A 60,948-nucleotide genomic window follows, 5' to 3' on the forward strand; every position below is an offset into this window, starting at 1 on the left:
TAGATGCCCTTTCCGGATTAAGACCTCTAGAGCCTTTGACAAAGGCATATGAAGTGGGGTGAAAACCCTCTTGACTCGAGGTGGGTATTTGGTTCCTTGTGAGCTACTTCCGGACGCACCAGTGAATGGGGTAGCTGTTTTTGATACGGTAGTGGTAACCATGCCCACATCAGAAGATCTTGCAGCTGCATCACCACTGGTGGTCGCATTTGAACTACGAGAAAATGCCCTCCTGGGCTGCTCTTTTTCCTGGTCAAGAAGGCCCTGCTTCATAGCGTCCTCGATCTGTACCCCCATCTCATGCAGATCAGAAAAGGTAGGGAAGGAGAGTACAATCATCTTTTGCATCAGTTTTGGCTGGAGATTGCGCACAGTCATCCTGATCTGGTCCTTGTCAGTAGGCATCAGGGTCATTATAGAAGCCTTGGCCCTCCAGCGGGCTACGAAATCAGAAAAACTCTTCTTAGGTTCTTGCCTTGTTGTCTCAAGATCACGGGTTATGACCTCGATTTGCGTGTTAGAGGAGTACTGCTCAACGAAGGCCTCGGCCATCTCATCCCAGTTCCGTTTGACATCGTCTTCTAATTTTGCATACCAGATAGCGGCCACACCAGACAGGGTCCGACCGAATAATGAAAGTTTCTGCAGCCTGGTGAGGCCCATCGGCCTTAGTATGTCCGAAAACAACCGGAGGTGCACTATGGGATCGCCAGATCCATCAAATCGGTCGATGTGTGGCATCTTAAATCTGTCCGGCAGCGTAACAGCTGCGTCGGTATACCCGTCCTCAATGTCCGGAATGGATTTTACTCCCTGAGATTTCTTGAACATCTTTTCTAGCTTGCTCACCTTCAGCGCTGTAGGGTCTAACTCGAACTCAAAGGGTAAATCCAACAAGTTGATCGGTGCTTTAGACAGCTGGGGTAAGATTGGGGAGGGAGCCGGTCCTGTCGGAATGTTCGTATCTCCCTGGACATTTGGTGCCTCCTCGGGTGCTGGAACTCCTAGTGGGGGAGGGGCTTGGTGTGAAGCAGATGCTCCATTTTGCTGTTGCAATCTGGTGATTAGCTCTGCCTGTTGGGCCATGACCGCAGCCTGCTGTTTGGCGAATTCAGCTTGGCGGACAGCGTCTTGCTACATGAGTTTCATACTTTCTTGCATCTGGCGCATCATTGCCTCCATCCCTGATGTGTTCTGCTAATCCATCTAACTGACTGGTATCTATCCCTGCACTAGAAACTAAGACCTCAGCCTGACTGTTCACTGGTGGGGTGGATAAGGGCCACTGATCTGGTAACTGCTGAACTGGTGATTTGTGCCTGACTGACCCTTTTACCATGCCTCTGGCAAAGGAACACTGATTGCTCTTAAACTGAATCTCTGACCTGACAAAGTCTATCAGCACAAGTTCGATGAACCTCGGGGGATATCGGACCCTTCTGAAGCTATGGTTCCCAGACTACCTAGCAAAAGAGAAAACATGCAGCATCTCAGCCTAACTTCACCAAAATAGATACGAGCATAGTAGGATGACTGTGCCTTCTACTGAATTCTGCCCCCAAAATTCTGCCTCAAATCTGATACCCTCGGGTAAAACTGATTCTTCAGATTCTGATGCCCGCAGACCTGATACCTAGACTTGCAAACTGATACATGCATTCCTGTAAAGACGCACTCTAAAAGCACATAACAAGCAAGTGAGAGCCAAAACAACCCTATGTTGGGGTAGGGTTTCCCTGTCCTATTTTGTCAGGAGCTAGGGTTTTACTACGCACACAACGGTTTCAAACAACTTATATCGGGTAAGCAACCTGTCCTAGTTTGGAATGGTCACTATGGATTCCGAATATGCACTAGGTCGAATGGTCAAAAAGGGTGCCCCGGTAAAACCGGGGTTTGTGTTCCCATACTGGCAGAGCCCACAACCGGTCAACCTTATGGTCATGTCTTGACAAGACAAGCCTCCAGCAAATCGTTCAGGAATAGCAGATGGCAAACACGGTGTCCTAGACGCACCAATGCAAATGTAATGCAAATAAACACATAAGTGTAGTCAAAAACAGATATCATGAGTTCGAGTCAAGTTCTCTAAATCCCCAGCATAGTCGCCAGAAACTGTAGACGTCCCCCGAACGCCCCGGGAGGAACGAGGTCCCCCGTTCCGTTCGATATTGGGCTCACTACAGTTCAGGACTCTCAAATTGTCATGGTTCTAAGTCTGAACCAAAGAGTCCAAATCCGGCAAATCGTTTTGAGAAAACAGATTTTTTTTGAAAGAAGTGCCAAACATGGACTGCTTTGCCAGATACAGAGTCACCACCTAAATATTTTATTTTGGGGGAAATTTAGGAAACCCTGACTCATTCCCTAAGGCCACGTGTCCGTCATCACCAAAGTTACCTCGGCTCGGGAACTTGGGTACGATTGGGGAAGGTCACTTCGTGAGCACCCCCGCTCGCCCGATCAAAGATCGGCCTCTACTAACCATGATATCTATTTTTGAAAAACATTGTGTGTTCTTATTCCGGTTATTAGCCTAGATTTACTATGTGATGCGCACAACATACAAGTATAGACTGGATCGCCTGAATTGTAACAAAACATTTCATGTTTGTTTGTTTGAAAATGGTTTGATGGTGCTACCCGCAAGTAGGCTAAGACGTGGATTTGCCACCCTCAGGTGGGCTTAGAAAACATGATTTTGCCACTATCTAGTGGGCTTAAAACACACATTTGATGAATTGTTCCAATTCAAATAACCCAACCTTCACCCACAGGCATTTAGGCAGTTATATCACATAAGCATATAGCCTCATGGTAAGCATGCTATTCATGGCAGTCACTCACACGCATGCAAGGATGCTAAAGTATGAAAACTTATCGAGTACTCCAAGCCAAAACAGAAGCTGATTAGAAATCCATGCATGATCCTAATTATACGGAAATGCCTAATGCAACACATGCAAAAATGCAACTATAGCAGGCTCGGCTATTCTAAACATGGCATATGAAATGCTACAGCTAACATGTATTCAACTTGGAATTGAAAATACAATGCAATTAGTATGATGCGCCGAGCCCAGTGCATGCAAAACAGACGAATGAATGCAAACATGCTATCATACTGTATGCTAATTGAAATATGCCCTAATCTAACCATCATAAGCTGGTAAATAAAAGGGAGAAAGACGTGGGGTTGGAAGACATACATTACACACATGCACACTTATTACAACATTGCCCTCGCGCAGAGGGTCCGAATAAATAATATACAGTCCCAAATAAATAGTACAGTCCAAATAAATAATACAGTCCAAATATGTACAGAATCTGAATTAAATAACAAGTTTAACTAGGAAAGCATTAAATTGGCATGCAAGCCAGGGACTGCCTCGACTCTGCTTCGGATGATGAATGATGCATGCTCGGGTTGCCTTGTGCGGAGATCCACTGCAATGCCCCAATTAGCCTCTGTTTGCGATTGATGCCGGAATGCTGTGCAAGGCCTTTGAAAGGCTACTGATTCTTGATTTGCTGTAACAGAGAGCAGGAAAAGGGCATGGCAATGTATTTTCACAAATGTATGCATGTCTCGATCCTCGTGCCACCAATCACGCATATCGATGCATGATGGCCGAGGAGTCGAATTGCACGACTCAATATGAAATTAATGCACATATAAACACAACAAAACCTAAACTCCATCATGGATAATCCGGAGTGTCGGTGACTGGGAATTGAGACACGTTCCGTCACTCGAAGTACGAAACGTCCCTCGTTTCCCGTGCTCAGGCTAACTCCTATCCCAAGCACAATGCAATATGCATGACATGCATGAAATGCAACTAAGATACAACCTAACATACACAATGCTATGAAATGGCATACACGATGCACGAGATAACATAGCATACACAATGCACTAACATACAACCTAGCATACACAATGCTATGAAATGAAATGGCATACACAATGCAATATGGGCTTACACTAACATGAGTGGGCCTTAGCCACACTCACATCAGTAGCTATAAGATGAAAAATGAGACACTCGAAATGCGTGCACACATGCACGCAAACCGAGGACCGACCCTAAGGCACCAAATGCCACTCTAACAAGACATGGCAAGGCATGGAATATGGCATACTAGCATGCAAATTTCAGTAGCAAAATATGATGCAAAACGGCCCCAAAACATGGCAATATGGTACCTAATGCATGAAATGAGACTCGAAACGCAAAACTAGGCACACGCAATGGCCTATAGCTATACAAAGCATGCATTATTTGATCGTGAAGTATGAATACAGAAGAAATATAGTCCCAAAACAAGCATATTTACAGTTTTAAACAAGGCCAAAAAGTGAACACAAATAGGGCTAAGTTAGCATGCAAAAATGGCCCCGTAAGATAGATAATGAAGCAAGTAGCATCTTATGGCCCTAAATGGCCAAGAGCCCTTCAACAAAGTTGAATATGGGCTCAAAATAAAGCACTTTATAGTTTACAACAAGCCACGAAAACAAACACAAGTATGGCTAAACTATTGTGCAAGAAATGGGCCAATAGGGAGACAAAGAAGCAAGTGATGGTTGTTGGCCTCAAAAAGAGGAGGGCCCTTCAAAAAAGTTGAATAGGGGCCCAAAACATGGTATTTTACAGTTAGTTACCAAACCCAAAACAGTGCACATGCAAGCTTAAAATACTATGTAAAATAAGGCCTAAAAAGAGGTTTAAACACAAAAAGCAAAAAGGGAGCTTCAAAAAGCAAAAGTCCCTTGATAAAACATGAAGAGGGGGTCAAAATAAGGCTATTTACAGTTCGGACTAGAGCCCAAAAATGCAAGCACAAGTGGCTAACAAAACATGCAAAAGTAAGGCCAAAAGAGGGATAAAGAGGCAAGTGACAAAAGGAAACCTCAAACAGTGAAGATCCCTTCAACAATGTTGAAGAAGGACTCAAAATAAGCCACTTTACAGTTTATAACCAAGCTCAAAACAGTTTACAAATAGGCTTAAAATACTATGCAAGAAAGAGACATACAAGAGAGGTAATGAAGCAAGTGTAAAAAGGAAGCCTCAAACAGGGAGAGGCCCTTAAAAAAACATGAAAAGGAGCTCAAAATAATGCTATTTTCAGTTAGGGTCTAAGCCCAAATATGCAAGCAAGAGGAGCTAATATATTGGGCAAAAATAGGCCCAAAGAGAGGAATAGAAGACTTACCCTTGAAGACCAATGCTTCAACAACTCTTGGACCAAGTTTGGGAGCCCTTGACCTCTGGAAATGGCCTTGAAGCTGCTGGAATGGAGGGTGGAGTCCTTGTGCTAAGGGGTGTAGGGTAAATGGTGTAGGACTTGAGAGGTTTTGGTGTTTGGAAGAGAAGGAGAGGGAGGATCAATGCAAGAGCCTCAAAGAAATTTTTGTAACCCTCTAAAATGCAGCTGGGGGTGCTGGTTATATAGGCAAAGGAGTGGAGAAAATGGGGGGAAAATGGGAGGGAAAGGAATTCAAGTTTCCCCCCAAAAGTGCAGCCCCCCGGATACAAAATCTGGGGGGAAACAGAGGGCATATTTGTAATGTACCAGAGGTGGGGATCATGGCCGGCCAAGTATCTAAGTTGCAGGTGGCCGACCGGCCTTCCCCATGGCCGGTCGGCCAAGGGTCAAAAGGGTCAATGAAGGTTAATGGCCGGCCATGCCAAAAAGAGGGCCTCTCATGTGTGCACAACACAACCATGTGGTAAAAAACTGTGAAAGTAAACCAGGAGAGAGAAAAGTCCACTTTTATGAGGGGTTCAAAAGGGTCACACACAATTACTGGCCGGCCATAGGATATTGGTGGCCTCCCAGGTGTGTACAACACAAATATGTGGTTTAGGGCAAGAAATGGTGGCCTTAGGGTGGTCAATATTGGCTTTCAAGTGAGAAAAACGGGCGACGGAGGGCGATGGAGGAATAAAACTGGTTGTCAGAACAATTACTGGCCTCCCACCCTTCTACGACCTTCCTAACAATGAAACAGAGGTCCTTGCCAAAAATGAACCCAAACCGATGCAAAATGAAGGTTCGGGGGCCGAAACACGCAGCCCGAGGCCCCGAAAACTGACTGTTAGGCACCAGAAGTGGTATTCGACCACGAAGTTAGTTTTTCGAGCCACAGTGTCTCTCAAAAGGGAGCAAATAAGATGCATGCCAAAAATCGGAGCAAACGGAGGTGGTTAAACGGTCCCGAACCGAGGCACACGGCCAACGGCTTCGAAAAATTGGAAACCGGACTCCAAACGGGAAAAATGGCCTACGGCCACGAAACGTAACCTACGGCCACTGAGAGATGATCTACGAGACCTCTTCCTCCCTTCGGAAAGAGAAAACAGAGCCTGGTTCGCAAACCGAGGCAAAGCATGAAAGAGTTCGGAAGTCCGGAGGCAAGGCTCACAGCCGAGACTCTGAAACCTCTGAACGAGCACGATATGCAACATCACCAAGCGCTCAATCGGTGACGTCTAAGTCTTAAGGTCGGTCAAAAATTGGGTGTCTATACTTTCTGTCCTCGGCCTCTATCTTCTCTGCTTCGGTGACCTTCCTTATAGCCTCGGCTGATTTAGCTTTTTCCTCGGCTATCTGTTGGGCCTTAGTTGCAGCCTCGGCCTGGTCTTCCATCTTCTTCATTTTTAGTTGAAGACCTTTGTTGGTCTTTTGCAGGGCAGAAAACTCCTTCTTTATCTCGGTCATCCTTTCCCGATTCTTAAAAGATTGCATTGAAAACGAATGGGCATGCTGGATGGCCTGAAAGAAAACAGAAGTGTTAGAAAATATTTTAAGTATGAAACAGAAAGAAAGTAGAAAGTTCCAAGCAGGAACACTTACTTGAACGGAGTGCTGGAGCATTAGAGCATAATTCTCATACTCACTATACTCAGCATTTCGCTCGAGGTCACCCAGAAGAAGCAACGTCGTGCTGAGGGCAACGCCGACATTTATGTCGTCGGCGCTTTCATTGGACATAATTGGCCTGTCTTCCAAAGTAATTTTGGAAGCCCAAGGGACATCCGGTTTCTTGGACCCCGAGGTAGTAGCTGAGGCCGACCTCGGCTTCTTTGACTGTGTGGACTCAGAGAGTGGGGTTTCAGCAGACCTTTTTGCAGGAGCAAAAGAAGTCTTCTTACTCTCAGCCAGTTTGAAAATAGGCAAAGTATCCTCAGATTCAACCTGAGTCACTTTGTCCTTTGGCTGAGCCTTTTTTGTTCTTTTTGGCTTTGGAGGGGGCATGGATTGGGTTGGTTCAGCCTTAGCATCGACTGGGAGGTCGGCTAGGAGATCTTGGGCAACAAGCTTCGGGCGACCTATCTCAGCAGTTTTGACAAGTCGTCGCCGACGTTTTCTTTCCGGTATTGGGATTAAGTATGGGCCCGAGGTAGATGGTTGATTGGTTGGGTCAGATGTTGACTCTTGATCTATTCGTGATGAAGAGGCGGTTTGAGTTGTGGCAATAGGAGAAGAAAAACTCTTCTTCTTCTTCTTCTTCGGGACGTCGGGCAGAATGGATTTGTACGTAGGAATAAAGTTTAGAAGAAGATGTGCTTTTCTTTTATGGACAGGCAAGTCTAGGAGCTTTTTCAAGTCCTTGCTAGGAACGTAAGATTGGCGAAAGTCTTTCGCTGGCTTGCGAACGTCTGCAAGAAGAAACAGACATTAGAAACAGATAAAATGTTGAAGACTTGAACAGAAACAACTAAGTATTAACACTGGGCTCTTACCCTTGCCCTTTTTAATTGATCGGGGAAGAGGGTAGAGATGGGCGTCCTCGTCTGCACCAAACTCCCAATTTCCCGAAGCGATAACATAATCATCTCCAGCCCCCTTGTTGAGTCTGGAAGGTCGGCTACGATTTTGAAATCAGTGGACCTCGGCTTGAGGTAATAGACGTAACCTTTTTCCTTCAGGTCAAGGGGGCACATGGTATAACAGTACTGAATGTCGGCAAGGGTGATCCTAGCGTTCTCCTGCCTAGCTAAAGCTATGATGCCATTGATCACTCGATAAGAGTTTATGGCAAGTTGCATAGGGTTCAACTTGTAAAAGTAAAGAATTTCGCGAAAGAGAATGTTAAGTGGGAGCCGGAGTCCACACTCAGTAAAAGCTACTATGGGAAAGGGCATTGAATCATCTGTGGGCATGATGGTGTCGTTATCTACAGCCAGCCTCAGATGGAGATCGGCAGGAATAGAGAACTCCTGCCTAAAGTACTCAAGTTTGGTCGGGGTGTCTACCCTATGTCTCCACATTCTCATAACGTCGGCCTAAAATCAGAGGGCTAGGTTTCAGAAAGAAAATGCTCTTAGGGGGTTGTCTGGACCTCGGCGAAACCCTAGGTATATGCTGGTAAGGATTGTTTCAGTTTTCCCTAAAAATTGAAGGTTCTATAAACAAAACCCAAACCTAAATCTGTGAAGGCCAAGATTGAAAGCAAAAAATCGAAGGCAGCGATCTGGCAAAGACACAAAAAACAGAAAACAAAGGCGAAATTTCAGAAACAAGAACAGGGATGGGCTATCAAGAACATGAAGTATACAAGAAATAAAGGACCAAAATCAGTGGCAAAAATACAGTGAAGTAGTGCAACGGTACGTGTGTTCAAGATATAGGCAAGAGCCAAATTAAGGAGTAAACACATTCAAGTGTATGATTCACAAAATAGATATTTGAACAAGGCAGTAATAACAGGAGATTCCAGAAATGATCGAAAATTGAAAAGAGAAGGAACAGTTGCATACCGAAAAGAATGAAGCCGATGTGAAAACTGCCGAAGTCAATCGGTAGTTACAGATGTGGCAAAACGACGAAAGTTCCACCAGGAAGACAGATACAGAGCTTGGAGCTTCAGCAATGGCGGACTCGAGAGAAAAAGTTTTAGAGAGAGAAAAAAGCAAAAGAACTTAGATGTAAAAGTGAACAGACGAAAGCAAAAGATAGTATCATTGTTGAAAATGTAACACGGCGGCAAAATAAGGCAATTATTGCTCCTGGAAAACCGCATGCGTCAGACGGCGCAGACAGATTAAGACGGCTAATAAGCGCGTCGCAGGCACGGAGCAATAAGGAAGAGACGCGTAAGTAAAACGATTGAGAAGTAATGCATGACAGCTCATGCGTGTGGGAAAGTTCATTCGAGTTCTTGATTCTTGAAAACAAGACATATCGGCTTGACAATCTCGGCCGAAGAGTTCTTACGCTGAGGTAATAAAAGAAAATACAGATATAGGTTCCATCACCTCAAAATGCCGAGGTAATAGAACCTAGAGGGCAGTTGTGGGGATGTATTTTCTGAATACCAACACGTGGCATGGTGACGCCGACGTGTCAGCCGAGGTGCCACGTGTCGAGGAAGTTATGCTGAGGTGATCTCGGCAAGGCCGAGGTTATCTCCGAAGATATCGGAATCCGAGATAAGCGGATAAAGGACAAGAGTCTTAGAATGAAAAGAGAACTCAACCTGAATATGGACAAAAGTCCTAGATTAGGAGAAGACTTAAGTTTGGGTAAAGATGAGATTCTTAGAGAGTTTATCCTAATCTTACTGGGAATCCAAGATTAGCAGTAATCCCGAGTCCATAGAAGTTTGGCTTCTATTAGGACTAGGTTTATGTTGGTTATAAAAGAGAGGCAGCCCCATGGGTCTAAGGTACGCAGTTTTATACTCAAGTTTGTGAGTTTAGCACTTGATTATTTTTTAGAGATATACTGACTTGATCGTCGGAGTGCCCCCGGGTGGAAGAGCCACCGCCGGAGCCTTTTCTTTCTGTTACAGGTTTGTTGAAACCATCTATTCTGCCGGTGCTCTCCAGACATAAGCAACTTATTTATTTTGAATGAAATGTTTTATATCTTATCAAATTTGGCATAAATATTTAAATAGACACAAGTGCTTTAATTTTTATTTTTTAATTATTAATTTTTAACTTATAACAACTTACACTAGACCAACCTATTATGCCACAAGATTTATTTTTTAATTATTAATGTATGTATCTTATCAAATTTGGCATAAATATTTATTCATGATGATTTGATGCCCTATGTTATTTTTATAACACTCTTCTTTTGCAATATGTTTATAAGTTGTTTATCAATTTTCAGGAGATAATAGTTAGCGAGGAAGGTGTACAACTCGTTTCGAGAATGGAACTATGAACGGACAACACAATGCATCTTTGAAATATTTATAGATCTTTTTGACAAATTTAATTATTTGTTTTGTAATCCTCAGCCTAATGACCTTTCTGTTTAAAACAAATAAAAAATTTAATGTATATTTTGGTAGCCTCAATTGAATAATTATTTTTGTTTGCGTTTATTAATATGTTTAGTTTTAAAATCGGTTTTGACTAACTACAATTATTATGCTTAATCCTTAAATATGGTGGAACATATCATGACAATTACTTCTATACTACAAAAATAAATAAATAAATAAAATAAAATACAACTCTAAAATTTCAAAACAACCATTGAATAGTATTCTATAAAATTAGAAATAAGGAGAGATTTTCTCCGGAAAAACCCTAAGAAAAAAAAGAAAAAGAAAAAAGAGGAATCTAGACCATCTTTTATCTGTGTACAAAAAATCTCTTCAAGCTCACCTTCCATTTCAAAAGAACAAAAAAGTCACTATTGCTCCATTAATTTTCAAAACAACCATCAAATATTTCATTTAGAAGGAAGTAACCTCCTAAAAATGGTAAAAATGATGTGTTAGTTACCAAAAAAAAAAAAACCCACCTTGTTGACAATCTCTTTTCGAAAAAGAAAAATAAAACCCTTCTTTTGCTTGCAAACAACCAGACAAAGACCGATGGAGAAAGGGAGGAGGTGTAACATTTGAATGTTAGCTAAGCTGAGGACATAGAAAGGGAAATACATAAACACCAACCAACCTAGAGGGGGATGGAACAATAACTCAAAGAACCGATATCTAGAATAAATCTGATCTATATATTTTATTTTCGGGATATTTTTTTCTGAATATATACGTGGTATTACTGAAGAGAATGAGAGAACAGAAAAACCGAAACAACCACCATCTATGAGAGAAAGAGAGAGTTTTTGCATGTAAAGTAAGGTTAGGAAAGGAAGATAAAGGAGAAGAGAAACAAGCCCTCTTCCCTCTCTCTCTCTCTCTTCCAAGAGGAAAGAGAAAGAGAAAAATGAAGATGGGGAGTCCAAAGAAAGAATTGCTTGAAGACTTTGCATTAATAGCAGGATTGATAGGGGTGCAATTTGTATATGCGGGAAACTCAGTGTTGCTGAGTTATCTTATGTTCTTAGGCCTCAATCCTCTCACTATCATCATCTTCTCTACCTTTGCCACCTTCTGTGTTCTCTCTCCTCTCTCTGTTTATTTTGAAAGGTAGCTCTCTCTCTCTCTCTCTCTCTCCATTTTTTTTCTGGGTTGGAAGGTGTGAAAGATGCATGATTATCTTTCTTTGGTTATGGTGCAGGAGTAAATGGCCCAAGAAATTGACTCTGAAATTGTGTATTCAGCTGGTTTTAATTGCTTTTGGAGGGTAAGCAAATTTCTTGTTTTAATTTTTTTTCCCATCTATGTTCTAAGTTGCATTGATAATTGAAAATTTGTTAGGAAAAACTCATTTGGTTTACATATATATATTTCCTCTTTCTTTGCCTTCCTTGTTTTACAACTTAAAATAAAAAAGAAAAAAGAAGAAGATTAGAAAGAATTATAGAAGCTATCTATGCTTTGGTTCTTCAGAATAGGGGTGGACGTTGTGTCATATTACTAATATTCATGTCATGTTTTTTCGATTTGTGTTTGTTTTGTGTTAAAAAATAATCAATCATAACTTACTAATTTTGTGTACTATTCAAGTCCTATCTAAAATTTTCACCCTTAATCGCAACCCATTAACACACAAAAAAAAAAAAAAAATCTACTATTTCAAAATTTATGGTTTTTCATCTACCAATCTTGCTTTTAGCTAAGGCCAGCTATTAATATTAAGAATTTATAATGAAATTTACATTTCTATAAAAACGAAAAAAAATTAAATCTTTTTAACTCATAAAATAGATTTATGTAGATTGAAATGTGCTGTCTATTCTTGCTTCTATGGGATTGATCAATCCAAATACTTAAACCCAACTCTAAGTAAGATTGCTTGATCAATAAAATCACCTCATTTTAAGCCAACTACCTTCAAAACTGGGTTGATAATGATACCCAACTAACTTTCTCTCGAATGTAAAATCTGAAAGAAGATGTGGTAAGAGCTACCCATTGTAAGCTGAACGTGCATCAAGCTGTCTCCATTGGTTTGACAAAATACATGTAATATGTCACAGTTAATTTCCATATTTTACTTATTCAGAAATCAATCACAAAATCGAATAACTTCTATATGAGTGTGGGAGCCCTAAAAAGATAAAAAGATAAGACCTCCACTAGTTCTGTGATTGATTTCTGTGTTTGTGGATCCCAAATTCATATGAAAAGGTTATATCCGATTTTATGATTGGTTTCTGTATTGATTGTAATTTTATTTGTAATTCTGAAATAGATTGTAATTTTATTTGTAATTCTGAAATAACATACAATATACATCATTTCCTCAACAAGGGGGAATTATGATGGATGTCATTTAGGATATGTTTAGATTATGAATTTGGGTAGGTATTTGGGAAGAGAAAGAAAATTTGAGAAAAAATTTAGTTTAAATTTTATTCATATTACCCTCACATTTTTCATTTTCCTTCTTAAATTCCTATCCAAACCCATACATAGCTTTATGCTTTACTCTTGAACCTAAAAAACATAATTAAGGTTACTTATAAACAAATAAATATTTAGTAGTCTCAAAACATTACGTGGCATTGTCTACATGATATTCCAAACTAATCATGTTTCGAAAAATTTTAGGGTAAATTACATTTACCTCTTCTGAGGTTCTGACAAATACAGGGACCTCCCTTGTAGTTTGAATAATTACAGTTATCTCCCTTACTTTACCTGACAATGTCAAGATTCTCCCATTCTGTCTATTTTGCACAAACGGCGTTAGTATCATATAGAAAATTACCATATTACCCTTGCTTTTGCCTGCAAAAAGACAAAAAACCATCTGTTCAACCATAACCATAAAACCCTTTGTTCACTGCCATTGCCCGTGATTTACTAACGCAATCATAAAATAAAAAAATTTAAAAATATTTATAATAAAAATTATACATTTAAAATAAAAAATAATTTTTTTAAAATTTTTAATATTTAAAAAATATATTTAAAATATTAAAAAATACAACACATAAATGTATGAAATATAATGCACATTAAAATAAATATAAAATATTTACCCTAAAAAAATAAATTCGAAAAATTTCAAAATTTATGACCAAACAAATTTTTTTTTTCAAAATTTATAACTCAAAATACGACTCCACACTCAAATCATGATTATAAAAATAATTTTAAAAAATAAAATAAATTTTTTTTAATTTTTTCTTTTAAAATAAAGTTTTGGAAAAAAATTTGGTTTTGGGTTTTGAAAAGAGTTTTGAATTGAGTTTTAAATATGTGTTTGGTTATGAGTTTTTGAAAATAATTTTTGAATTGAATTTTGAGTAAAAACATGTTCCGATTTTTTTTTTTTTTTAGAAACATGTTTGGTTTTCTTTTAGAATCACAATTACAATTAGAAATTTTCAAAAATCTTTTTAAAACTCATAAAGTCTTAACCAAATATATAACTCAAAACTCATAACCAAACTTATGTTAAATATATAATTTTTATTTTAAATATGTAGTTTTTATTTTAAATATTTTATTTTATTTTATAAATATACTTTTAAATATTTTAATTTTTTTGTTATGTGTTTTGTTATGATTTGAGTGTAAAGTTTTGAAAATAATGTGGAGTTTCGAGTTATGTGTTTGGTTTGAAAATAATTTTTGAATTGAGTTTTATGATTGTGTTGGTCAATTCAAAAATTATTTTCAAAAATCATAACCAAACACAAACTTAAAAAAAATACAAACTTATGTTAAATATTAAAAAAATTTAAAAATTTTATTTTTTAAAAAAATATATAATTTTTATTTTAAATATATAGTTTTTATTTAAAATATTTTATTTTATTTTATAAATATATTTTTTAATATTTTAATTTTTTTGTTATGTGTTTTGTTATAATTTGAGTGTAGAGTTTTGAAAATAGTGTAGAGTTTTGAGTTATATGTTTGGTTTGAAAATAATTTTTGAATTGAGTTTTATGGTTGTGTTGGTCAATTCAAAAATTATTTTCAAAACTCATATTCAAACACAAACTTACAAAAAAATACAAACTTATGTTAAATATATTTTTTTAATATTTGAAAATTTTAAAAATTTTATTTTTTAAAAAAATATATAATTTTTATTTTAAATATATAGTTTTTATTTAAAATATTTTATTTTATTTTATAAATATATTTTTAAATATTTTAATTTTTTTGTTATGTGTTTTGTTATGATTTGAGTGCAGAGTTTTGAAAATAGTGTGGAGTTTCGAGTTATGTGTTTGGTTATGAGGTTTGAATATAATTTTTGAATTGAGTTTTAAGTTATGCGTTTGGTTACAATTTGAGTGTGAAATTGTGTTTTGAGTTTAAAATATTAAAATTAAAATATTAAAATATTTACAAAATAAAATAAAATATTTAAATAAAATTATATATTTAAAATAAAAAATAATTTTTTTAAAAAAAATTTCAGTTCTTGAATTGGGCACTTGAGGGCATTATAGACATTTTAGTGCTTACATTTTGATGACATCAGCAGGGTCGGTTAGGTGTATAAACGGCGGTCAAATTTTGAGAGAATCTTGACATTGTCAGGTAAAGTAAGGGAAGTTATTGTAATTATTCAAACTACAGGGGAGGTCTCTATATTTGTCAGAAACCTCAAGGGAGGTAAATGTAATTTATCCAAAATTTTATGAATAGAATATGTTGGCTCATCTTTATTAAGTAGTTAAGAAATAAAGACCGACACACTTATTTTATATTACGATTTCTTATAAACCATGAATACCAGGCAAACAATGCATCATATCTAATATTTTTGCCTTGTAAACATTGAAATTATCCTAATGTCTTTCAAGAATGGGTAAAGCATAGACTATTATTGAGGCTAACTATTTACGTTTTGGTGTTTGTTTTTTCAGAGTAACATTATTCCAATCTTTGTTCTTGAAGGGGATTAAGCTAACCTCACCAGCAATGGCCACAGCTATGCCTAACCTTGCTCCTGGATTCATCTTCGTCATTGCTGTAGCTTTTAGGTACCAACTTTACTTTTCAATGAAACAGTTTTACTCAAATTACTCCACTGTGATTGGTTCTCTATCTGTAGACTCATTACAACAAGAAAGGGTATAATTGAATATTGCAAATTTTGATGCAGGTTAGAGAAATTGAAACTGACTTGCATGTACAGCAGAGTGAAGATTGTAGGGACATTCTTGTGTGTGATTGGTGCAATCACAATGAGCATCATGCAGAGTACAATGCACACTCCCATAGCAAAGCAGACTACTGACTTAGCATCTCCACCACCACCTACATCTGATAGTGATTATATGTTTAACATAGACAAGATCATTGGCTGCATCTATCTCATGGCTGGTGTTCTTGTTCTATCAAGCAACATAGTCTTACAGGTAATATATATATATATATATAGCCTTCAAATTCAAGAAATTAGGGTAAATTATACTCGTAGTTTCTGTAATTTCAATTCTATCAATTTTGGCGTTGAATTCTTGCAGATTATTTTAATGGCAAAATGATTCATACAAAAAGGAATGAATGAATCATTTCAAATCAGATGCATACCCTTAGAAACTTTTATTTTCTCTTACCCAATTCTCTTAGCTCACATCTTTTCTCGTTGCACATAATTAAAAATTCAAATATTTTATTTTTTCCTCAATACACACACCCTTGCCTTTAACCTCAAAACCCTAACTATAATTACAAGTTCATAGATAGGGGTAAGGTAATATTCAATTTAACTAAAAATATAAAAATCCAATTGACAAAAGAGACAAAGTATAAGAACTGATTGTCTAATTTGCACAAGAAATTTTGATTTGACAAAGTATAAGACAAAGTATATCTCTCTCTCTCTCTTTTCTATTTTTATTTTATTTTATTTTATTGGGTTTGATTTGATAATTTGAATACATGACACAGGCTTCAACATTGGGAGATTTTCCAGCACCAATGTCAATGTGTGCAATAACATCACTGATAGGGGTGATAATAACTGCAATTTTAGAGTTGATTCAAAATCACAAATTTGATATTGGATGGCCAATTGTCAGTGTTCGAGACCTAATTGGCTATTCTCTATTGGTATTAATCACAACCTCTTCCATTTCAATTATCTCCATATGTTTGTAGTTTAGTTTAGTATGATAACTTTGTTGAAATTGATGATGGTTTGTATGGGACAGGGAGGGACAGTAAGTGGATTGTGTGTGAGCTTCAATGGATGGGCAATGAAGAAAAGAGGACCAGTGCTTGTATCCATGTTTAGTCCCATTGGAACTGTCATTTCTGTTGTCCTCTCTTTCATCACCATTGGCGAGTCCATTACTCTTGGAAGGTACCTTAATAACTGTCTAAAAATTTGCATGTTTGAATAATAGGATGTTAGAAGTGAGTATAATTAGATTATTAGAACTATTCACTGTGTTTGGTTTGAGTTTTTTGGATTAAGTTTTTGAAAATTGAGTTTTTTGATTTTCGTATTTTTTTTGTTTTTAGTGAATATTTTTAAAATTTAAACATTTTTTTTACTTTTTTAGATGCACCTTACTTAGATGTGTCTAAAAAGTAAAAAAAATTATGAAAAAATATTTTAAAAAATTAAGAAATACATAAAAATACAAAAAATGTACTAAATTCTTGTTTTTTTTTTTTTGTATTTTTGGTATTTAGTGAATTTTTAAAAGATTTTTTTTACTTTTTAGGTATATTTTTGTTAGGTGTGTCTAAAAAGTAAAAAATTTGCATAAAATATTAAAAAAATTCAGTAAAAACAAAAAAATACGAAAAATAAGAGTGTAGAATTTTCTGAAAACTGTTTTTAAAAATTAGAATTTGAAATCTCATTTTACTAGAGCATTTAACGCTGTGTTTAGTTGGGAGATTTGAGAAGAGATTTGAAAAAAAAAATGGAAAAGGTGTGTGAAAGTAAGTGAAATATAGATATATGTTATTCACATTTTACCTACTTTTTTTTTGCCCTTTTCCTTTCCAAATTTCTTCTAAAATCCTCCAACCAATTACGTTAGTGTTCTTTCACGAGAATTTGAGCGACAACACAGATCCTACCAATAGTTGACTTAGCTATAAAAAAAAATTATTAAAAAAAAAAACTCTATTTTTATTAACCAAGCAATAGATTTTTTAATTTTCAAAAAATGGACGGTAAATATAATTTCGAAATTAGATCTTCTACTTTTTAAGATACAAATTTGATCCAAACATGTGGCGTGGAATATCCAATCAACTTGATTTGTTTTTCATAAATGATTTACTTGGAAAAAATAAAAAATTAAAAGGTTTGGATCAATGGACCACAAGTGGTCCCAAAAAGCTCTCAAGTATACCTTATAGTCCAATTAATGGAACGGGAGGAAATCCTTCTCGTTTTAATAACTATTTTTTTCATCACAAAAAATAAAAATAAAGTAACTACAAACCCTCCCCCTGTTCCTTAAACAAGAGGCTCAATGCTGAAACATGAGAAGTAAAAATGAAAAATGAAAACAAAGAAAAACAAAAGCGATACCAAATTAGGCTTTTTGTTAAAAAAATTCTGATGACTTGATGTCCCTCGATTATTACAGTATTGCTGGTATGTTTCTGATGTTCACCGGCCTCTATTTCTTTCTATGGGCTAAAGGGAAAGAAGGTTTTTCAGTAGGAAACGGAGATGTAGATGCCATGGAAACTGAGGTCGATGAAGAGAAGCCTCTCTTGTCTTGATATATATTTTCTCCAATTGATATGTTGATCATGTATTTGATATAATTTGATAATCACCACAAATGCTTATTTATAGGCAAGTTGGTGTATGGAATTAAACTGAACTTTGAAGCTTTATGTCACTGGGAGCACTACAATATGATTGTGTATCATCATCTTTTAAAGCCTCAATTTTAACATTGCTAATATTATTCAAACAAGACAAGCAATGATTCGAGAGCAAATAGACATTGATTGTAATCTTCTTCTTCTTCTTCTTTTTTTTTTTTGGGTGTTGTAACATGCATGTTTAATTAGTTGTACATAAGCCTCTAATGGCAACTTTTTTTTGCAGCAACATGATGATACTTTTTGCTTGTCACAAATTTGGCATGAATTATGGCTTAGGGGCATTTGGGTAGGGTTGGGTTTATTAAAATGCCGGTGAGATGGAACATTTCATTATAATATTTATTTTGACACTTGATTTAGTTTTTGAAATGATAAAAAAAACAAATATGTAAATCGAATTATTATTCACAATTGTAGATCTCAATATGTTATATATATATAATATATTTTTAATGTGTTCTTAGCTTTAGGCCATTAAAAAGAAATTTTTTAAAAAATTATTTCTCTCATCCCAGCAGATAAAACTAATAAATATTTTTTATTTTTTATACTAAATTAATTTTTAACTTTTTAAAAATAGATTATGAAAATCAAACAGATGAACAAAATATAGGAGAAGGGAGTGGGTTGATGCCAAAATATAGGAGAAGGGAGCGAGAGTTGGTAAAAAGTTAGTTTTTTATTTTTTATCAAGTTTTTTGGTTTTTTTGGGAGTGATTTGAAAAGTTTGTAAAATGTTGACTTTTTGTTTTTTAGTTTAATATTTATTTATGGTGTCAAATCAAATTAAAATGACCAAAATACCCTTATCCAACATAAGAGATTTTTATTTTTTATTTTTTTTTTCATAGGCCCTAATTTGTAATTTTAGGGCTGCGTTTTTAGCACTTCCCAAAGAGATTTTGTTGCGTTTTTGACAACCACGTTTTTGGACATTTTGTTCAGAAACGTGACTTTTTACTATGTTCCCAAAATGACACTAAATCACTCCACACAAAATTATAATATCCCACTTTTCCCATCAATTATAGGCTTTGTTTGACATGTGCTACAAGAGTACATGCTATTTTAGTATATTATCATATTTGAGTTATAATCATGGGAGCTTTTTTGATAAATCCATTTTTTAGGAGCTTTATTCCATCCAACCCATATTCTTTTTTACTATTCCATTAGGTCCAATTTGAGATAAGAAGACCAAAATACCCTTTTCATCTTCTTATGTTCCATTTAGTTCACATTATTTTCTTATGTTTCAATAAGTCATATGGGTGACATAATTACCAAAATACCCTTAATGTGAATGTTCACACCGTCAATACAAATGTTTATATCGTCAATGTGTAGGGGCCCGGCTCATGTCGATCCTCGTGGGTGCCTAGAAAAATTCGAGTCTGGCCGGGCCAGCCCACAAGCCAAAAAAATAGGCCCGACCCGGTCCGTTGATAATATGAATATTCACATTGACAAGTTAACATTCACATTGATAGGAGTGTAAAATTGGCCTGCGGCCCGTGGGGGCCCGAAACCAGCCCGTCGCCCGGGGCGGGCCCGGGCCGGCCCGTTCACAATATGAATATTCACATTAACATATTAACATTAATATTAACATTGACAAGAGTGTAAAATTGGCCCATGACCCGTGGGCAGCCCGAAGCCCGGGCCCGGGTCGGGGTGGGCCCGGCCCGGCCCGTTGACAATGTGAATATTAAATATTCACATTGATAGGAGTGTAAAATTAGCCCGCGGCCTGTGGCCGGCCCGAAACCCGCCTGCGGCTCGTGGGCTGCCCTGGGCGGGCCCGGCCTGACCCGTTGATAATGTAAATATTCACATTGACATGTTAATAGTCACATTGATAAGAGTATAAAATTAGCCTGCGCCCCGTGGCTGCCCGAAACTAGCCCACGGCCCGTGGGCTGCCCGGGGCGGGCTCGACCCGGCCTGTTGACAATGTGAATATTCACATTGACATATTAACATTCACATTGATAAGAGTGTAAAATTGACTCGCGTCCTATGGGCGTCCCGGGGTGAGCCCGATTCGGCTCGTTAACAATGTGAATATTTACATTGACATATTAACATTCACATTGATAGGAGTATAAAATTGGTCCGTGGCCCGTGGGCGGCCCGAAGCCTGCCCGCTGAGCAGGGCGGGCCCGGCCCAGCTCGTTGACAATGTGAATATTCACATTGACATATTAACATTAACATTGATAAGAGTGTAAAATTAGCCCGTGACCCGTGGGCAGCCGAAGCCCGGCCCCGGACCCGGCCCGTTGACAACGTGAATATTCACATTGACATGTTAACATTCACATTGATAAGAGTGTAACATTAGCCCGTGCCCCGTGGCTGCCCGAAACACGCCCACAGCTCGTAGGCAACCCAAGGCGGGCCCGGTCCGGCCTGTTGACAATGTGAATATTCACATTGACATGTTAACATTCACATTGATAAGAGTGTAAAATTGACTCGCGTCCCATGGGCGGCTCGAAGCTTGTGGGCTGTCCGGGGTGGCCCGGGTTTGGGTCCGGGCCTACCCCGGGCCACGGGCGAGTTTCGGGCAGCGGACAAGTTTTACACTCCTATCAATGGTAATGTTAACATGTCAATGTGAATATTCACATTGTCACGGGTCGGGCCAAGCCCGCTTCGGGCTGCGATCGGGCTTCTGGCCGCCCACGGGCTACGAGCCAATTTACACTCCTATCAATGTGAATGTTAACATGTCAATGTGAATATTCACATTACCAACGGGCCGGGCCCGCCCTGGCCCGAGGTCGGGCTACGGGCTGCCCACGGGTCACGGGCCAATTGTACACTCTTATCAATGTGAATGTTAACATGTCAATGTGAATATTCATATTGTCAACAGGCCGGGTCGGGCCAGTCCCAGGTCGCCCATGGCCCGTGGACAGGTTTCGGGCAGCCACGGAGCGCGGGCTAATTTTACACTCCTATCAATGTGTATGTTAACATGTCAATGTGAATATTCACATTATCACGAGTCGGACCAAGCCCGCCTCGGGCTGAGGTCGGGTTTCGGGCCGCCCATGGGCTGCGGGCCAATTTTACACTCTTATCAATGTGAATGTTAACATGTCAATGTGAATATTCACATTGTCAACGGGCCGGGCCCGCCCCGGGCAACGGGCGGTCTTTTGGCCGTCCATGGGCCGCGGGCCAGTTTTATACTCTTATCAATGTGAATGTTAACATGTCAATGTGAATATTCACATTGCCAACGGACCGGACCGGGCCCACCCATGGGCGGTGGGCGGGTTTCGCGCCGCCACGGGACGGGGGGCCAATTTTACACTCCTATTAATGTGAATGTTAACATGTCAATGTGAATATTCACATTGTCAACGGGCCGGCTGGGCCGAGTCGGGCCCACCCTGGGTTGCTGTCTAGTTTTATACTCTTATCAATGTGAATGTTAACATGTCAATGTGAACATTCACATTGTCAACAGGCCAGGCCGGGCCCGCCCACCTGCCGTGGACGGGTTTCGGGCAGTTACGAGGCGTGGGCTAATTTTACACTTCTATCAATGTGAATGTTAACATGTCAATGTGAATATTCACATTGTCAACGGGCCGGGCCCGCCCCGGGCTGCGGGCGAGCTTTTGGCCGCCCATGGGCCGCGGCCCAATTTTATACTCTTATCAATTTGAATGTTAACATGTCAATGTGAATATTCACATTGTCAACGGGCCAAACCGGGCCGGCCCCGGGTCGCTCATGGGCCGCGGGCGGGTTTCACGTCGCCACGGGACGGGGGCCAATTTTACACTCCTATTAATGTGAATTTTAACATGTCAATGTGAATATTCACATTGTCAACGGACCGGGCCCGCCCTGTCTCGCGGGTTGGTTTCGAGCCACCCACGGGCCAATTTACATTCCTATAAATGTGAATTTTAAAATATAAATGTTCACATCATTAAATTGCTAATCGTTGAAAAAATATTTATAAGGGTATCAAAATTAAATATAAGGGCATAAGTGTCCAAGAAAATAGTGTAAATCAAGAAAATAGACTTTATGGAATAAAACTATACATACATGAGACTAAATGGGTTAACAAATTCCTTCATGAACTTCTTGGGGTTAAAACACTTCTAAATTGGACTTATCAATAAAAACCCCTATAATCATCTTATTTGAGTTACATTACATTTTTATCATATCACTTCAAACTCAATTCATATTTTACTCTCTTTTTTTTAAATAAAAAAAAAAAAATACTAATGTAACAGTTCCCAAACAATCCCATAATACTTTGCTGTGTTCCGGAGTACTCAATAATCACTCAGGAGATTGGCCCACTTAACAGCATTTTTGACCCGAGCACGGCTGAGGAGGCTTTTATGTTACGCATTACATGACATGGGCGTGTGGTCACATGAAACAAAAGTCCGATGGACTATTCAAGGAAAAGAACCGACCGGCATGCTAATAATTTGGCTTCTTGCACCATAACATAATAATAATAATAAATAAATATAAAATAAAAGATAAATTATATTTTATATATTTTATACCAAATTTTATTTTGATTCCTTATTTTTAATTATAATATTAATTTTGTGTTAAAAGATCAGTTGACGAAAACTATCATGTGACCCGGTAAGGAAGGGGTGGGAGTTATTGGAATGAGTAGAGGAGTAGTAAAGAAGTGGTGCGACTAGCGAAAATGAAAGAGCCATAGCATATAGCATTTTGGTCCACAAAATTTCATGTTTTTACAAATAAAAAAAATTTACTCTTCTACTGTTGTAATTTTTAAAAAGTTCTCACTTATCTCTAAATTTTAGGTAATAATGATATACCATCAATAAAATTTATACAAAATTTCGATACAAATTAAGCTCTTTTTTGTGATCATTTTATTTTTAATTAAAACACAAATCATTTACTTTATAATTTTAAAAGTATCATTGACACAACATTTTAAATATATTTTTATATGACTCATGATATCTTTAGTTCTGTCGTGTTTGGATATGACTGTTTTTTTAGTTATAATTTAAAAAATATATAGTTATGATATTTTATTTTTTTTAGTTATAAAGTGCATATATGTACCATAATTATTTATCATTTAACCTATTTTGGAAAGTTAATTAAAAATTAATTTTTTAACATTTTGGTTTTTTTATATTACGTCACTTCTCTACTTTTTTATATATTTTTTCAAAAAAATAAAATTAAAAAATTAACTTTTAAGGTCAAGTTTGGCATGATTGAAAAAAGACAAAAAGTTAAAAAGTCACTATTCTATTTAAGTCACATCATCTTATTTAAATCACATCACTTCTCTAACACATCACTTCAAACCCAACCCATATTTCATAAAAAGTCAAAAAATACACTCATTTAGTATTTCCAAACTAGGGCCAAGTTTGGCATGAGACAAAAAAGACAAAAAGTCAAAAAGTCACTATCCTATTTAAGTCACATCATCTTATTTAAGTCACATCACCTCTTTAACACATCACTTCAAACCCAACCCAAACCCAACCCATATTTCATAAAAAGTCAAAAAGTGCACTTATTTAGTCTTCCCAAACTAGGCCCTAGACCTTACTTTTCAAAATAAAAATTTATATAGCAGATCACTTTCTGTGAGTTTCCCACCTTCCACTTTGTTATTTTCCAAAGTTCATATGCAAAAAAGTATTTTGGGAAGAATGCTTGTCACCTACTCCTCTCAAGTTCCCACACCCTTTCTGCACTCCTCTGGATCACAAAACTCTGTGTGAGTGCGAGTGTGTGTGTGTGTGTGAGAGAGAGAGAGAGAGAGACAGGAAGAGAAAGAGAGATTTGATCTTTGTTGATTGGTCTGCTCTGTTTTTGTTAATGGAGGAGAGACGCAAGTGTAAACTATGTTCTAAAGTTTTCGCCAATGGCAAAGCTTTGGGTGGTCACATCAGGTGTCACTTAGCCATTTTACCGATTCCTCCAAAAACCCAACAACTCAGTGACCCTTCTGACTCAGCTTCGTCTCTTTCTTCTTCAGACCAAGAACAGAGAGAAAGTGAAGAGAAAGCTCTGTTTCATGGGTTGAAAGAAAAAAACCCAAAGAAAAGTCCACTTGTTCAAGACAGAGAAAGCAAGACCGAGTTGTCAAGAAACCCAACTCGCCCGCGATCCAAGCGGACTCGGAAGATGGGTTTTGCAGAACATCAAGGATTGAAAAAACCCAATTCAACTGAGTCAGTGGCCGAGTTGGAACCAGTGAGTTCGGTCTCTGATACGTCCCCTGAAGAAGACGTTGCTCTGTCTCTCATGATGCTTTCGAGAGACACTTGGATGAGTTCGGATGAGTTGGGACCGAGTCGGACTCGCGAGAAAGTGTTGAGAACGAATCACAGAAAGGTCAAAAGTTGCTTTAATGGCAATGAAGATGACAATTGTGATCAGAGACTTCATGAGTGTCCGATTTGTTACAGAGTATTTGGGTCGGGACAAGCACTTGGTGGGCACAAGAGATCACACTTGTTGATTTCGTCATCATCAAACTCTGCTAAATTTGGTGACTGTTTGGTTGATAAGAAAGGTGGTAGAAAATTTGGAGACAGTTTGATAGATCTCAATATGCCAGCTCCACTGGAAGACGAGGATTTTAGCCAACATCATGAGGTCTCAGCAGTTTCCGATCCTGAATTCATCAATCCCATCAAACGTGGACACTATTGTAGCCTTTGACATTATAAAAAGGTTAAATTTTTAATCTTTAATTTTAATTTTAATTTTTTTTATAAATATTTTTGGCTTGTGGTTGTTATTTGAGAGTATGTTATGCTGTTTTGAGCATTTGGGTTCATTTTGTTTTGTATCAATTTTTGGAAAACTATTTAACAGACCCATTACATTGTGTACGTCCACAACTAGAGATAATATGAGATGAGATAAGTTTCTAGAATAATGCTTGGGACCCCTTTTGGGGGTCACCCCCTCACCCCCTTTGCCACGTGACAGGTGGTGATTGGAGGAGTAAGAAAAAAAAGAAAAAAAAAAAAAATGTAATCAATGAGAGAGAGAGGGAGGAAAAGGGGGATGAATCATTGTTGAAGTTTCTAACACTCTTCTGCATATAAGAGAGATAAATTCGGGATGGAGATCTAGCCTCGAAAAGCTATCCAATATATGGCTCTAATTACATGATAGAATTATTAGAGTTATCTAATTCAAAATTAATTGACTAGTCTCTAATATACATATTTTCTCAATCCATAAAACAAGAAGATAGATGAGATCAACGTTATCTCTATTCCTACAAATTAAGGTAGATTATGTTTGTCCACTAACATCTAGCACCCACCTATTCTTCAAGGTTAATGTATTGAGTTCATGCTAAGAAATATTTAAGTATTGTTTGATAACATTGTTAGTTTCTTATTTTTTGTTTACAAAAATAAAAAGAAATAAGCTTTTATTTTTAGTTTTTTTTAAACAAAACAAAAACTTGTATAGTGCACAAAAAATGTTTAAAAAACAATTGAAAACAAAATTAAAGAAATATATTTGGCAAGTTGTTAAAAGTGGTAGCCGATAGTGGATGGTGGACGAATGTGATTACTAGTAGTAGAAGTGGTGAGAAGTCATTACTGGAATTGGTGGCAACTAGCAAACAAATCACACAAAAAGTAATCAGAATTCATCGCTAGCTGGCGAAAAAGTGTTCAAAACTATTTAGAGATCACCGACTGACCATGTTAGAGTTCAATTATGGCTCGTGAGCGAAGGTGGTGGAATAGGGGAGTAGAGAATGAAAATTTGTTTAAAAATTTTAAAATTAATTTCACTTTTTCAAACAAAAAAAAGAAGCAAAGAAAATGGAAAAACAAAAGTGTTTCCAAATGTCACATTTTAAATTTGTGGCATTCATTTAAAATTAATTTCACTTTTTAAAAAAAAAGAAAATGAAAATGAAAAAAAGAAACTGTTTCCAAATTTCACATTTTTAATTGGGAGCAATGAATGCCTTGTATCTTATTGAGATTTTTTTTTTTTTTTTAAATTTATTTTAATCAATGCCTTGTACCCATATATATACATTGGGTATGAAAATGTCACAAGTTACTTAACCAGGATGTAACAAATGAGCATAGCATAGAGAGTATTACATCATAATATAACTCTCTCTGCTCATTCTTATTAAAAGTCTTCAACCATTCTTGTATGTATTACTACGTAGTACCTATGTATATATGTTTAAATATGTATGTTTGTGTTTTGAGCTTTGCTTGCTCTTGCTGAATTTTACAAGTTTTGCACTTTTTTCCAGCTTTTCTTTTTGGTGAAGGAAAAAAATGGTTGCACCACTGACTATCTAAAATCAAAATCAAATACAAATTCAAATCCGAATTTCATGAATTTAAAAAAAAAAAAAAATCAAAACTAAATCCAAAATTTTGGACCACTTTCTTCACTCCACTCCCCCACCCCAAGTCATAGATGGGGGAACAATATGAGCAGGTTGATGCACATTAATTAAGGCCCTGTTTGAGAAGTGAATTTTTGGTTTTTTTATGCTAAAATTCATAAAAGATAAAATAGGTTAAAATAATTAATAAGATAAAATGTCCTATCAAATCAGTAATTATTTCACTTTTTTTTCTCACAAATATTTAACTACATAAAAATCCAACCATCTTCCTAAATATAAAAATTTTAACCTACTAAAATAATCAAAAATTAAAATAATCTACTAAAATAGCCAACTTCCCAAACAAGGCCTAAGCTTCCAAAAAGTATTGGATGGAATCTCAGTGCATGCTTTGGGTGTTGAGAAGAAAATTAACTTTTGTTAAAAAAATTATAAAGTCATATCAATTAAAAAAAATTAGATGTCAAATCCTTTTTTTTTAACTCACCAAATTTTTTTTTTCAAAAATAGTAACTTTTCAAATGGATCTATTTGGTTTGATTTTTTAAAATTGTTTTCTGAATTTTTTTTTGAAAAAATACAAATTAGTTTGACGAAAATAAATACTAAAAATATATATATATATATATATTATTTTTAAAAATTATTTCTACACTTAAAAAAAGCTAAAACTATATGAAAATTATGAGTAATTTTTATTTTTTAAAATTTTTTCATCAAATTAAATTTTAATTTTTTAGAAAAAGATTTGAAAATCAATTCAAACAGATCCATTTGGGAAGTTGAAAAAAAAAATTATGAATGAAAAAAATTAATGAAACATTTTATTTTTTAACTAATGACAAATAACTTAGTAATTTTTTGATTTTTAATAAAAATTGACTTTTTTCTTAAAACCCCAAACATGCACTCAAATTCCATCCAGTACTTTTTCAAAACTTAATTAATGTGCATCAACCTTCTCATAGTGTCCCCATCTATGGTTTGGGGTGGGGGGTGGAGAAAGTGGTCCATAATTTTGGGTTTAAAATTCAATATAATTATGTGAAATATGTGGAGTTTATTGTATATTTTTTAATTTAAAAAATTGATAAATATAATTTAATAGTGGTATAATTCACATCTTGTTGGGCCATACTAATTTGTGTAGGCCCAACCTTTTAGATTGGAGGCCACAACCACAGTCGACTGGGCTAGAGGGAGTCCTGGTTTGGGATCTACTCAAGTACAGTTTAATAGCCCACCAATAAAAAGCAAAAACGGAAAAAAAAAGAAAAAGAAAAAAAAAAGCACAAGGTCCAATACGTGGTGTGCGTGCATGCACCATTTGAATAAGAATAATGTAGTTAGGAATATCACGAGGCGGGTTTGTCTTTTTCTGCTTTTGTCTTCGCTGACAAACTTTGCTGCCGTTTCTGCTCCACCCTCGTTACAGGTAAAATTTTTCAACCCCACTCTGTCTACGCGGATGCTCGATGCCCGTAAATATTTGATTACATTTTAAATGATACAAAAAAAATTAAAAATTATAACAAATCAAGTTTGGATCAAGAGAACAATATTTGCCTTGTCCAATCCCCCATTATGGGTAATCAAAATATAATCTGCTTTCACCTCACATAAATATTGAAATGAATAAAATTCATTTTATTTAAACATGTATAAACAGATTAAATTAAAATAGCCATCCCTAAATAGAGTAGAAAATGATCAACGTAAAATTGTTGGATGGTAACTCAAAATAATTTTGGTCAGAGATTGCTTAAATCTAAAATTTTTAGATTTTTAAAAAAAATATTATTTATAGTTGAGATGTATGTTGATATTATTATCAACCAATAAGGGTTCTTTGGTCAACAGCAATACTAACAAAATTTAACAATTATTGTATATTTATTATATTTATTATATCTATTTTTTTTTGGTAAATTACAAATACACCTTTTAAGATTTGTTTAAAATACGAATTGTCCCTTATGACTTGAAAAATTACAAATACCTCCCTATCAGAATTATTTTTTTACCAGAATTAATTGAAAAAGTAAAATTTCTAACTGTTCACCTAAAAAATAATAAAATTAGCTGAATTATTAATTGAAATGAAACTTTAACATTATTAAAAATTGTTAATTAACTTTATGATTTATCAATAAAATGACTTATTTGTTATGAAATTAGAAATCTTAGAGGACATAATGTAATTTCTAGAATCAGAGGGAGTAATTTGTAATTTAAATAAACTTTTGGACTGTGTTTGTAATTTACCTTCTTCTGTAATCACAAGTATTAATGTATTGGGTTTAAAAAAGATGGTAAGTATTTCATTATTAAAAATCGAATAATAATATATGCACTAATTAGTGTATTAACTAGTGTATCAATTGATGGTTTGGCATAATTTAAGAGGTTTTTAATATTTATAATGTGATTAAGGAGTGAGGTCAATAATAATGTCATAACTAGTATTGGTACATTAATTAATACACTAATTGGTTCATATAACACCACTGTTAAAAATCTAATTTATACCATTAATAAGAGAGAATACATTAATTAGTCAATGTGGAATTTAAACACTCAAACGAGTCTGGTTCTAGTAGCATATGTGATCAAAATTGAGTTTTAATTAGTTTATATAATAAGACCAATGCTAATATTGGAAAAATTGAAAATGAGGAAAAAAAAACTTGAAAAAGTGTAGAAAAATTATAAAGTGTTTTGAAATTTATAAAAAAATGAATAATATCGGGATATATATAAATTTTGTTAATTTCTTATATTCAGGAGATACTTATTAGCAAAATTTATTAAATAATATGATATATAATTTTAAGTGAAATCAATATATCTTTAGGTGCAAGTTCTACAATTTTGAACAAATTAATTTTCTATAAACTTTTGATTTGAAGGGAGTATCGATGTAGTTAATTATATGTTTACTAAACGACATGAACAATAAAAAATAAAAATAAAATAAAACAGTGTAGATAGAGCATAGTTTAAATGACATTAAATAAATTACAATAATTTTAAAAGTAAAATTAATTTAATTTTATCAAATAAGGCAATTAATTAACTCAAATTAAATAGTGTAAGATGTGCATTGCTCGTACTTTCAATGTGCCGTTTTGGAAGCTTTCATAAAAAAATCACGTTTTTTTATCATTTTTCAAAAATGTAAGTAGCAAAAAATGTAATAAAATTGGTTTGGGAAGAGCTAAAAACACAAGTGTGAAATTACAAATTAGGGCTTATGATAAAAAAATAAAAAAATAAATTTCTTATGTTGGATAAGACTATTTTGATCATTTTAATTTGATTTGACATTATAAATAAATATTAAATAAAAAAACAAAAAGTCAACTTTTTATTAACTTTTCAAATCACTTTCCAAAAAATTAAAAAATTTGAAAAAAAATTAAAAATTAACTTTTTACCAACTTTCCAAAACACCCTAATATTAACCTACACCATCAAACTCAGCCAAATCTAATAAATATATGACAAACATTTATTAGCCAAAAAAAAAAAAAAAAAAAAAAAAACTATATTAGAAATAAAGTAAAACAATACAAAAACAAAACAAAACCAAAAAAAAACCGAAACGCAGTAAAATAAAAAATAAAAAGACACTTGGCGGGGTTGTTGAGACTCTTGAGACCGTCTCGCTGGTGGGAAATCGAGGGCTTGTCTTTTCCCTCTCTCTCTCCGATTCGCTTCGGAAATTGTTGTCTCTCAATCGGTAAGTTCAGTTTTCAATATGAATTTCCAGTGTTTTTTTTAATTCGATGTGTTGAATTTAAAGCCTAAATTTGCAGATTTGAGGTGTGATATATTTTTTTGTGATTGGTAAAACTCTAGATCTTGTTTGTTTTGTGCTTCGTTTTGTCTGGATTTGAGTTAGTTTCGCTGTAGTCGGTGGTTTTGTTGGGATCTCGGATTTCTGTGACGATACGAGCTCGCAATTCGAGGTTTTGGGTCTGGGTTTGGGGAAATTTTGGTGGGTTTTTTGGTGAATTGAGTGGAGGATCTAAGAGGGGTTAGGGTTTGGTCGATGGCTTCGAATCCTCCATTTCAGTTGGAGGATCAGACGGATGAGGCTTTCTTTGACAAATTAGTTGTTGATGATGATGATGATGATGTTGTCTTCAAGGTCACTTCATCATCGTCGGTTCAGCATACCGACATTATGAATGATTCTGATGAGGCGAAAGCATTTGCCAATTTGAGTATTGCTGATGTTGCTTCTGGGTCTGAAGATTCAGCTAGTGAAGCTGAGACCCAAGTTAAGGAAGAAGAAATTCGCGGTGATGTTAATGTGGTGTCGGTGGATGGGAATGTTGAAGAGAGTAGTAGCTCACTAGTGTCATCCAATTCAATTGGGTTTGAATTGGATAGTGGGGTTGAATCTAGTGGTGTGGATGTTGCTACGGAGGTGAATTCGGATTCATCTATAAGCAAGAGTAAGGGATCTGGAGGTTCAGGTGTTAAGGAGGTGCAATGGAATGCGTTTAACGCTGATTTAGGGCAGAATGTTAGTAGCGGGTTTGGATCGTACTCGGATTTTTTTACTGAACTGGGTGATGGTGGTGGAGGATCTGTTGATTCAGCTGGGAAGGTGGAGGATAATTTCAATACTGAATCAAAGATTAGATCTAGCAGCGATGAGCTTAAAACTACCTACGATTGCAATAGTTATGATTACGTGCAAAATCAAGAGAATCAAGCTTATGATGCTGCTACGGGACAAAGTGCAGATGGGCAGGATCTAAATAGTAGTCAATATTGGGAGAATCTTTATCCGGGGTGGAAGTATGACACAAATACTGGGCAATGGTACCAAGTGGATGGTTATGATGCTACAGGAAATGTACAAGGGAGCTTTGACTCTAATCTTTCTGGTGATTGGGCTGCTTCTGATGGGAATTCACAGGTTTCTTACTTGCAGCAAACTGCTCAGTCCTTTGTGGGTACTGTAACTGAGAGTGGTACCACAGAGAATGTCACTAACTGGAATCAGTTGTCTCATGGCAGTGGCATGACTGAGAGTGTCACTAATTGGAATCAGGTGTCGCAAGAGAGTGGCGGTGCTGAGAGCGTCTTTAATTGGAATCAGGTTTCACAAGGGAATAACGAGTTCCCAGCGCATATGGTTTTTGACCCTCAATACCCCGGTTGGTATTATGATACAATTGCCCAAGAGTGGCGCTCGTTGGAGTCCTACACCTCCTCTGTTCAATCAACAATTCAAGGTCATGATCAGCTAAATCAAAATGGATTTGCATCAACTGGTACATCTTCCCATGAAAATGATCAAAAAACTTCTGGTGACTATGGGCAAGTGGAAAACTACAGCTCTCAAGGCTTTGCTCCGAAAAACCAAGATTCTAACTTGTTTGGGTCTTTCAGTAATTACAATCAGCAGGGTGTGAATATGTGGCAACCTGAGAATGTTGACAAAAGTGAGGCTCCTGTGGATCTCAGTGGAAACCACCAATTGGAGAATAATTATGGTTCAAATTTTTCTGCGAACAACCAAGTCAGTCAACAGAAGTCTTATGATTCCAGGGGAACATTTTCATTTTATGAGAAAGCAAGCCAGGGTCATAATGACTATACAACCACTGGTTCACGATCTTTTGTTCCTAGTGAAAACTTCAGCCAGCAGGTTAATCAGCCAAGCATGCAGCAGAATGAGCAAATGCATGTGTCAGACAATTACTATGGCAATCAGAATTCCATAAATTTTTCGCCTCAACCGTTTCAGAGTGGCCATCAATTTTCTAATGCTCCTAATACAGGAAGGTCATCTGCAGGCCGTCCTTCGCATGCGTTGGTTACTTTTGGGTTTGGTGGAAAACTCATTGTGATGAAAGATAATAGTTCCCTCAGTGCCTCATCCTATGGGAGCCAGGTTAGCTCATGAACTCTTCTAGCTTAAGTTATAATGCAAAGTTTTATCATATGTCATCACTTGAATGAAAAAGCTAAAAAAAATTTTTGCTTCTTGTATGTGAAGGATCCTTTAGGAGGCTCAATCTCTGTCCTTAGCTTGATGGAAGTTGTCACTGAGAAAATTGACCCATCAAGCATGGCAGTGGGCGCCTTTGATTATTTCAACACACTGTGCAGACAGTCCTTTCCTGGTCCCTTGGTTGGAGGGAATGTTGGTAATAAAGAGGTGAACAAGTGGATTGATGAGAGGATTGCAAATTGTGAGTCTCCTGACGTGGATTACAGAAAAGGCGAAGTTTTGAGGTTGCTTCTCTCATTGCTTAAGATAGCATGTCAGTATTATGGAAAACTTCGATCTCCTTTTGGCACAGACACTGCATTAGGGGTAAAAGCATTCTAAACTTGCTGTTGGTTTTATTTTGACCTTTGGTTATATATAACTGGTTACAATCAGTTGTTAATGTCTAGTTTTTTCCAAATGATATTTGTATTGTCAAGTTCTAACTTATTGCTAGCGGAATGCATCTGATATTTGAGTCATTATAGTGTTCTATTACAACCTACGCTCGTTTGTTGTTACCAAACTTTTCAGAGTTGCTTACGACTAATTTTCTTATTTGATCAGCTGTAAGAATGAAAAGTATATCCCTACACTTCCCCATTTCTCAGGAAAGAAAAAAGATGAGTTAAAAAAAAAAAAAAAACTCCAACCCACTTGTTTATACACCAGGTTATCATTCAACCACGTAACAGCTTTGGCAGCTTTTGTATCATTTCTTTTTGGAATGTTGGAAATAGTACATACTTTTTCCATTAATGATTCAAGTCACTCTCATTTCTGGAGTTCATTGAATTTTGCTTGTCTACTTCTTAAAAGCTCATCAATTATGGATTATACCTAACCCCTCCCCCCTGCCCTTTTTTTTTTCCCCTCCCCTATTTGTTCTTGGAATTTTGTGATGAGTCATGGAATGGAAAATGGTCTCCATGTGCCTGCCCTGCTAGGCAATTTTCCTTGACTTCGGGTTGGTGGACCTCTTTGAAAAGCTTTTGAAAGTGAAAAGGAGCGTGTTGATGAGGGCTTAGGCAGGAAAATTTTGTTTCTTTCTTAACTTTTATTCATCTTCTCTCTCTCTCTCTCTCTCTCTCTCTCTCTCTCTCTCCTTTCTTTCTTTCTTTCTTTCTTTTAAGACCTGATGATGGAGTAGCATGTCATCTTAAAGGTAAAGGGGCTTAAGCCTGACATCTGGGCTTGGTCAACTTTAAAAAACACAAGGCTACGCACTATACGTGAAAAACTTTAGGAGCATCCATGTATTGACTTGGTTTGTGTTGTGGGCTTTAATAGTCACTTTGAGAATTTTTTTTAGTTCAATCTCTGGTTATTTGATGATAACTTTTCAACATTAATGTCAACCTGACTTGTTATGGTATTTTGCCAAAAAAAGTGGTCCTTACTTTTTCTTCATTAGCAACTGAATTCATCAACAACTGTCTACAGATTTAAGTAATATGTTATTTAGTATTTTTTGGCTTTGGTATTTCTAATAGGAAAGTGATGCTCCAGAATCTGCCGTTTCTAGACTTTTTACATCTGCCAATAGCAATGGTGCGCAATTCAGTGACTATGGTGCTCTTGCCCACTGCTTGCAGAAATTGCCATCTGAAGGACAGATGCAGGTATTCCACGACTCACTCTGTATGCATTTACTCTACTTGTTGCAATACATTGCTAGTAATTGTTATTGACATACATTTTAGGCAACTGCTGCGGAGGTACAAAGTCTTCTGGTTTCTGGTAGAAAGAAAGAGGCTTTACATTGTGCAACCGAGGGTCAGTTATGGGGTCCTGCACTTGTTCTTGCCGCACAACTTGGTGATCAGGTTGGTTGTATTGTTTTCTTTGTGCTTTTTATGCTTGCCTTGCAGCTTTGCCAATGGTTTTATGGTGAAGATTTGTCAGTTTGCTAAAGCATCTGTGTGTGTGTGTGTGTGTGTGTGGGGCTGTTTCAATGCAGTTTTATGTCGACACTGTGAAGCAAATGGCGCTTCGTCAGCTAGTAACAGGCTCACCTTTGCGGACATTATGCCTGCTAATTGCTGGTCGACCAGCAGATGTGTTTTCTACAGACAACATGTCTGGTGGCAGCATTCCTGGTGCTGTAAATATGTCTCCACAGCCTGCGCAGGTAATATGTATTGAAATTTTGCAATTACTTCATAATGTGTACCTTATGTTTTGGATCATATGGAAGTTCTCCCATTTTTTATATTTGAGCCGTCATTGATAGTGTTTGACTGGGAAAGGTGAAATAAGCTTTGAGACCAATCTTGTCCATGTTGTCCTTGTTATATGTTTTGATTTTACAATTTTTTTTCCTGTGGATATATTTAGCTCAGCAAGCTCAGACCTCAATTTTTTCTCTTTTGCTGTGAACTTCAGTATGGCACTAATGTTATGCTAGACGATTGGGAAGAGAATTTGGCAGTAATAACTGCTAATAGAACAAAAGATGATGAACTCGTGCTTATTCATCTTGGAGATTGCCTGTGGAAAGAGAGAAGTGAGGTACATTCTGTATATTATTCCTCTTCTTCAAGATTTTAAGTGAACTTATTTTCATTCTTTCTACATTTTTTTTAGTCTTGTTTTGTGGCTTATTCTTACATGAAAGTTATGATTCAGATTATTGCGGCACACATTTGTTACTTAGTTGCAGAAGCAAACTTTGAACCATATTCGGACAGTGCAAGATTGTGTCTTATTGGAGCAGATCACTGGAAATTCCCTCGAACATATGCTAGTCCAGATGCTATTCAGGTGCCACTCAACTGCTATTGTCTCCGTAGGTGTTTATCGTGTTTGAAAAGATGGAAAAATATCAATAACAACGTTTTTCTTTTCATGCATGTTTCTATACTTAAAATTTGGCCAGTAGTTTCTAGTCTTCTAGACTTCTGGTTGTTTGTCCAACCCTGAAGGGTTTTGGAGGTTGCAGGATAATTATTATGGTCTCCTCCTGGAACCATGCATTATTTAGGGAGATTGTTTATAAGGTTTCCGTAAATTATATGATTCTGCATATCTAACTTCATTGAGTTGCTGCTTAATGGAAGAGACCTTACCTTCTTTTAAATTTCGGGACCTTTCTCATCTTCTTCTGTACTCTTTAATTCAATTGGTGGAGTTAGAATCTGTTCAGCTTTGGTACCCTATGATTGGGTTCAGGAACTGAACTGAAAGCTCAAAGGAAATGGCATATGATGCAGCCTTAGATGTTCACATTTCTAGAAGTCACCATGTTTGTGTCTTGAAACTAATGTTTTGTAAGAATGTCTTAAAACTTATTTTCCATTGGAGATTCCCATCATCATCAAAGAAATTGAATCATTTTCCTACTGTATAGCGTAATTTCCGTCAGAATCTTTTACCAATAAAAAAAAAATCCAGAATCTTTGGTATTGTTTGTTGATTCTGCAGAATTTTTTGAACTACCTTTTTTTAAACAATGCCATTTTTCCTGGTTGTGGAGGTTGAATGATTTTCTTCCCCATGCTGCAAGTTCTGTAGGTTGAGACATTGAATGCCAGTGAGGTCTCTGACATTTATCAATGACGCATAAGTGCTCAATGTGATGGGCTAAACCTTCGATAAACTTATAAGATGAAAAATTTAAAATTTTTCTAAAAGAATGATGATGAAAATTTCTCTTTTGTATATGTCGTTTGTTGAATAGACTGGTCTATTTGTTGTTTACATTTAAGCAGCTGAATATAGCTGAACCTAACTCAGAATGTACTTGTGGATCCCTAGCACATCATATCTAGCCTGTCAGGAATCTGAACCTAAGTTGAGTAAACTTAAATCTTGAGCTAGGCTATTCATAACTGTGTTCTTTACACCCCAATCTCTCTCTCGGATTGGAAGGACATCTCACTGAATTTGGCTTATTCGGTTTTTGGACAGAGGACAGAGTTTTATGAATATTCTAAGGTGCTTGGAAACACTCAGTTTATCTTGCTACCATTTCAACCATATAAGTTTGTATATGCACATATGCTGGCTGAAGTGGGAAAAGTAACAGAGTCATTGAAGTATGTATACAAAACCTTTTCTATCATTGAGGGTTCTATTTAGCTTTTGGTCTCTTATCATCACGAATTTAATTCAGGTACTGTCAAGCACTATTGAAATCTCTGAAAACTGGTCGAGCACCAGAAGTGGACACATGGAGACAATTAGTCTCATCACTTGAGGAGAGGATACGAACTCACCAACAAGTATATCTCTCTATCTTTGATTTGTATGTCATTAATGTGGGTATCTCTGCTGATCCCTGAGCATGGACTTCACACTTGCAGGGTGGATACTCCACAAACTTGGCTCCGGCAAAATTAGTGGGCAAATTGCTCAATCTTTTCGATAGTACAGCTCATCGTGTTGTTGGGGGCCTACCTCCGCCTGTACCATCAACATCACAGGGTGCTGCACAGGCTAGTGAACATTATTACCAAACCATGGGGCCTAGAGTATCAACTAGTCAATCAACCATGGCAATGTCATCACTAATACCTTCAGCATCAATAGAGCCCATAAGTGAATGGACAGCTGATGGCAATAGAATGACAGTGCATAACAGAAGTGTTTCAGAGCCAGATTTTGGCAGAACCCCGAGACAGGTTTTTGATTTCTGACCATACTAGAAACCTACCTTTATTACAAATTGGTTGATGTATGAGTGTTCTCAAGATCTTGGTGACATATAAATGGGGTCTTCTCAACTTGATGTAGGATCAGGTAGATCCATCGAAGGAAGCAACCTCATCCAGCGCACAAGGCAAAGCGTCAGCCTCGAGTGGTGTATCCCGCTTTGGTCGTTTCAGTTTTGGTTCACAGCTCTTGCAAAAGACTGTGGGGTTAGTCTTAAAGCCCCGTCAGGACAAACAGGTAGGTTCTTGAGTTCTTTATATTTCCGTCATAATCTTTTGTATTGGAAGAAGTATTAAATATCTTGGTTTCCCTGTTCACTCGTTGTTTTCATTGCATTGCTACTGAAGGCAAAGTTGGGTGAAAAGAATAAATTTTACTATGATGAAAAGCTCAAGAGATGGGTGGAGGAAGGGGCTGAACTCCCTGCTGAACAAACCGCCCCACCACCTCCGCCAACAACTGCGGCATTCCAAAATGGAATGTCAGACTACAACTTGAAAAGTGTGTTAAAAAGTGAAGGGTCTCTCAGTGATGGAAGCCCAGAATTTAAAAGCTCTTCTCCTTTGGAACACGGTTCAGGAATTCCACCTATTCCACCTGCTACAAATCAATTTTCAGCTCGTGGACGGATGGGTGTCCGATCAAGGTAGCTCTGAAAACACTTTCTCTATATATGTTGATGCTGCATTATATGTTGGTTGCTAGTATAGTTATCTCCAACAGATACTCGTTGGGTACACAAAAGTTTCTACCAGTGGCATAGATGTCTGTGTTACACCTGCCAAGATAGGGTGGATCTAGATACGTGTTCAATTTTCTCAAGTTTGCATAAGCTCGCTGCCTTGAGTACTGGTAATAGTGGTCGTAGAACTAATAATTGTTTTTCCTCCCCTGAGCTTTACGCCTGGGTTCTAGTCTTCTAAGTTTTGAAAACTCTCTACCTTCAGGACTAGTTGTATTCAAATCAAGGTTGAACATTTTATTTCTCCCCTAGAGATTCGAAAAACCAGGTGGTGACTTTTTGGTGGTCAGGTGCCAAGAACTAGTAATTGTGTTTCCTTGCCTGAGCTTGTGCTTTATGCTTGGGTTCTAGTCTTCTAACTTTGATTACCTTCTCTACCTTGAGGACTAGTAATATTCAAATCTAATCATTTGATTTCTTCCCAGAGATTCAAAAAACTAAGTGGTGACCTTTTTGGTGGCCAGTTGCCAATTACATTCTTTTACAATTCCAGAACTCCGACGATATATGGCAAAGGCCATTCAATATGTATTTATGGATAATTTGACAATCATTAATATACATGTATTTGACAATCAGTGCTTTTAATTTTTTTTTCCTGGTAAAAAGTTAGGGTAAATTACACTAACCACCCTTGAGATTTGGAAAAAATACAGTGAGCCTCGTAAGTTTGGCATAGTTACACCGACCTTGAGATTTGAAAAATGGCTAGGATGTGTTTCCCTACATTCTGAGCTGGTAGGCTTAATGGCAGAGTTGGCTGCATATTATTCTCTGTGGTTACAAGCTGGCCCGTACTTGTCCTGGAATTATTTTTCCCATTCTTTTCGATATCAAATGTAATAACATATTTTTGAACGGGATTTTTTTGGCAGGTACGTCGACACCTTCAACAAAGGTGGTGGGAATCCAACAAATTTGTTCCAGTCACCTTTGGTTCCATCCACCAAACCTGCTAGTGGCGTCAATCCAAAATTTTTTGTTCCCACACCAGTATCGTCAAATGAACAGACATTTAATACTACTACCACAGATAGCATGCAAGAAACCACGGCACGTAATGAAAATTCCCCAATACCCACTGCGAATAACTCGTTCCATTCTCCTGCACCTCCATCATCAATGACAATGCAAAGGTTTCCAAGCATGGACACCATTTCAAACAAGGGGACAATGATGAATGGTGATGGCTCCCTTTCATCTCATTCTAGGCGAACAGCTTCGTGGAGTGGAAGCTTTAGCGATGCATATAGTTCTCCACAGAGGACTGAACTAAAACCTCTAGGGGAGGTATTGGGTATGTCACCATCATCATTTATGCCTAGTGAACCTTCTTTGCCGAGGAATAGTGGCAGTTTTGGGGATGATCTTCATGAAGTAGAACTTTGAGCCCCTGGGGATGTAAATATATCAAGTTTTGGTGCCTCCCTATTGTTAATTTATTGTCCGGCACAATCACTCCCTGTCGTCTTCCAATGCAAAATGTTGGTAGCAGCAGAATTGTAGTGAAGAGACCAATATACCCTTTTTCTTTCCCCCTCCAGTTGTATGTTAAAATGCAGTTGGCTTTACTTAAATGTTTACTGTACTTTTAGGGTTAGATTTTTTTGTTTATTGTCCAGGAGTTGACACCATCTGATGCTTAAGGAGCTGGTGTTTTCTTAGTATAAAAGCGATGAAAGCTTGGCGAGGCTGCTAATGTACAGTTCATTGTTTCATTTATTCAGAAAAGAAAATGTCACTTTAAGATGATTCAAGAAACATTTATGCAGAACTTTGCAGTGGGAGAAAGATAAGGGTATTAAGTTAAAAGAATAAGATGTTGACCCTAGTTGGTAGGGTTTATTGTCAGTTTATTTTAGCTTTTAACTTAATTTAAGGTATTTTCGTGTGTTTGATTTAGCATAATAATATAGATTATAGTTTTTTGTTTTCTTTGAGTGAGAGTAAAGAAGTTTTTCGGATTAGCTTAAGTGAGCAGTTGCAATTTGAAGGGCAAAATGACTTAAATGCCTTTCACAATTTTAAGTTATTACAAGTGTATTATGTATATAAACAAAAAAACACTCATTTTTGTCTCTTGCACGAAGGTGTTTGGCAATTTCTGGTGATTTTCTAGTGATTTCTGGCGAACAACAGTTTTCTCTCTTCTCCTCTCACACACGAATTAGAGGCGGTGAAACCCTAGCTCCTCGATCTGCTTTGTTGTTGGAAATCGCACATGCATCGTGTATATATGTAAATATTTGTCTCTATTCATTTCATGAATAGATTTCTGTTTACTCACTCTTTATTGTGATCTCGATCTTTTTCGCCGTCGTTTCGCCACAATTGTTTCTCTGGTCCATCATTTTGCCGTCATTTAGATCGTGTTTTGCCGTTCGCTGTTGCGACATACGGACGAAGAGAAGAAGAATGAGCAAATTTTATAATAAAATGTTATTTTATAATTAAAAAATATAATAACATTGAATTGTTAATGTTAATTAATACTACTTAATAAATTAAAAAAATCAATAATTTTTATATTGGTATCAATATTAATTGGTATTATTTATTAATAAATTAATTATTAATTGATACTAATTAATAACAATTGTTGATTATTAATATTAATTGATATTAATTAATTTATAATGAAAAAAAATTGTTACAACCATTACATTTTTATCAAATGTATTAATTTTTGTATTAATTGATACTAATTATATTAACTTTTATTAATGAAATATATTTTTTTAAGTTAAAACTGAAAAAAAAAATGACAAAATAATCATTTTTATATTATATAAGGGCAAAAATGAAAATTACACAGTAAAAAGTTATTTTACAGCTTATCAACCAAACACTACTCTGCCGCTTAAATTTATAATGTCACAGTTGCACTAAACAGGTTAACAATTTATGTTCACAGATATAAGTTATAATCTATTAAGTTATAATTTATAATCACTTTTTCACAACTCTATCAAACGGGCACGCTGTCTTCCCTCTATTTATTGCACTCTAATGCTTAGATGAGTTCAAATTCAACAAACCAGGTGGAGGGTTTTGATCTTTAATTTTTGCTTCTGTGAGTACAGTCACTGTTATTGTTGTTGTTGTTTTTTTCATTATTATTCGAAGAGTTTGTTTTCAAATTTTGAAACTGTAACCTACTCAAGGTCAATCCTTATGGCATAAATATAAAACTTTTTGAGGTTTTTTACCTCAAAATGGAACGGTATGTTGTGTTTGGTTGGAGGATTTTGGCTGGGGTTTGGAAAGGAAAAGGAAAAATGGGTGTGAAATTATGTAAAATTTAAACATATTTTATTCTCATTTCCCCTACCTTTTTCATTTCCCTTTCTAAATCTCTCCTCAAATCTCCTAACCAAAGACCGCAGTAATCTACTTAAGGTCAATCCTTACAGCAGAAATAGAAAACTATTGAAGGTTATTCACCCCAAAGTGGAATCACACCTATTGTGCATGTTGTATGGGAAAGTTGATTAAATGCATGAATTCCTATCCAAAGATGAATAGGTGTCCAAACGAACCAAGCTACTCACATTTAATTAAGATTTATTAAAAGTTTGTATGAGATCGATTTGTTACATAAGTAGGCCAAGTTCGAACATATTTTAAAATTCTTTTCTCAAGTCAAAGTTGAACAATTTAATATTTAGCTCAATAAGTATATATGTATTATAAAAAATTTAACTACTCAAGTTCGATTCATTAAAAACTTATTCGAGATTGAATTGTTATGTCAACAAGTCAAATTTGAATATGTTTTGAAATTTGTTGACTTTTAAGCCAAGTTCGAACAACATGCTATTTCGTTCAACTTGACTCATTTACAGTTTTATCTCCCTTACTGATATTTCGAGAAAAATTGACCCCAACATTGTCAAACATCGACAACATGATGCATAATTTTGTTAATGAAAATTATGTTCGATTTTGTCAATCATAATATGTTGTTCATATCAATGACATTGTGTCCAAAAAGATATAAAGTGAAAACATGTTTTTTTTGCTTTTAAACAATATCCTATTTTGCAAAAACTTGTGAGAGCTTGTGAAAATATAACATCATAATAATGTGAGGTTTTTGCTAGTTACAAAAAATAAAGGATCCCATAGTGAGTTCAATTTAAAAATCCATTGAGATAAAATTACAATGAATTAAGAATCATATTTTAAATATTCTATTTTATTACTTTAAGCAAGATGATTAGGATAACAGATCACTTTTCATGATAATAGATAAATACTTCTCTGATTGATTAGATATAATCAAGAAGATAGATACTCATATTATGCCAAGTTCAAAATTGAGTTTCAATTACAAAACTTCAATTCCAAAATCACAAAAATTCAAATAATGGTACAAAATGGTAAACTTCATTGAATTTTCATTTATCCTCACTGAAATTTTGCGGGCACAGTGATATTTATTTACTGTAATTGTGAAATAACATTGTGAAATTTCATTGCCATAGTTCTACCATTACAATGAAAATTTGTTGTGCTGACTATGCAGTCACACTTTTCATGACTGAGAAGAAGTAAAAGAAGAGAATAAGGTGACAAGAGAAAGGGAACTAGGGAAGGGGAAGTGGTGGTGGTACTAACAGTAAAGATTGCTTTAGCATTTGGGGAGTTAAGAATGATGACAAAAACAAAGTTTATTGATAAGTTAAAGTTCTAATACAAAAAAATGTAAGGGTGAATGCGACACAAATTCCCACTTATAAAAATAATAATAATATTATAAATTCAAACTTAGTTATTTAGAAATTGATTAAAATCATCATTTTGTGATTTAAATTTATTTACACATAAATCTTACATTACACAAATTTAATTTCCATCACACACTCATTCAAAAAATTATGAATAAATTTGTCTGATTTCCAAACTTTTCCGTAAAAAAACCCAAATGTTCTCAATTAATTAACCCTCCAAATCACTTTTTTAAGTAATTGTCTCTCAAATTAAAATTTTAAGTTGGGTAAAAATAAAAGAAAAAATTGTCATTCAGTAAGATTCATTAAAAAAATTATAACTTTAATTATTAATATTACTAAAATTTATCATTATTGTGATTATTTAAAATTTAGGGTTGGACTTTCCTTCCGTCTGTACTGTTGAGTCCGTGGATATCCATCATGGGTTTCGTTTCGATAATCTAAACCGTTCAATGTATAAAATTGGTCGAATACTATATGTCTGAAAAAATCACGTTAATAGGATATCAATAACTACGTAATTAAATCAAATTTGTATTAAAAAATAAACTGTAAAAAAATAAACGGTTGATAGAAATTTAATCTGATAAAATGACTATTAATATCCGATTAACATAATTTTTTTATAAATATATAATACTTAACTAATTCTATATATTAAACTATTCAAATTATCAAAAATAAAATTCTCACATACCTAATGATACCTCCAATCCGACTACAGATGGGAGGGAAGCCTTAGCCAGCGCCTAAAATCTATAACATTAATCAGGCGAGTAACCTAACCTTGATTATACACTCTGATTTGTCCCCAAAAGACTAGGGGGCAGAGAGAGAGACACACACACAAAACCCTAAATTCGAAAACCAGACCTCTCAGTTTCTCTCCATTTCAATTCGTAGAGATGGATTTCTCATCTCTCCCAGAAGACCAGCAACAACAGCTTCAACAACTCCAACAACTCTTTCAAGAACACCGACAACAACAACAGCAAGAACAACAACAGCAACAACAAATTCAAGACTATGCATCGCAAGCTTACGATCCGACTCAAGTTCAAGCCTACGATCAATCTTACTATGGCTATTACCAATACCAACAAGACCCATCACAATCTCATCAATATTCACAGCACCAAGAACAACAACATCAACATCAACAGCAACAGCAACAGCAACATTACGCTTATTATCATACAGATTACGCCAATGCGTATCAACAACAGCCTCAGCAACACGAACAACCCCAAATTCAACCGCTTTCGCAGCCCGAATCGGCTCCGATTCATCAATCGGGCGAATCACAGCCCCAGATCGCCGTTTCTGGGGCTTCTGTGGCGGCGCCGGTGGGGCACCAGCAGCAGCAGAATGCGTATCACCCGCAACAGGGAGGGCTGGTGGTTGGGGGGGAACAGGCCAATCCCGGGTACCCAGTTCCTCCGGGGCTTAACCCGGCTGCGGCAGCGGCAGTGGCGGCGCTTTCGCAATTGACGCAGTTTGCGGGGACTATGGAAGCGGCGGAGAAGGCAATGGCAATGGTAGGGATGCAGGCGAGGGGTAGAGGATATGGGCAAATGATGGGTCCTGGTCCTGGTCCGGGTCCTGGTCCTGGTATGGGAGCATTTATGGGGCATGGACCGATGCTTCGTGGACCGGCACCGTTTCGTGCTCCGGTAGGTTGTCTTTTGATTGGATTAGTCATTTTTTTGCTCATTTGGGTAATTGGTGTTTTGGTTGATTATAATCATTTGTGTAGATTGATATGCTCTGGTTTAGTGTAGTGTAGCACTGTTCAAGTTCATGTTATATTGGGTTTTGTACAAAATTGATAGATTTGATTATTTCTTTAATCAAGTGAAATTCTTGAACCCTCTTACTTAATGTATATGTTAAATCATGTGGTTAACTGAAGGCTTTCAGTGGATTATGGATATGTTAATTATTGTAAACAATGTTTTGTTGAAGAGGGTATACGGAAATGATGCACTCAAGAAAAAAGTGGAATTATTTGCACATCTGACAACAAGAAATGATAGTCATCCATTTCATTGGATTTGGATTTTGGACTATCAGTTTCTAGGGCATGAATGAAAATGCTTGGGCCATGTTGGCTTATTTTGAGTTATTTGATTTGTTTATCAGTGAACTTCGTGATAAGTTAGTTATATTAGTATATGTGTTTATATAGCTCTTATATATTGTTTTTATTTTTGAGCATTCATTTAGCTTTTGCTGTATTCATTGTATTTTGATAGGGAAATTAAATATGTTTGCAAAATATAATTACTTATTGAGTAAAAGGATAGGGCATTACATCCGTCAGTCTTAAGGTGCACCTATGCCTAGTGCATAGCGACAGGATTAGCCTGCATTCATTACAATCATCTGGACACAACAATTTCTCATTTTGTGTCAATTTTGTTTTGTTTTGTTTTGTTTTTAAATTTTTATTGTGACTAATGCAAATATGTTTTACTTATCCATTGCATCTTTAATTGTTACAATGTTCATATGCCACCCATAAGAAATTATATGGATTTTACTATTGAATATGTGGCTTCTTACTACGACATGTTTCATAGATTTATTTGAAGGAGAGTTCAGAAAATAATTTTATATTGATTTAGGAACCAATTTTGTCCAGTGTTTTGTTGTTCCTCAGTAGAAATGTTCATCAATAATTAGAGTGTGTAGACAACTATCTACATGGAAATTTTAGACATAGGAGCTAACCAACGAAACCTCGTAAAATTCATAATAGTCCGACATCCAAGGGTTAGGCTTGGACCTCTTTTTGTATTGAGATTGGGTATAGATGACCTTAGCAGTCTATTGGAATGGATTTTATATGGATGTTGTTGAGGGTTCAACCTATGCAATAATTCTCATATATTTGGATTTATTATGCGCCAGGAGAGAGTTAAGAGGGTAGTGGATATGTACATGAGAAGTGATACCAGAGTATCATCGAATGGCTATAAGATAAAAGTTAAACTTCTGTAAGTCATTTATAAACTAGGTTTAATGGTATAGTGAATCACAGGCAAAATATTTGTTGAAAACATTAAGTGGAGGCAAACTGAGGATGCTGTGGTACATGCCAATAAAAGAAAAGATTAATAAGGTCAATCCACGAAAAGAAGAAAAAAAAAAAAAAAAAGAAAAAGAAAAAGAAGAAGATAAATGAGAGTTTACTCCATTTGATGTCAAATAGAAGATAAATTTCTCAAGTTGGTTTTGTTTGTTTGTCTTGTGGATCAAAGAAAGGGAGCTTAAATTTAAGTTAAATGTGCCACATGGATTAGAGGAAGGTCAAGAAAATTGAGTTTTTCTGGAGATAAAATTCCCTACGATTTAATGGAGAATATAGCCTTGAAGAACAAACAAAGGTTCCATGTTCAACTGCTTAAGTTAGGGTTTGAGTCTTTGTTGAGTTGATGAGTTTATTATGTTTCCAATAAATTGAGCTTGTGAGCCTTTTGGAGATGCACAATATTATGCTTTTGAGGTGCTGTTACGTATATTTAGGCCCCGTTTGGGGACTAACCTTTTTAGCCAAAAAGCCAAAAAGTTACCATTTTAGCCAAAAAGCCAACAACTCACACCAAAAAGTCAAAGATTCTCTTTTCTCTCTACTTTTTGCACATCTTTTCGTAATTAGCCAAAAAGTCATCCCAAACATATAAGTTTTTTTTACCTACCTTTTTAGCCAAATAGCCAAAAAGTTACTAAATTAGCCTGTTCCCAAACGAGGCCTTAAGAATGCATCATGCTGGTGAAGTTGCCCCTCATCACTGATGTTAAGTTCAATGTAGGATAGTATAATGCAAAGATTAATCTCTTTTTTTATTTATTTTTTATTTTTTATCCCTGTTCATTGACAACAATATTATTATTGATACTCACAAGAAGGTTAGTTAGTTTTGCCTATATCTTGAGGTATTTGTGGCATTTTCAAGTTGAGGAAATGGAGAAATTTAGCGAGTATCATTCACAAGTAAATTTACAACTTGTGGATCTCTACATTCACAGGTCCCCAAGGTTGTTGCTTCCATAATGGTAATAATGGCAGAATTGTGTTGGTATTTCATGTACTTTGTTTCAGATTTGAAGTATAATTTATTATTTATTTATTTTTTATTTTAACAATTTGTAAGTCCGTTTTTGCTCCAATTTTTATTTTCATGAATCTGAGATTATTTTGCAGGTTGATCAATCACTGTACAGGGGTGGTGGTAGAAGGGGTGGCAGATTTAGAGGCAATAGCGAGGGAAATTTTGGCAATCGCCCACCTAGGTCAGGCGGCACAGGGCCACCTTCCCATTGGAGAGGACGTGGTCGGGGTAGGGGCGGTCCCAGGCACTTTCCACCAAATGGTGCATCATCATCTTCACACCCAAAACCTTCTGCTCATGAGAAGGCAGAGGGTGAAGAGGAAGCAGCACATACAGCTGATAATCATGAGGAACCCGAAGCAATTCAGACATCTGCACTGAAACAGGGGAGCACAGCTCCTAACAAAAGACCTCCACAAGCTGCATGGTGCGAACTGTGTAGAGTTGATTGCACCAGCTTGGAAATACTTGAGCAGCATAAGAATGGAAAGAAACATAAAAAGAACTTGCAAAAAATTGAAGAGTTGCAAAGTACTTGCAAAGCTGTCTCTGAAATACAGTACGAGCAGACATCTGTTGCTGAGTCCAATCCTGAAGTAAATTTGCATACTGAAATTGTCCAGGAGGGTGAAGACAAGAAGCAGACCCTGCCAGAAAATTTGACCACCGAACCTGGTGATAATGAAAACAAAGTGGAGACTGAACAACAAAATGATGAAGCAGAACAGCCTGGAATTCCTGTGGCAGAGCAGTCCAATGTGCAAGGAAGGAAGCCTTGGATGAATCATTTCGATGATCAGAGGCGTGGAATGAAACGCAAGATGAGAGGTGGTCGTGGAGGGAAGCGCATGAAAATTGATGCACAAAGACGGCCAATGGAACCTCCTAAACCCAAAGTGGTGATTCCCTTAATTTGTGACTTGTGCAATGTCAAGTGCGACACACAGGAGGTTTTTGACCGCCATCTTGCTGGTAAAAAGCACATTTCTAAGCTTAAACGATTTGAAGGTCACCAAGCTATGTACGGGCCTATGGGGCTTCAGGCTCTTTATCCACCTAACCCTATTGCACAGTCCTTATTTGTCCCTCAAGGCCCTCAACAAGCCTTTTATGGTCCTCAGGGCTCATATCCTCCTCCAGGGTCTTACATGCCTCCTCAAGCTCACCACTCGGCCCTGTCAGCAGCAGGTACAGGTTCTGAATTTCAGCAGAATCCCAACCATCAAGTGTCAGGTGCTAGTTATGACTTTGATGGCCAGAAAGCTGTACAGGAAGCTCAGCAGCTGTCAGATTTAACAGAAACCAAACAAAATGATGTAGTTGCACAGACATGTGCTGCAAATGGTGTTTCAGAATATGAAGGCAGTGGGTTGAATCTGGACAATACAGGTACAGGAGTGTAGTAGTTTAATTCAGTGACACATGAAGCCAAGCCAGTGCTGGATTATGGAGTTGCCTCTGGTCATGTTGCCTTTCCAGGACTTGATATGCATACAGGGAGGGCTAATCAAGTAAAGAACATGTTGTACCAGAGTATTTGGCACTCTTGCTGAGTTTTATTGGCAATAAAACTGGAACTATTTTAGTTATTTAATCTCTTGGTTTCCTAGAAGTTCTTTTTGGACTAACTATTTTGTGGAACACAGATGTATATCTCTTTCAACTATCATATGATTGAATGTTTAGCTGATATAGAAACACTGATGGTGGTCATTGGTTAATATTCTGCCTTCTGGTTTTACTTTTATTTCCTGAACAAGTGACATTTTTAGTTGAACATGGGGTATCTTGTTAATATGACTCCTATTGCAATGGCAGGTCAGGCCTGAACTATTGTTAACTGTTTTGTCCCTTGGTCTTGGTAACAGATGGACGTAATTGTTTGCTTATTTTAGGTTCTTCAGGAGTCAGGACTATTTACTAATGTTGTGGTTCAAATTCCAAGGGAGCATTCCGTTATTTTGATGGTTGTGATGGCACTTTTTTAATGATCATGGGAATGTTGAAAGTGATTGAGCTCTGCAGGATCTGATGCAGCTTTATTGTTGCACCTTTAAATCTAATATATTCTTTACTTTTCAGTTGTGTAATATATATTGCGTTGCTTTTGTATCACATTCCTGTGGAAAGATATTGAGAAATTGCCATCTACATCTGAAGTCCCTGTATTTTATTGCAACTAATGACCTCTTTCTCTTTGGCATGCATGGCTTTGTAGTTTTGTGGTATTCAACTCCTTCAGTACTTCATATATTGGAGAAGTCAAATTGCTATATTCATCGAGCGAGTCTTTTCGAAAGCTTTGCAGGTGTGGGTTTAGAGCTCAGCTCGTGTAATTTGCTTACGTTTTGCATTTTGGAAAATGAACAGGTGCACTATGCCTCCCATGTAAGGGGGGCTGATTGTTTATGGTCTGTTGTCATGGATGACAGTCCTGGAGGCTAACATCATCGGATGATGCCCCACTTCAATCAATACCGTCTCTCTAGACATGTTAATACCGTAAATACTTTTTTCTAACCAATTAAGATGGGTATCCCATGAATAAGCCACATTGGAATTCAAGAAAGGTTGCCAACAAAGGTCTTAGCAAAGTCAGGGACTTTGTGTTGAGGTAAATGAAAATTCTTCCAGATCAATGATAAAAAGCTTCCACACTGGGTATTGGATTTGTCAAAAATCTGAAGTTGTCAATCGGAGTGGAAACTTTTAAAATCTCTACCCAAAGTAGAGGCTTTGTGTTATTGTGTAATATCAAAAGATTCTCCAATTTGATTGGAGGCTTTAAAGAGCTTGTCAAGTACTTTACAACGCAAATTGTTCTATAGTAGTTTCAGTCTTTTCTAAAATCTCCATGATTGAACCCCGGTGCAGAGGATTTTGGGAATGATGCTGTGATGGAGGATTCGGTAAGAAGTTTGAGAAGCTTGCTGGGTCTCAGGTATTTTGCTTCAATTCCTGCAAAGGTTTTGTTTAATTCTTTGGATTTTGCAATTATCTGTTCGGTTAGTATCGAAGATTAGGCTTTGTGTGCAACGATCGGTTTTCCAATTGGATTAGCCTTTTTAGTTTGTACCATATGAATTAATAGTACAGTGCCCTCTAAGGGATGCTATAATTTGTTTATTGTTTTTTGGTTAGAGTTTTGTTTAATACTTAATGCAAATTCTCGTGGTTGATTACTTGAAGAAATCATGCCTGTCTGAAAAGTAATCCTTACAGTTTGTGTTGAAAAATTTGCGCAGGAGCATTTCAATAACTTAATCTGGTCCTGATGGTAAAACTTGTTTATTCACCCAAGGAACTTGAGAGAGCCTGTAGACTGGATGTGATTTAGTAGTTTATGGGTGAAATAAGGGCATCTAAGTAGGGAAAAGGCATTCTCCCTGCTTGCTTGCGGAATTTTAGGACTTGATGCTGTCGTGTGGAGGTTGTTTTTTTTTTTTTTTTTTTTTTGGGGGGGGGGGGGGGGCACAGAAAGAAGAAAGCTTGGATTGTGGCAGCTTTATGTGTTATGTGGTGCATGGGGAGAGAGAAATGAATAGACATATTTTTAAAGAGACCGTGTTAAGGATTCAAAGGCTTAAGGTAATTCTTTTGCTTAGTTATCATTTTTGGTGTCAAGGAAATTTTTTTTCCTGCATCCTCTTTTCTTGTTGTAGATTCCATAGGTGAGCTCAAGTTTTGTTTTCGGGCCATTTTGATCTCCCATAGTTTTTGTATGAAGTTGGAGATTGAACGTATTAATGAGAAAAAACTTCATGAACCTCTTTTTTATTTTTTTGATAAGTAACTTCATGAAATCAAAATCTTAGCCAATGTAGCTCATCTTCTTTCCAAAAATAGAAGTGATAATAGTCAAACAGAATGATCAAACCTTTTTCCCGTTCCCTTGCCTTGATGTCATAGATTACTCTTTCAATTTTTTTTTTACATTGACGAGGTTGACAGACATACTGTTTATTATATGGCTGTCTCTTCAGTAGCGCTTCAATATCTCTCCTCCCTGCAATGCTAAATTTAGCCTCAAACCCCACTAGGAGAAATATCATGTTGAAAATGTGCAGAAACATGGAGAATGTAGGGTTTCTTATTGTTTAGAAACATTGGAGATCCATATGACTGAGGCATGAAGGAAGTATTAAGAGTGACTTTCGCCATCATCTCCATAATGAACTGATGTTTTACTGGAAAATAGTTTCTATCAAGGTTTTTATTTATGCAAGTCTGTTTGATTTCATATTATTCTTCAATATTTACAGTTTTTAAAATGTTAGGAGTATTAACTAAATATGAAGCTTAAAGTGGTGATGGTATCTGATCTTTGTTGTCTAAATACTAATCTTGCAGATCCCCTAGAGATGCTGAGTCTCAACAAAATCGTCGTCTAATGTGAGGTAATTTCTTCACTATCATTGCTTTTTCCCCATGCTTTCTATCTTTGGCAGTATTGGTGAGAAATAAATCTGTTCAGCATTCACTTGGACTTGGGGAGTCCTCCTCAATTAGGTTAGTGCTTACCTATTTGTAGAGATATTAAAGTAAATTTATGTTTTGAGTTCCCAATCATTGCCTAGGACATTCTTATTTGGAGATATAGTGCAGTGCAAGGCATTTCTTATATGTTGGTATATGGGAGGGAGAGGGAAAAAAATATTAGCTATTAACTAATTAATTAACACATTTTATGTTTGGCCTCTAAACACTAATACAAAAGCGATGGACTCTACTAATTAACAAGAAATCTCATAATTGGGTGTTCGATCAATCTCCTAAAAGCATGTTTTTTTATTTGTTTATTATTTTTTATAAAGTACATCAAGAAACAATATGTGTCGAACTTGCCATCTCTTGCTTACAATGCATACATGTTTCTATCACTGAAATTTGATTGAGTTTATTCACATAAGTGCAAATATATTACACAAAAGTACACAAGAACCGAATTGGATTTCAAATCATATGCTTCCAAAATGCAGACCTTGTGGGTTTATTTTTAAATATAAATAAATGAATGAATTTGAAAGATTAAATTTATTTCTTTTTGTTTTAAAAAATGCATATAATTAATTAAAAAAAATTAAGCATCAGAGGGTGGAATCCAGTGTCTTCCATTGACGAAGCTCTTAGCAAGGAATGGATGGGCCGATTCGAAATCAAGCTCTCGAGCCCATGACACCCCCCTCACTGCTGCTGCTCCTGGTCCCCAGCACTTGTACACTCCAAAAAATACCGTCCTGTCAATTTTATCAAATTCAATCAAACTAAGTACCTAGTAGGTTGTTTAGGGTTGGTTGAAAAACTTGCCGAGTTTTAAAATACGTTCAAGTTTGATTTGTTTATATAATGAATCTTAATCTTGAAAACTTGCCGTTTGGTCCATTTTTTTTTTTTTTTTGGTACATTTTGGAGATAATTAATGATTGAAAAAGTCTTGTTACCCATGTTATTTTTGTCATTATATACAATGAAAAGTGTTAGTTTGATATATATTATGAGACTCATTTTTTTAACTAATTAAATTTTTTGGTGATTAAAATGGGAATTTTGTAGGGCAGTAACGTACTTGTTCTTGTTGCTGGTGTGGTCCCAGTCATCCCAGCCACCGTGGGCGACCACGTCATCAAAATAGGTGAAGGAGAAGACGATCCGGGAGTATTGGCCCATGGCCCGGCCCACGTAGAGTGGGCCCGTACCCGTCACCCTGCAGCGCACGAAAGCGAACCCGGTCTTCTCGTACGGCCATTTCCTATCCTGCGCCGCTATGGACCCGAACCTCGTCGCTATTGAGTGGAGCTCACAGTCCTGCAATCAAATTTTGACAGACAAAAAACACTCAACAATCAGTCAACTCGTTCGGCCTCCAACACTTTTAGTTTTGATTTTTAGGTCTCGTTTAGAACTTTTCTTTTTAATTAAAAAGTTAAAAAATTATTAAATTAGTCAAAAAATTAACAACTTATATTCAAAAGTCAAACATTCTCTTTTCTCTCTACTTTTTACATATCTTTTCGTAAAAAGTCAAAAAGTCATTCCAAATCTACTAATTTGTTTTAGCCATATTTTAGTCAAATAGTCAAAAAATTATTAAATTAGTCTGTTCCTAAACGGGACCTTAGTTTAAAAATTAAAAATTCTCTTTTCTCTTTATTTTTTATACATCTTTTTCATAAAAAATTAAAAAATTATCCTAAATATATTAAAAATAATTTATTTCATATTTTAGTTTAAAAAATTAAAAAATTACTAAAATAGTATGTTATTAAAATAGTGCATATAATAAAGTTTGATAAATTTGTCAAACTCAACATTTACATGCATTATTGGTAAATCACATTACCTTCTTTTCAAGTTTAGAGAAAATGTATTAAGTTCTATAAATTTGATATAATTTTTTAGATTGTATTTGAATTATAAATTTTGGTAGAAATTTAAAAATAAAATATTTTCTTTTCTTTTTTTCAATTTCTATCCAAATTAATGATTTAAATAGTGTTAAAGTTTTAATTTCCATAATACTTTACCTCATCATCAATAATTTGTTGGCATGTGGATAGACAAAAGATCTTGCCATCTAATTTAAATTGAAATGCATATTTTATCTTTGTGAATATGTGTGTTTATACATCATTTATAACTTGACGTTTGAGTTACGTTAAATTAATGTCAAGTTTGACAACTCTAATATAATTCATCTTTTAATCTTTTTATTTTTTTTCATTACATTATCTCTTTACTTTTTTGTATATCTTTTTATAAAAAGACAAAAAATACACTTATTTAGGCTATCCCAAACAACTCCTAAATTTGATGTGGGACTGATTTGAAATAACGTATATACTCGATTATTTAATACTGAACCAATTCAATGTTTGTCAAACGCTACTACTAGTAAAGTGCTCCTAGTACACAAAAAAATAATAACAATAATAATAATAATAATAATTGCAGAGCACAAGTTACTTCATCAATTTTAAATTGCTTTTCACTAAAGTTTAAAGTACTTTTGATTTTTTATCTTTTTCAAAATATCTTTTACATAATTTTTAATGTTAAATAATCCTTGAGTTCACTTATTAGTGTTTGAGATATTTTTAAAGCACTCCCCAAACACGAATCATTAAAAAAATATAAACTGAAATAAAAGAAGCTTAATGTCAAGCTTTGCGAACTCTTTTTTTCCAAAGACTAGACATTGCCTCAGAGAGGTTTAGCACTTGGCTCGAAACATGGAACTGTTTTATAGTGGAAAAAGTTGCCATCATTTTTCACTTTTTAGCAGACAGAGTAGACAAACTTCAACAGCCTGGATTGGATTGGCTGAAATACATTGTTTAAAACATGCCTCAATGTTCAGCTTTTTCTGAAAATCATACAATTGGGTTGTTTATTTGTTTGTTTTTTACCTCATTTATTGTATTTTTTTTTGGCTTAAACTCATGTTTTATTTATTTTTTTCAATTCTAAATATAAGAAAATAAGTCTCATTAACATTTATTAATATGAGACTCATTATTTTATATTTAAAAGTGAGAAAATAAAATAAAATTTGAGATGATGTATGACAATTGAATGCTTACTTTGTACATGGATCGGCCATTGCCGAAAATAAAGTCGATAGAGCCCTCAATGTAGCATTCTTTGAAGTAATGGCGGCCGGCATCATCACAAAGGGTGTCTTGTGCACCAAAGAATCCACACCCAGAGAAGTAGGCTTTGTCTCCTGATATCCTAAACGCCGCTGCTTGCCACCCTTCCATTCCCGGCATTGGTGCCGGAGCTGTATTCTGTACCCCGTCCATATGCATATTCAAATATTAATAATTTGAAAATGATATAGAATCTTTAAATTATCTTCATAATGATACATCTTATATCTTCAATTGAAACTATCACGATAACAAACATCATATTTTTTATAATAATTATGTATCATATTTTTTTATTGTATAACATTACTTTATTTGTACGCAAAGTTTTCGTGAATTAGTTGACAAATAAGAATTTGTTTGGCATAATGCTAAAAAGTCACTTTTTATTTTTTATCTTTAGTAATATTTTTTCAAAATTAATTCAATTTTGTTTTGCTTTTCAAGATTGTCAATGTAGATGAATCTAAAACATATAAAAAGAAAAGAAAGAAAGAAAAGAAAAGCTAGCCAACTGTTTTTAGCTCTTCTTTTTAAAAAAAAAATCTTTTCGGGCATTTTTCTAATTTCTTTATTTTTATGTTATGTCTAGTCGAGTATAATCCAAAAGTAAGGAGGAAGAGAGCATGGCCAAGTAGTAGCACATCTCCCTTCTCAACTTTCTATAATTTATTTTTAGTATAAGTTTATAAATAGTTCTTCAATTTGCTCCCTCTAAATTTGAATATATATATTTTTATATTTTAAATGATTTTTATAATTTGCATTATTCAAATGTTTATTTTATGATGTTATAAAGTCTACCTTTAAATGTTTATTTTCTATTCTTTTTAATAATACTTGCTAATTTATTTATTGATAATTTTTTTTTTCCTTCTGTGACAAATATATCTACAAATATATATAATGATTACTTGTTATTTGATAAAATCTCTCAATAAAATACTTACTTTTCTTTGGAGACAATTAATACAATTTAAGTCAATGTCGTGTTTAGAAATAAGAGTTAAATTTGTTAGGTAGAAACACGACAGGATTGAAACTCTATTGTAGATATAACATTTTACTTTACTATTGTCCCCTTTAAGTTAAAATTCTGATTCTGTCACTGTCTCAAAATATGAAAATTTTCATTTAACAACCATTTTAATACGCAAAGAAAGTGAACCCCACACCCTCTTTGTCTCTAAATCATTTAGTGAATTATTAAGTGCTTTTAGCACAATTATTCAAAAATAGGTCCGATTTTAACTACGTATGTAAAACAATGTACCACGCACGAGGCAAACACAAGGAAAAAGTGAAAACAAAACGTACACTCACTCAAGACACTTGTCAATATTAACAGCTATACGTCGGTGGATGGAGAGATTATTTGGTGTTCTTTGACTAATTTTACCTCGTGTTTTAATTTTATTTTTAATGATAAAAATAGTAAAATTCAGCATTATTATGTTTTTTTTTTCTTAATATAGATTATATGATAAGTATTATGTGATAAATAGTATGAAAATTATCTCACACGACCACCAAATAATCTATCAAAAATGATTTGGACCACTAAAAAAGGACCTCTAATGCATCTCTAATTTGTCTTTTTCTTCCCTCTTTTTTGTCTTTTACTTCACTGTTTTTTTTTTTTTTTATATAGGTGACAGCTCATTAGAGCTGCACTGTTGCAGCTCTAATTAGAGTTCCGGAGCATAACCCATAATCTATCGCATAGAAGATAAAAGACTATTATAAGTCGAAGGAAGATGACGTTATATAGCAAATACACTAAATAAAAGAAAATGGTATGCAAATTATTTATTGGGTCTTGCCAAGTATCCCTGAGATACAAGAAAAAAGATTAAAAGAAATGTAAAACGTGGGATACTTTTTACGAAATTCAACACTTTTTATCAAAATCAAAACACTACTTATTTTCAAGTAATTTTTTAACATAAATTCCAATGTTAAATAATTCTCAAGGGATAATTTTTAAAATTTGTCTTATTTATCTTCTTATACAGTGGCGGTATCAGGAAACTAAATCAGAAGAAGTACTTATTAATTACAATTTTAATTTTTTTCCCCATAATTAGCAATAAGAAGATAATAATAATTTTTAAATTAATATTAAGTACAAAAACTTACATAAATTATTATAAAAGTATTTCACATAAAATTTTACAATTAATTTCGACTAAAATCGAAAAGAAAATATTGCGTGTAACTAGTGTATCATGGACAATGTAAAAAAATCATATATTTAAGTTCTAAAATAAATTATATAATGGTAAGATAAATCATAAAAATTTTATATAATAGTGATATTTCGTCATTATTGACATATGACATCACTAATCAATAGTAAAGCAACATATGGAAGGTGAACTCCACATGAAAATATATCTAACACTCTAGTAATTTTTACATATATATAGTGAGATTAATTATTTTTGCATATCAATAATGATGGATATTACCTTTATATTGAGATTTTTTCATAAAATTTTCATACATAAAAATATAATTTGTTGCAGTCACTTCATTTTCATTAAAACAATCACTTCATTTCGTCATTATTGTTTTCATTAAAACAATCAATATTGTTGTTTAAAATTTTATTTTTATATATATATATATATATAAAATTCCAAGAGGGGCACGTGACCCCCTTGGTCACCATGTGGCTCCGCCACTGTTCCCGTATATAACTTTTCATATAGTTTTTTCGGGTTCAATTTATGTTTGGCAGAAAAAGTCCAGTAATTATTTGAAATTTAAAAATTTTAGAGGTGGTTTGGGATGTTCTAAATAAATGCACTTTTAGACTTTTTATGAAATATGGGTTAAATTTGAAGTGATGTGGTAGAGATGTGATGTAACTTAAATAAGATGATGTGACTTAAATAAGATAGTGACTTTTGACTTTTTGACTTTTTTTGAAGATGCCAAACTTTAACCTTAGTCAATTGTGCCTTTGTTTAGCATGTGGGCTAATTTTTTTACTTTTTGACTATTTTAGTTTAGGCTTAAAAAATCTCGTTTGAGATAGTTTTTTGATTTTTTTATATTTTTATGAAAAAAAAAATAAAATAATTATAATTCAGATGTGATATTTTATCTTATTGCTTTTTTTTAGTGTCTATTTTCTCTTTTTTGTGATTATTTTAATATAAATCATTCATGCCAAACGTAACCAGTATATAAGAGATTAATAATAATTATATATTTTGAAAAAACAAAAATCTTGATCGACATATTTCAAAATCCTGACTGGCCGCACGGTGACATGATGTGACATGGAGGACCCACGTCCTAATTTATGCAAATGCAAAAATATTAGATTCCCACAAAAAGTAACCAAAAAAAAATAAAAAAGCAAATTACATATACCTCTCTTAGAGTTTAGCTAAATTACAGATACTCTTCTGAAATTTCAAAAATTACAGATATCCCCCTGAGGTTTATATTTTCATGACAAATTACCTCCTGAAATTTATATTTTCATAACAATTTGCCTCCTAATTTGTTATGCAAATAGTACCTTTAGGGAGGTATTTGTAATTTCTCAAACTTCAGAAGAGTATCTGTAATTTTATAAAATCTCAAGGGATATATGTAATTTGCCAAAAAAAAATTACACAACATATTAGAAAGTGGAATTAAAATGGAGAAAATGAGACTAGTCTCTCACTGACCTTAAAGCTTAGGTTTCTAGCAGAGAAGAAAGGAGCAAGAACAGTGACAGAGGCTGTTTGGTAAGTACGCAGCTGTTGACCGTTAGGACCTCTATCACACGCTCTGTCATGCCACTCTATCACCGTCGCTTCCCTCCCCGCTCCTTGAAGTGTGATGTACGGCTTTGATGCTGGCACCACTACCTTCTCTCTGCTCCGCCACCACACCATAACATAATCATCATATTAGAGAGTTAACAATAACATATGCTACAAATTAAGACAAGGTTAAAAATTACATGCAAATGTGTTAATTAATAATGTATAATATATACATATATAGACTAATTATTACAGTAATGATTATCCCTCTTCTTCCTCAATGTTAGTCCTTGAAATATGATTATGTGGGATGATAAAGGCATGTCTTTATAAGTAAGTTAAAAGTTAAATTTTTAATTTTTTTTTTAAAAAAAATATGTAAAAAAATATAGAGAGGAGATGTAACTCAAAAAAATCAAAAAATTAATTTTAACTATATTTTCAAAACAAGTCAAAATAACATTTCTCTCAATAAAAACAAATGGTCTTTTTAGAAGAATTACCAAATAATTATACTAATGGTCCCCATGCATGCTCTATGTGGTAAATTTGGTCTCTAACATACATTAGGGATGATTAATATAATTAGTTTGGTATTTACACTGATAGTCCTTATATTTTACCTATTGTGTTATTTAGATCTTTATACTTTTAATTGGTTTAATTTGGACTTTTAATTTTTGATTTTATGTGAATTTAGTCAAATTGATAACACCATTAGATTTTTTTTTATAGAAAATAATATTAAGTTGGTTAACTCATTGGGTTGAACAAGTTTATAATTTTGCCCCTAAATATATGATGAAAAATGCTTGGAAGCACTAATTAGTGCTCCCACTAATTAGGTGGCAGTGGGTCCCGTCATTAATGATGTGATGTTTTGATCTTGGAGTTGTATTTTTATTTTTATTTTTTTACTTTTTTAATGCATTAGTGCTATTAGTGGTGATATTTTTAGTGGGATGAATCATTGTTGATATATAATACATGTTGCTCAATGCATATTTTTCATAAAAAATACTAACATCTGTAATCAATTTAATCAAATCAAGACAAAATTTAAAATTAAAAGCGAACCAATTAATTATATACTCTAAATTGACACGATGGTCAAAATATAGGGACTACAGGTAATATAAAAAATAAATAAATAAATAAACTTTATTTGGAATGCAATCAGGCGTATATAATTGATTGTCTGAAAAATTAAATTGATACAATTAGAATATTAATATTATTAAAATGCCACGTAACACATATATGAGATTATTTGTGTCGTTAATGTAATTTTAAGTAGGGAAAATTACTATTCAACATGGGTTTTGAAAACTTATTACATAAAAGTGAAAAAAATTATAATTTTAATTATTAATATTTATAATATTTTATAAATATTTTTCTTAATTACCACTTACATGTAATTCTCCTTTTAAGTATGCAAGACTAAGTAGGAGTAGTAAAGCTTCCCTCAAAAAAAAAAAAAAAATGGTAGAAGTAGTAAAGCTGAATAATATTACATGTAATAACCAGCGCCGATTTGAACGACGACGTTCTCCCGGTTGTTCTCGGGGACCGAGTTGACGGCATCTTGAACATACCGGAAGTCTCCAAAGCCGTTAACGTCGACGGTGATGAGGCGGTGGCCGGAGGGTCCCACCCATTTTTGGCTGCGATAGGTGGTGGAGTTAGAAGTAGCAGTACTGAGTGAGTCCACAAAGTAGGAACTAGGCAAAGCTCTTAATAATGGTGCATGGAATGAGAGGAAGAAGAAGAAGAAGAAGATACTAGTAAAGAAAGAGTAGTCAGAGAATAATGAAGCCATTAAAATACCAGTACTACTACTACTAACATTTAACTCTACTCAGAGAATTATAATGTTCAGAATGTGGGTTTTTGGGGGGTTTAATTGATAAGTAATGGGAGAGAGAGAGGCTATGATTCTTATAATATATGTATATATATAGTATGTGAAATTCTGAACTGGGTGATTGAAATGTTTTTTTTTAAATTGTAGTATTTGTTTGGAGGAATGGATTCCAACGGTCAAATTTTTGTTGTGTTCCCTCGCATTTGGAGACACTAGACATAATGGTGGCTCGGCTAAGCTTAAGAGGGGAGTTTGTGGGTGTTTGGTTTGGAGTATGCATTTTTTATGGTGGTGTTGTTTTTATTTTTATATTTTTAAGAAGTTAAGCAAGTTAATGTCCTTGAGAAGTTGTTAAAAAAATTAATTTTTTACGAGTGAAAAAATTAATGTGATATTTAATTTTTTTTAGCTCATGACAAATACGTCAGTTTTGCTTTTTAATTTTTTGAATTTTGTGGACAAAACTTGGCTTTTTTAAGTTGTTTTCAAGCACCCGGTTAATATTAGATATAATATTGATATTACATGGTTATATCATTAATTAACAAAAAAAAAAAGTATAAGAGAATGATGTTAGAAAACATAGAATGAATCACGTAATGGTTTACGGAAAATACAATAGGACGAAGTCCATATTCAAAATAAATTTTAGTTTCTCAATACATTTTGTATGATCAATTCTTTATTTTTATTCTATACTGTTAGTATTAGTGATTACAAAAAGATTAAATGGATAACTCATATCTCCTAATTTTTTTTATTGATGTGAAGATACTTAAATAAACAAAGATTATTATATATTTTAGTAAAAATATAGATGACAATATTATTTTTTT

General features: G+C 35.1%; 5 protein-coding genes across 8 annotated transcripts; 4 read left to right on the forward strand and 1 right to left on the reverse strand.

Annotated features, from left to right (window-relative positions):
* The first annotated feature begins 10,802 nt into the window (after positions 1-10,802).
* UMAMIT7 (Nodulin MtN21 /EamA-like transporter family protein) lies at positions 10,803-18,288 on the forward strand. Its single transcript, XM_028212487.2, has 7 exons — positions 10,803-11,410; positions 11,502-11,567; positions 15,220-15,336; positions 15,459-15,714; positions 16,250-16,411; positions 16,513-16,664; positions 17,914-18,288. Exons 1-7 carry the CDS (start codon positions 11,208-11,210, stop codon positions 18,050-18,052), a joined length of 1,095 nt encoding a protein of 364 aa, XP_028068288.1. The 5' UTR covers positions 10,803-11,207; the 3' UTR covers positions 18,053-18,288.
* Positions 18,289-23,792: 5,504 nt separating this feature from the next.
* LOC114270552 (zinc finger protein ZAT9) lies at positions 23,793-25,053 on the forward strand. Its single transcript, XM_028212080.2, has one exon. It carries the CDS (start codon positions 24,035-24,037, stop codon positions 24,881-24,883), a length of 849 nt encoding a protein of 282 aa, XP_028067881.1. The 5' UTR covers positions 23,793-24,034; the 3' UTR covers positions 24,884-25,053.
* Positions 25,054-30,146: 5,093 nt separating this feature from the next.
* Positions 30,147-39,826, forward strand: LOC114270863 (protein transport protein SEC16B homolog). Of its 4 annotated transcripts, none has more exons than XM_028212495.2 (14): positions 30,147-30,309; positions 30,429-32,481; positions 32,587-32,907; positions 34,074-34,202; positions 34,284-34,406; positions 34,541-34,711; positions 34,966-35,091; positions 35,209-35,343; positions 36,490-36,617; positions 36,695-36,803; positions 36,885-37,202; positions 37,315-37,470; positions 37,581-37,879; positions 38,851-39,826. In XM_028212495.2, exons 2-14 carry the CDS (start codon positions 30,622-30,624, stop codon positions 39,362-39,364), a joined length of 4,389 nt encoding a protein of 1,462 aa, XP_028068296.2. In that variant the 5' UTR covers positions 30,147-30,309; positions 30,429-30,621; the 3' UTR covers positions 39,365-39,826. The 4 variants fall into 4 exon arrangements, with proteins under 4 accessions (XP_028068296.2, XP_028068301.2, XP_082752105.1 ...); XM_028212500.2 differs by having other exon boundaries at positions 30,169-30,309; positions 30,386-32,481; XM_082895979.1 differs by having other exon boundaries at positions 30,169-30,309; positions 30,386-32,481; positions 37,321-37,470.
* Positions 39,827-43,386: 3,560 nt separating this feature from the next.
* LOC114270886 (uncharacterized) lies at positions 43,387-48,547 on the forward strand. Its single transcript, XM_028212513.2, has 2 exons — positions 43,387-44,384; positions 46,919-48,547. Exons 1-2 carry the CDS (start codon positions 43,617-43,619, stop codon positions 48,227-48,229), a joined length of 2,079 nt encoding a protein of 692 aa, XP_028068314.2. The 5' UTR covers positions 43,387-43,616; the 3' UTR covers positions 48,230-48,547.
* A 3,031-nt stretch (positions 48,548-51,578) lies between these two features.
* On the reverse strand, positions 51,579-60,325 carry PME5 (Pectin lyase-like superfamily protein). The gene is made up of 5 exons (XM_028212523.2): positions 59,763-60,325; positions 58,165-58,354; positions 54,407-54,613; positions 52,393-52,631; positions 51,579-52,063 (listed from the first exon to the last, which is right to left on the reverse strand). The coding sequence occupies exons 1-5, from the start codon at positions 60,065-60,067 to the stop codon at positions 51,907-51,909; spliced, it is 1,098 nt and encodes a 365-aa protein (XP_028068324.2). The 5' UTR covers positions 60,068-60,325; the 3' UTR covers positions 51,579-51,906.
* Positions 60,326-60,948: the final 623 nt, after the last annotated feature.

This window comes from Camellia sinensis, chromosome 11, assembly GCF_055761805.1.
Source record: "Camellia sinensis isolate YWXY chromosome 11, ASM5576180v1, whole genome shotgun sequence".
NCBI lineage: Eukaryota > Viridiplantae > Streptophyta > Magnoliopsida > Ericales > Theaceae > Camellia > Camellia sinensis.

Bases quoted from the DNA above. Each gene is read 5' to 3' on its own strand.
- UMAMIT7 (XM_028212487.2), top strand. From the start codon at position 11,208: ATGAAGATGGGGAGTCCAAAGAAAGAATTGCTTGAAGACTTTGCATTA. The intron at 11,411-11,501 runs GTAGCTCTCTCT...GTTATGGTGCAG, and splicing joins CTCTCTGTTTATTTTGAAAG to GAGTAAATGGCCCAAGAAAT. The intron at 16,665-17,913 runs GTACCTTAATAA...CGATTATTACAG, and splicing joins GAGTCCATTACTCTTGGAAG to TATTGCTGGTATGTTTCTGA.
- LOC114270552 (XM_028212080.2), top strand. From the start codon at position 24,035: ATGGAGGAGAGACGCAAGTGTAAACTATGTTCTAAAGTTTTCGCCAAT.
- LOC114270863 (XM_028212495.2), top strand. From the start codon at position 30,622: ATGGCTTCGAATCCTCCATTTCAGTTGGAGGATCAGACGGATGAGGCT. The intron at 32,908-34,073 runs GTAAAAGCATTC...TATTTCTAATAG, and splicing joins GCACAGACACTGCATTAGGG to GAAAGTGATGCTCCAGAATC. The intron at 35,344-36,489 runs GTGCCACTCAAC...GTTTTTGGACAG, and splicing joins CTAGTCCAGATGCTATTCAG to AGGACAGAGTTTTATGAATA.
- LOC114270886 (XM_028212513.2), top strand. From the start codon at position 43,617: ATGGATTTCTCATCTCTCCCAGAAGACCAGCAACAACAGCTTCAACAA. The intron at 44,385-46,918 runs GTAGGTTGTCTT...ATTATTTTGCAG, and splicing joins CGGCACCGTTTCGTGCTCCG to GTTGATCAATCACTGTACAG.
- PME5 (XM_028212523.2), bottom strand. From the start codon at position 60,067: ATGGCTTCATTATTCTCTGACTACTCTTTCTTTACTAGTATCTTCTTC. The intron at 52,632-54,406 runs GTAAGCATTCAA...ATTTGATTGCAG, and splicing joins ATGGCCGATCCATGTACAAA to GACTGTGAGCTCCACTCAAT. The intron at 52,064-52,392 runs GTACGTTACTGC...TAAAATTGACAG, and splicing joins CACACCAGCAACAAGAACAA to GACGGTATTTTTTGGAGTGT.